The 72,089-nt window shown below is 34.1% G+C and overlaps 5 protein-coding genes across 7 annotated transcripts in view; 4 read left to right on the forward strand and 1 right to left on the reverse strand.

Moving 5' to 3' along the window:
• Nucleotides 1-10,163: 10,163 nt before the first annotated feature.
• Nucleotides 10,164-12,871, reverse strand: LOC113499067. Its single transcript, XM_026879447.1, has 3 exons — nucleotides 12,442-12,871; nucleotides 11,664-11,797; nucleotides 10,164-10,640 (listed from the first exon to the last, which is right to left on the reverse strand). The coding sequence occupies exons 1-3, from the start codon at nucleotides 12,620-12,622 to the stop codon at nucleotides 10,545-10,547; spliced, it is 411 nt and encodes a 136-aa protein (XP_026735248.1). The 5' UTR covers nucleotides 12,623-12,871; the 3' UTR covers nucleotides 10,164-10,544.
• A 1,751-nt stretch (nucleotides 12,872-14,622) lies between these two features.
• Nucleotides 14,623-33,718, forward strand: LOC113498996 (carnitine O-palmitoyltransferase 1, liver isoform). Its single transcript, XM_026879334.1, has 17 exons — nucleotides 14,623-14,964; nucleotides 17,491-17,645; nucleotides 19,269-19,405; nucleotides 21,073-21,181; nucleotides 21,259-21,426; nucleotides 21,765-21,886; nucleotides 22,199-22,400; nucleotides 22,647-22,846; nucleotides 24,361-24,539; nucleotides 28,376-28,509; nucleotides 29,315-29,340; nucleotides 29,743-29,805; nucleotides 30,079-30,260; nucleotides 30,609-30,814; nucleotides 31,380-31,578; nucleotides 32,262-32,422; nucleotides 32,597-33,718. The coding sequence occupies exons 2-17, from the start codon at nucleotides 17,505-17,507 to the stop codon at nucleotides 32,699-32,701; spliced, it is 2,334 nt and encodes a 777-aa protein (XP_026735135.1). The 5' UTR covers nucleotides 14,623-14,964; nucleotides 17,491-17,504; the 3' UTR covers nucleotides 32,702-33,718.
• Nucleotides 33,719-39,557: 5,839 nt separating this feature from the next.
• On the forward strand, nucleotides 39,558-50,578 carry LOC113499159 (probable cytochrome P450 305a1). Its single transcript, XM_026879551.1, has 8 exons — nucleotides 39,558-39,788; nucleotides 44,754-45,011; nucleotides 45,487-45,705; nucleotides 47,438-47,619; nucleotides 47,882-47,981; nucleotides 48,305-48,482; nucleotides 49,561-49,820; nucleotides 50,312-50,578. Exons 1-8 carry the CDS (start codon nucleotides 39,701-39,703, stop codon nucleotides 50,488-50,490), a joined length of 1,464 nt encoding a protein of 487 aa, XP_026735352.1. The 5' UTR covers nucleotides 39,558-39,700; the 3' UTR covers nucleotides 50,491-50,578.
• Nucleotides 50,579-51,383: 805 nt separating this feature from the next.
• LOC113499237 (sodium-dependent dopamine transporter-like) lies at nucleotides 51,384-60,247 on the forward strand. 3 transcript variants are annotated; one of them, XM_026879673.1, is made up of 13 exons: nucleotides 51,384-51,966; nucleotides 52,263-52,384; nucleotides 52,815-52,929; nucleotides 53,641-53,813; nucleotides 54,039-54,214; nucleotides 54,483-54,597; nucleotides 55,009-55,140; nucleotides 55,919-56,245; nucleotides 56,840-56,959; nucleotides 57,155-57,355; nucleotides 58,012-58,155; nucleotides 58,957-59,085; nucleotides 60,007-60,247. In XM_026879673.1, the coding sequence occupies exons 2-13, from the start codon at nucleotides 52,319-52,321 to the stop codon at nucleotides 60,169-60,171; spliced, it is 1,863 nt and encodes a 620-aa protein (XP_026735474.1). In that variant the 5' UTR covers nucleotides 51,384-51,966; nucleotides 52,263-52,318; the 3' UTR covers nucleotides 60,172-60,247. The 3 variants fall into 3 exon arrangements, with proteins under 3 accessions (XP_026735474.1, XP_026735549.1, XP_026735635.1); XM_026879748.1 differs by lacking the exons at nucleotides 51,384-51,966; nucleotides 52,815-52,929 and having other exon boundaries at nucleotides 52,315-52,384; XM_026879834.1 differs by lacking the exons at nucleotides 51,384-51,966; nucleotides 52,263-52,384 and having other exon boundaries at nucleotides 52,852-52,918.
• Nucleotides 60,248-67,739: 7,492 nt separating this feature from the next.
• LOC113499427 (gamma-aminobutyric acid receptor subunit beta-like) overlaps nucleotides 67,740-72,089 on the forward strand; it is a 13,843-nt gene continuing 9,493 nt past the window's right edge. Inside the window, exons 1-2 of the mRNA XM_026879944.1 lie at nucleotides 67,740-68,081; nucleotides 71,038-71,105. Of these exons, the coding sequence (XP_026735745.1) occupies nucleotides 67,787-68,081; nucleotides 71,038-71,105 (363 nt within the window). The 5' untranslated portion in view covers nucleotides 67,740-67,786. The remainder of the gene's footprint in view (nucleotides 68,082-71,037; nucleotides 71,106-72,089) is intronic.

Below are 72,089 nucleotides of genomic sequence, written 5' to 3' on the forward strand. Positions count from 1 at the left end.
AAGGTACCACAAACACCCAGACCCGAGACAATGTAGAAAATGTTAATTTTTACATTGACCCGACCGGGGATCGAACCCGGGACCTCAGAGCTAGCGACACCTTGAAACCGGTGCGTATGCCACTCGACCACGGAGGTCGTCTTCTATGGAGAAGAACTGACAAGAACCTACGTAAGTTACTCTCAAAATAAATTATTGCAGTTTAATCTTATAGGTACCTACATTATAAGTTTTTCAAAAACAGCGTTAAATAGCAAAATTGTAGTATTACCTAAATAGATGCCTACATCCAAATATGGCAGAGGAAACGTTACAATGAAGAAAATTTTACTGAGTTTTACACTGAAGCGGTTACTATGGACACTACTGTTGGATATCTCCTGAATCATATTATTCACATAGGCGTGCTACGGTGCACGGAGCAGGATTGCAAGGCCCCAATTCTGCTATTTACAATGACCGATGAATGAATGGAAATTGGCTTAAAATTAAACATTTCGCGTTCTCTTGAGAATTTTTCCTACACAATAATTGTAAATATAGTATGGGATGGTAAGCTCCAGGTCAATACAATGTAAAATTATTATGTTGGCAAAACCTTAAGAGAATAGGCATAGTGTCCAATTAATTCCAATTGCCATTCATTCATCGGCCATTGTTAATAGCAGAATCGGGGCCTAGGTACTAGCTGTGTAGTTGGGCTAACTATACTACTATTAGTAACTGTCATCCAGCTCCAACAACTAGAGTGGCAATGCCCATCATTCTGGAGGCGGTTGAATACGAGGATTCAGCTTCAGAGAAAAAAGAACTTTGGTCTTTCTTCGGACTCAAGAGAGGGCAGTGCAGCATTATTAAGCATTCTCTCCTTTCCGAGTAGATTTTGGTTTGTTTAATTTAATTTTAATAATTATACATTTATATATCCATGGGACAAAACAGTTGATCAGGTCGTACCATAGAAATTTGATCTACATACAATTTATAGTTTCCTTTTTTTCTTTTATTCGTCGTAGGTACCTATTTATTCACATTGCAATAGGTATATAAACTTAAAAAAAACTTAAACATTTAGCGCATAGCAGTCAGGACAGTTAGGTATGGCTAATAGATACATCATACTGACATTTGAGTTATCCTTACTAATATTATAAATATGAAAGTAACTCTGTCTGTTTGTTTGTCTATCTGTTACGCTTACATGTCTAAACCACTGAACTGATTTAAATGAAATTTTATACAGACACTAGCTGACCCAGCAAACGTTGTTTAGCCGACTTTTTTTTTCTAGTTGTATGTATTTTTAATGCCAGATTATAAAAAAATAAAAATAAACAATTTCGTCCAAAAAATAAAATATTCTTTTTTAGTGTGAGCTACCCTTGTCACTTAGGGGTATGAAAAACAGATGTTGGTCGATTCTCAGACCTACTGAATACGCATATAAAATTTGGTAAAAATCGGTTAAGCCGTTTCGGAGGAGTACGGTAACTAAGATCGGTAATTTTGTATATTAGATAGAGTTGACCTTGAGAAAGAACATAGGATAGTTTTTATCCCGGACTTTTGAAGAATTCCGTGTATAACCGACCTCGACGCGGGCGAAGCCACGGGCGAAAAGCTATTTATAAATAAACATTAAAAGTAATCTTTTGTAATTTAACTTTTTAAATAAAATATGCACTAAGAATTTAAGTTACTGCTCCATATGATAGGGTTTCTATAATTCGTCTAACATTTTTATTTTGCCTATTAAACCCATACAAAACTTCTGTAATCAGCCCAAGAATGTAAACACTTATATATTTTCCAGAACAAATAGCTAGCAAAACAAAAAAAAAAATACAACAAAATTACTCACTTGGGTTAAAACACCAAAACAAAATCCACATCTTTACCATTTCAGTTTCTTTCGTCGGCTGGTATCAAAACTGCACCTTCAAATATTTAAATTAATATCACATGAAAGAGAAGACCATAACTTCGGCGCTGTAAAAATATAATCGGCCAATACAGTCAAGTTTTTGAGCCATTCTGTCCAATTTGTAAATTGCCGTGAAAAAAGAAAATTTCGGTTTTGTATTCAAATCTCTTGAAATGAGATAAGTTACCTGTTCTAGTCGTATTTAATAAGGCTGGAAAATCCCCTTCTCTTTTTTCGCCTACCAGAACTATTTGAACTAACTGTCTTCAATTAAACTAGTCTTTTCAGTTTTGGCTTCGGCCTCAACCTTAACCCCAGTACTAGTAGTCGGCCGAGAACTATAAAATTATAGTGTACTTAACACTTATCAAATAATTACTTCCTCACTTTAATGATTCACGTTGAGGCTTGTCACGTTTTTGCCTATTCACCGCATTCTTGACTGAAAGTCAAGTGTGAACTTACAAGATATTTAGGCAATTGAAATACCCCCAGGTTTTGCTAGGACTTTCCCTCTAACTGTATCTACAATTCCAAATAAACAATTATAAGATTTGTCTCGAAGGACAGCATTTGGGAAAGATTAGCCAATTCCATAAGTAGCAACTGTTTAGTACAAAAATAAAATAACTATTTTTGTTAATACATTTTAAGGAAAAACGAATCTGTCTAAAAATAGAAAAGATTTACAACAGGAAAAAGGTTGCATATTTTTTAAGGGTAGGTAATTCATTCTCGTTTTCGATCGATCGTTCATCCATGGCTAGCTATTGTCTACAAGTATCTACTTGAATATGTAGATGTCTACATTTAATGTCCCCTAAATTGAGTTGTAGAAAACCATTGTGGATTGTGGTTAGGGGTTGATACGCGGCGGGTTTGAGGGGGGACAGGGGTAAGGGGCGGAGCGACCGCGCCCCTTTCAACTCTATCAACTTTCCATCCCACTCTCACAAACGTTATTGATTTGGGCCTGACTTCCGGCATTCTGCACGTCTTGACACTATAAGACATGATACAAAAAAAAATGCCACACTATTATTATTACATTATATTTATCCTAACTCCGCGTCCTAACAAATTTTGCCTTGATAATCCATTTACGTAAAGTTGTTTTTCAATCAGATTAAATGTATCTAAATATTTATCTATTACCTATTTGCACAATATAATGAAATGAACAGTCTCCATAAGATTCCAAAACTTAAGCCTATTTACATAGCTCTATTTTTTTCTTCAAAATATACTTAGGTATGGTATAATTATTAATGGTACAAGAACCTAAAAGCTTTGAAGGAAGCCTACAAGAACCCTGAAAATATTAAAAGAAAGTAAAAAAGGAGAGTAGAGAGCTGACAAAATACTAGCTGACAAGTTCTTCGATCAATGATTGATGCCTTGAATAAAATAATTCTCTTAAAAAACCAATAGATACTCAGTGAAGCCGGCATTACCTATAGTCGATAGCGTAGGATAGGTCTTCAGTTCACTGGATTATTTTATCCAAAAGACATTAAAGAGCCTTTTTTCAGTAATTAACGTACTTATTTCAATATTCTTCCTTGTCATTAAACCTTTGGTGTCACCTTGACCAGACCAGTGTAAGAATAAGACAGTATAGATGTCTATCAGATGGACTAATCGCTAAACTAAAGAAGTTATGTTAAACACTTCATTTGTGCCATAAATATACATAGGTCTGTAACAATCAGAAGTACCAACGCTCTTATGTTTTAATTGAAAAATATAAGAGCGTTAGGTAAATTAAAGAAAAAAAGTTGTTGGTTCCTGGTTTTTGTTTCATTCTTAGTAATTCAATATCAGGAATAAACCAAGTCTGAAAGCCTAAAGCTAGGCAAAGACCAAAAGCTTACTCAACCAATTTTTAAACATCGTCGCCGTTATAACTTCATCAACTGCAAAAGGCCTTTGGAGAGCACTGGGAAATTTACAAGTCTGTATTTGGATAAATACCTAAATAAACATAGGTTCCTATCCTGTCTGCATCGTATTTACTGGCATAGATACATTAAAACAAGATACTTTATCATGGAGTAACATTTTATAATGGAATCTAGGCAGAAACCTAACTAAACACTCGACCGAAAATTCTGGTTACACCTACGACACCTACATATGTACCTACATCTTCCTATATCTAGTTATTTGCTAAAGTTTTTATTCAATTTACATAATTCCTCTGTGTTTGGCGTCTGATGTTTTAAATTCACAAGTTTCAATTAGCTGAAAAGTAAGTACCTACGAGCTGTTCGCAGGGTGAGTGAAGCTGGCGGGCACGATAACGCCGCGTACCCTACCCACCACCCATTTACATTTTAATTGAACCTCGAGGGTAACTGCACCGGATAAATTCCAAATGGATTAAGTAATTGTATTCCACGTCCCACTCTCAAACGTTCTTTACTTGTAAAACCGTAAAGTATTTGGGGAAAATTCGAAATAAACCCAAAAATAACCGGCGAAAAGACAAGGGATAATGAAAACAAAATCCATTCGATTTATCTCGTAAAAGTTATTATGGTAATAATAAGCACCTACCTAAATATGAAATTGACGATGCTTAAAGTGAAACACGGAAAACTGTGAAAATGTATCGTATTACGTGTTGTTGTAGCGAAACATTCGTAATCGTAATAAAGGTAACTTCCACACAGTGTTTTTTTTCTAAAGAGTGCAAGATTTTTAATATTACATTTTTTTATTATTATCGATTTGACTTGCTGTGGCTATAAATGAATATTTGTTCAAAAATTCATACTAATTTCATGCATAGATTTGTACGCAAAAATATGACTAAGACACCACTGACAAACGGTGAAGGAAAATATCATGAGATAACCTGAATTCAAATATTGGAATCTGAAATCGCCAACCCGCATTGAGGCAGCGTTGTGATCAAGGCAAACCTTTGATATACAGGAAAAGGCCTGTGCCCAGCAATGAGACGACTGTAGCCTGGTATAAACGTTTATTGTATTCTATTACATATTCTAACAATAGACAGTTTTATTCACGTTTTGGTTTCTTTACGTCTTCCACTCACTGCTGCAATTGTGCCATGGCCAGGAATATGAGAAACGCATCCCTAAGTAGTAAGTAGGCTTCTTTCTAGTTTTATAAGGATAGTGACAGGAAACCATAATAAAAAGTCCCTAGCTTAACTAACATAATTCCATGCAAAGATTATCGGCATCGGAAATATTTGCAATTTTTTATAACAACAACACGCCTCCTGTCGAAATAAATATTAAAACGTTTAAAACCAAAGCCACCTCCGTTTCCATACATCCGGCGCAGGCGACATGCTGTCTGCCAATTCAGTAAAAAAAACTCGACAATCGTGCTCCTTATGTCAACTGAATCACTATTATCCAAAGTCGAGATCAAAGCTGTAAAACAGATCTTTAAGAACGGGCAATAAGGATACTAAGAACGCATAGACACTTTGTTTCATTTATAATTTATGGGGAAATGTGTTAGAAGGACAGTCGGTAGCGTTTCATATGTCACACATCATTAATTACTTGTCCCTTCAACGGAACTTTTTCTCCTTCAAACTGTGAATAATATTGATGTTGTTTTTGTTCGATTTTGTTTTTAACGCCCCTAAATTAGGAACTATAGTTTCTAACGATAAGAAAAAACAAACAACTGGTTTTTACATAAAAACTTTTCCGTTGAGGAAATGGAGCAGTAGGTAGAAATTGATGTATAGACTAATATCGCTACATTTATACAAATCATTCACACTGCCAAGTGCGAAATTTTTAAATCTATTAAAAATAACGGCGGATAATAATTTGTTATCTATACCAATATTATGAAGTTAAAGATTTTGTTTGTTTGAACGTGCAAATATGAGGAGAAAAGGTCTGTTTAAAAAAAATCAGATACGATGTTTATTGAGAAAGTCTATATGATATACATCATAACGCTATAATTAACAGGAGCAGAGCAGTAAATAATGAAATAACAAACAAGATATTTTAACAATAACTTACGACTAATAGGAACTATTAAAACACTAAACTTAAAAAGTAACTGCAAAATATGTTGCCGAAACGGGGAGGATATGCCTGCATTCGGTGTAAAACGAAACTGTTACTTTTCGTCCCGAACGGAAAGACAAATTTTGATGAAATTTTTAGGTGACTGCTGTATTGGATAAGTGTAGGTACCTAATGTAATTGCAGATAGGCCGATATTAGCGTAGATGAAGTATCAGGAAAACCTCCAAGATAATTAGAATTCGTTTGCTTTAGACTAGTAATTCTTGAGGACCAACCACCTCCGCCTAAGCAGTAGGTGCTGTTGCAGTTGCGAGCGAGGCGCCATCCGATGCAGTATATCTATGTATTGCTGGCTCTACTGCAATACTGTTACTGTGTCACTCTAAGCATAAGCCTCTCTATGTTCTTGCTGTTTTCTAATAGGCCCCTTGTAGGTTAGGATAATCACTCGCCTCTCGCCACTTGCCTCTCGCCACTTGCCTCTTGATAGTACCTAAAGAAAGTTCATGCATTTCGGTAAGAGTGAGATGAACACTATTTTGTGACCTCTACGAACGGTCTGTAACATATGTTCATTCACACTTATCGGTACCATGTTCAAAATGCTAGTTAGAATAATTTGCGTCTAACTGGATGGTCTTTGGCTTTGGGTCATCTTATATAGGCTAGGCATACTTAACAAAATCTTGTAAGATTTTAATAAGCTCTTCAGAATATTATGTAAGTTTTCTTATGTGTATTTTTCGAATTAGTCCTGTAATTTCGACAAACGTCCGAAATGTCACAGGCCAGTCAGTTGGTCAGACCAAAACTTTTCTACGACGCTGAACAGCAAGCTTCATGACATGGACCACGATGGCAAAAGTGGAAACGTGGCGAAACATAAATGAGAAACTCGCCGCTTCAGAGCTTTAGGATCATAACCCTTAGTTGTTGGTCTGATGAATATATTGCTACTTGCTAGAGGGTGGACCAAAACTTGTTCTGAAACGGCACTATTAATGTCTTTGGACTTATTCAACACTAGTGTTTTTGTTCTGAATTAGAAATAATCATCACCTTCTCAGGGGAAGAAGCGGGTAGTGTTAGACTTTTCCGTGCAACTTGTTCCTCATTAGGCCGGTGCATGGCAGTATATACCAATTCAAATGTACGGACCGCGTGCTGCAAAGCAGCCTAGTAACCAGGCCATTGCTAGTCACCAGGCACCTAAAACTCGATTTAGGCAATTAAACATTTTTACGCCAATGGAATCCGTCGAATTTCTAATACGCCATGAATTGAAATGAAATGAAATAATTTATTCTGCAAATAGGATAGACGTTACCACCATGTTCATATTATACTAATTAATTATAATGTTCCTAGCAATGGTCGTTTAAGGTCTAATACGCCATCTATTCCTGGTAACATGGAATTATTTTTTTTATGTGCACGTCGTCGCTATAACGTACTGGAGAGGCCAGTTGGTACTTAAAAATTATCATAGATGGCGCTCTGAAACATAATTTTCGGGCCGTATAATTAGATTTGTTGTTCATAGATAATACATATAATACTGGTATTGTTGTTGGTCTGTTGCACCAAGTATGTTTGAGCTCCACCATAAAAGACACAAACCTTTGACAGTAAGGGGCGCCACAATAGTTTTCATGGGGACGTTAGTCACTTAAATCAGGGAGCCTATCGTCTTGAAAAGTAAATATAAATTTCACATATAACATTTATTAAAATAGTAAATAAAACATGACTTACTTAATTATAAATTAAAATAAATTTTCAAATAAAATAATTTAAAAAAATAGAATAAAAAATTTTACTTTTAGGTTGAGATTATTAATCTCAAATACATTAATACATAATAACACCACTGATTCAGTCCTTTTAATCATCCTTAAATTCACAATGCGTTTCGGATGAGTTTTGTAAATACCTGTTTTCTATGTGCATGCCTTCAGTAGCGAACTTTGACCTGTATTTGTGTTGAATTAAAAAATAACTGCCATATTTAATGCAAAGAGCGTGAATCAGAATTCAATATAACTATGACAAAAAAAATCCGTCAAATCGATTTCTAAAAAAATATTTGATAGTGGAGTTTCAATTGGTTTTAATATTATCATTTAACATGGTGAATGGTATGAAAGTGACTTATGACGTCACTTGTCTGTAGAAGTTGTACTTATATAAGTGGCTTCACACGAGATTTCAACTTTAATCAATTTCCCAATTGTTTTATAGGTCCAAAGAAAGTCCCATTTCGAACGAACGCTTCTTTAAAGTCCGGTGTATTAAATACATAACAATAGCGACAAATAATAGGCACTAAAAAGATGACGATAATAAAAAGAACAATGAACACTGCTTATAAATACATAGGTAGATAACTATTTCATTAACATGGTTAACAAAGCTGCATTCTTACTGTTAAATTCAAAGTATATAGTTTACACGACAATATTTAAAATTAACAGTGATATAGGTAGACGTAGTATTTACAAAATGTATCTACTTCTTATGCTGTATATTTGACAGCTATGTTGTAAGGTAAATAAATACGATGAACAAAAATCCACATTTGATTTTCCTACCAGAATATAGGTGTTCTGAAACAAAGACTAAGTGCTTCAAAAAGGATTCTGCGTCTGCGTTTTTAACTATATGTTGTGTATGCCGTTTGAACAGCCTAACAACCCATTCAACCCTTTTTAGCATACACACAGGTACCTAATACATTTTAATACATTGTATGGTCTTTACAAATACTTCAAGACACTGGTGAGTACTTAGAATCGTACGTATCAGTATCAAACACCGAAAGATTAACATTTTCATGATTAATACTGTTTTAAAAATGAATGTATACAATTTGTATATATCATGATTTATTATTATGCGTTTAGAATTTAATCAATTCCAATAATTCCAATAATAGTGTGAGTTGACGCTAAATACCTCAACAAGCATTACAACAATAAAAAACTTAATTTACTTGACCTTGAGTCTTCACTTATGAATATTATTATGTTATAATATAACATATGTGTGGACATGATAACACACTAAATCCCAAATGTTGTCAAAGGCATGAGCAGGTTAGCACACACCAAAATGTTAATTATATAGTACTGAGTTTTTCTTGATTAAAACCTTATTCCCTGTTACTATGAGTCCGAATTTTAAAAAACAAGCATACTGCCATACTTTACCCATTCACAAATATACATAAACCTCGCTAATAACAATAACATTTACACTTAAATAGAAAATAAAAATGGAAGACATTATATTGTACTCAGAAAAGAACTTTAAATCTTTGGTTACATAAAATTCAGGTTTGGTTTTTATGAGCGATTTCTTTGGAGAAATTTCAAAAATGGGTGTGAACGGTTATAATTACATGATTTGCATAATAGGCATGAAAACAGTTAGTGAAAAGCCAAAAACTATTTTTACGATTTACAACATAAAAGGCACTTAACAAAAAACAAAATAGGTTAATAAATATAAATAAGGAATGTCGGATAATGACGTCATCTATACTTCTATACTAATATATAAAGCTGAAGAGTTTGTTTTTGTGTGTTTGTTTGAACGCGCTAATCTCAGGAACGACTGGTCCAAATTGAAAAATTATTTTTGTGTTGAATAGACCATTCATCGAGGAAGGCTTTAGGCTAGAAACCATCACGCTGCGACTAATAGGAGCGAAGATACAATATAAAATGTGAAAAAGCAGGGCAGGTATAAATCATAACTTATATCTTCTACCCACAGGGACGAAGTCGCCGGCAACTGCTAGTATTCTAATTCATAAAGTATTGGGATGTGACATAGTCCAAAATTTGGGTATAAAAAGCAAACAATCACCAATTATGTAATACGCAATAAGTAAGTAAGCTCTATAGAGCAATATTTTAAAATTCTATTGAATCTATTGATGTAAGACTTACACATAGTCAATATAATTATGGTTATATGGAATAATGCACTAAGACTGTGGTCCACCAAAAATGGGTAGCAAGGAGCGTGTACTCAGTACCTTAATTTAATATCTTCACCAATTGACAACAGTGCAAGCATTGGTAACTAAAATGGTTCTATTTTCTTTTAAATAACACATCACTTTAATCATTCCTGATAGCTACTACCTTATACTGACACTACTAGAAACTATGGGTATGGTATATTTATAATGTGAACTAGTCTCTTAGAAAACTTGATCTACTGAAGCAAATGTTAACATTTATTATTTTGTTTCAAAATATTACCTACAGACCTAGAGGTTTATGATCATTATTAAACATTGATAGTAAATATTACATAAAAAATGGTTCCCAAATTTATAAGTGTCACTCTTAGAAGTTATTGAGGATTTAAAGTGGGTAGAAAGTGGTATAAAATGTTTTTTACACAAAATAAGTTTGGGAGCCACTGTCTTACATTATCAGTAGACATGATGGGTACCTTATGTACTTGATGCTTAGAAGACATTTATGAATAAATAGTAGTAGTTAAACTGCACAATGGTTGGTATCAATACCTATATAACAGATCAAGATTATGCTTTACACATAACTACCTTTATTTTACCCTGTGGACTTATATTTTTCTAATTCCTTGAGTGCCTTGTTATAGTCTTCTCTGACTTTCTTGCATTCAATCTGCAGATCCTCAAACTGATTCTGAAATTACAGAAGAACTTATCAAATGATGTAGTAATCACACAATTGAGTCTAAAAATAATAGTAATTATGATATCATGTTAAAAGGGGTAGAACCTTTGAAGACGACCTTTTAATTTTGATCCCATCAGACTGTCAGAGCATAACAACATACCTAACAATAGTACTTGCTTCCTTCTGGTCGACTAAAGTTTTGCTTTTAATCTAATCTGTGCAGATGAGCAGCTTAATTTATACTAATATTATATGGGTAAAAATTGTTAACATGTAGGAGTTAAACTCAACATCTACTGAAGGGATATTGGAAATTCTTATACCATTCAGAAACCATATTTTATTTGAGTGGGAAAGAGTGTTTTTACAACGAATGACTAGTAAGCACATGGCCATAGACCAATCACAGTACTCTCCAATAAAGAAATTATGTCAATTACCTAAAGGTAAAAAGAAATGAGAGAACTAATAATGACTTTTAAATTGCATTGTAATTATTTTTATGGTTCGTATTTCTCACTTCATGTGAAAATATAAAACAACCTCAAAGAACATGTTTTGAAGCTCAGACAGTTGAAATCTTTAGTATTGTGTAAACTTAGATCATTTCTTGGTGGTCATTAGAGGAAGTCCAGACAATAATAATAAAAAATATCATTTTAAGCATCTACCATTTGTTGCTTTGTTTGCATACAAAAAGGCAGTGTTTGATATAAAGTAAACTGCGGTACCAACTTATTTTATCATTTAACTAGCCTAGCATGAGTCAGACTCGCACCAATGGATTTGTTACTATTTTGTCTATAAAATGACAAGAAAATATTTTCTTATAGCCCTTTAAATATTTATGACATGTGTTTTTTTACTCTAGCTTCTAAGCAATTTGCTAATTTTAACTGTTATGTTCATCATGTTCATAATATACAACCTAGTGATAGACAAAGGGGACTTAGTAAGAGGGTTCCATTTTACCCTTTGAACATGTTTTTCTAGAAAAAATGTATAATAATAATAATTGGAATAAGTAACCTGACATATAGTTGTCTGCTGTTTCATAGCTACACAACTATCCATAACATCTTTATATCTCTCCTTGTCGGCCTCATGAGCTTTCTGGGTATCCGTGAGTAACTTGTCGATGCGGTTTTTGTATTCTGTAACAACTGAAATGAGGGATGGTCTATAAATAGGGGTTTCATATAAATAAATTTATCATCATACTATTAAAAGGCATACAATCTGCAGAAGTAAAAATATATTAATGAATTAGGGAACGCAATTGAATTTGCTACCTCCTTGCACATGATTTGTATCCTTGTATATATTGCTATGTTCTATATTCTAAAAGGATGGCAAGCCAACATAATAAGTCATTTACCAGTGTGCTTTTTTCTAGCAAGTGATGTTACCAGCCCCCAGTACTATACATTGCATCATTTTAAGTGCTTTTAATCTCCCTTACATTTAAATGATAGTACAAAATGAAAAATACATATTTAATGTTACTTGACAGACTTAACAGATTGATATCATTAGATTAAGACAAATATCCTATTGGCAATGGCAAGGCACCTTCACAACAGCTATACATACCTTGCAAGACTTAGTCGCGAGTGTAACTTAACTATGACAATTTAAGTCTATACATGCTTGACTGTGTGCTAGCCTGACAGGCTATGAGAAACAAAGGAAAATCCTTGTTTTCCTAATATTAAGTACAAATAAAATACCAGGTTAAATTAAGTACAACAATTGCCCCTTACAATAAACTGATATTGCGTATACACTGATAAAAATAATTATTTACCGTTCAATTGATATTTAATAGAAGTCAGCTCAGATAAACACCGTTCGCCGGACCATTGGGCACTGTCATAACTTTGCTGTAAGTGATTCAAATAGAAGTACACACTCACGAACAGGAATAATATCACTATGAATATTGTTACTTTCTCCTTGAGTTTAAATAATGGAATTGATATTATCATTTTTATAGCAGACACAAACCACTCAGATTAACATGCCACTCTGTTAAATCTATTATTATGATGTTTTTTATATACACCTAAAGCATGATAAAATTGTATTAGTTTGTTTATTTCAGCAGGAACATGTACGAGTTGTATGAATTTGTAATACGATCGCGATTTAATTTTATTACACTTTCAATAAAACACCGACCGCAAAGTGTCAGTCTTGATTTTATATTCTGTCGGACAGTCTGTCCATATTTTGACAGTAATGTCACTAAAATGTCTTCTTGCTGGTAACAGTCCAAAATAAGTCCCAAAAGTTATTGTTGTTAACAAATAATTTATAAATTAATAAACAGGAACTATTAGACTATCCGTTCAATATTTTCAACATTATTTAATGTTTTCATAATTTCAGTTAATTGGTCACATTTCACGCAGTTATTAGAAAAATTAAGCTATAATATTGACAAACAGTAGCGATATACTGGCAACAAAATTATCAACTTCAGACTTCACCGAGGCAGCTGACCAATAGAAAAAGATGGGTTGTTGAAAATGGAATGAATGAATGAAATGAAAAGACCTGTTCTTTAGTGCGTCCCCTTACCACGAGAAAATATCGAGAAAACGTAAATGTTTTATTTTAGTCTTGTGATAAAATTATCTCAGAACTGGACGAAAAAAGTGGTGTTTTGTGTGCATTTTTAATGTGTCTGATTATGTTGTAGACTAGTCATACTATTTTATATAGGACTGCTCTTGTCCGACAAATATACGAATTTAATTTCGGAAAACTTTAACACCTAGGAGTGTTGTAAGGGTGTTCGGGACATTTATTTATTTATTCAATTCTGAAAGGCACATGTTATCCTTATGATATAGTACAGTGTCTCACAAAACAGTACACACTGTTTGCCTGTGAGATCAAAAATAAATAAAGTTGACTTATATAATCTAGGTATTACTTAATATTAATTGTATAAAGGAGTGTTTCAATGGCAGTGTTTTTATCATTATTATTTTTTATTTATTATCTAGTCTCGAATTTATTTTAATTTTTTTCTCTCTTATGTCCGCGGGCAAACTGTTGAGGATATACGTAATATTTTTCCTTAATGTCAAATTTCACTGTGACATAAAATAAAGTCATATCTCAGAACTTATTACCCTAAATGCATAGTTTTATTCTAATTAATTTCCTCTTATTCAAATTAACTAATAATTTTCGTTTATGAATAGGTAAGGCTTAGGATTGAACAACAAGTAATCATAATAAATAAATAGCCGTTATTGTAAACGATACAAAAATCTTTAGTTATTTTAAAGTCAGTATTAGGAGATTACCGAAAGCTTATCGGCCGAGAACCTAGATAGTCTATTGAAATGTTTTACATTTGGGGTCGCGCGTTTTTTAGAGGTCACAATTTTTTTTTGATGTCTGTTGTTAAGCTATAACCAAGTTTGTTGGGCTGCCACGGCCTATTACGCACTATTGTCAAACGGCCGCCATCTTGAAAATAGAAGCAATTGAAATGGTTTTTTAGGATAACATAAACTTTAAAATATTTGTCTTATAAAATAAATATTACCATTATTTGTTGCAAGTTAAATTCTCTACAACTTTGGTCCAGTTCCTTTTTGATGTAGAACTATAAATAAAAAGTTTACATCAGCTAAAATTTTCAGAAATTTGAGTACAAAAAAACAATACATTTTTATCATTTTATAAAAAAAAATGATCTCAGACTGTTTTCGCAGAGAGCTAGAGAGAGAGAGGAACAATTTTTTCTGCTACATTTATTAGCACAAAACACATGTATAACGAGAACGTAACGTATTGTACTGAAAAATATTATTGATGAAAGACCGAAACTGTAATAATTTCCATACGAAATAATATGTACTGTTTTATGAGGTTTTAATAATCAAAATATCGATATATCTTCGAATCGAGTATTCCCATCCTTAACTTATCACACCCACAATCACAAATTATAGTATTGTACGTGTGTAGTGAAGGTAGGCAGAGTACGACCGCGACGTGTCGAGTCGACTCGCACTTGCCACTTCGCGTTCACAGTTACATTGTACTGTAGGGACTCTTTGGTTACATGGCACGTAACATTTGCGTATTATTTATTGTGGATGTTAATAAATATTTATCGATACAATAATTATTAGAATTATTCCTTGTAAAAATATAGAAAATTATATTTAAACCAAAACCATCAAAATGCTAAAAGGTGGTGTGTAAATGAAATAAGCAGCAAGGTACTGTTACTAAACAGTGTGTGCCAGCCAGTACCTGCCAGCGTACTGCATATTGGTGCTATTTTACTGTTTTATTATTCAAGGTAAGAGGAATATTAATGTGTATTATATTTTTTTAATCTCCTTAATACTAATTCCGTCTTTGATTGAAAATTAATTCAGAACTCAAGAAAAGAATTACAAAATGATCGTGCGTTCACGCGCTGAACTTGTACTTGATACTACGTGGTTACGGGTTAGCATGTGACTTGACCCTGCTAATATAGTTATAGATTTACACGACCGTTGTTGAATACCAATATATATGAACTTAGGCCTTTCATTCTATGCAATTGTAGGGTTAACAACGATGCGATTTTACGTAAAACCGCCGCGTTCCTCAAATTAGACTTTGACACCTGCCTGCTTGGCGTGTGTGCGTGTATAAGCGAACGCGTATTTATATCCTATGCGATGCGAATGTGTGACGAGATTTCTCTTATATTTTGTAATGTTGGTTTAATAATATGAATATTTAGATATTAGATATCTGTTATCATTATCATTTCATACAATATTGATGAATTTAACTGGGATAGTTTTTATTTTATAGTGATAGTAGGTATAAGCTTCAGTTTTCTAATCACCTACATTTGAAAACTACTTTCATTTGTTATATTTACCTACATATTTCGAAATAATATTATAACTTAATGTTATTAGACTTTTTCTTTTAATAGGCAGATGATATACTATTGTTAAATTTGTTTTGACATAACTTTATTTGATAGCTTTTAATTTGTAGCATCAACATAATATATTTTTTTACTCTATGCCTATATTTAAGAGACTGATATAAATGATCAAATAGAGATGCACACAATAATCAAAATATAACACTTAAAAAACCAAATTGGGTTAGTGAATGCATTAGAAAAAAAATATTTACCTACCTCTTCCGATAATAACTGAGTGTGGGTATGTACTAAATCTTGTTACACATCAAGAAATCCAAGTAAATGCCACTTTCCACAAACACACAAAACCTTATTGCTGGGTATCACTAAATTTCCTTAAAAAAAAAACAAAAATAGTTTCATTGACACAAGACTTAATTAAAATAATATTTTAAAAAATCAGCAACATCTTACTCCTTCATAATTTACTGTCACTAACAGTTCATGTTAATGAAATTTGATTTCAATCATGCCTGTGAAGTTTTCATCGTTGGGCACAGACTTAACCTACTTTAGAACATTCAGGTAAACATACAATAGCCGCCAATATGGTCGGATCATAATTAAAAAATTACCTTTGCTGTGCATAGAGATGTAACTGAGTAACTGTTAGCTGAGTAAATATTTTGCTATTTCTTTTATGATGTTACCGAACTGATTGCTCTTTGACTATATTCTGTTGAGTGTTCTGCTGTGCTGCTAAACAAACATGCTGACAGACGTCCAATCTCTTAGCTGGTACTACAGTCACAAAAATTTGTATAGCTATATATATATATATATATATTGTAATCAGCTCTTAATATACAATAAAGAACAAAGATTTGGGTAACTGTTTTCATGTCTAGTCAATGGGTGTCACTTAAGCTCTTGTGAGGTGTCCTATCGTACAGACATAAGATCACAGTGATAATAATATAAAAGTAAACACTGGTTAAAGTCCATGAAAAAGACATAATATGTCTTTTGTGCAAGACTTATTGATTAGGTAACATAATTACATCTACCCTTATTTCTGAGTGTTACATTTATTTCTGAGTGTTTGATTAAATTTTAATAAGGTTATCATTAAAATCTTTGTCACTTTTGCATTCCCATTTAATATTTGTAAGCGATTAGGCAGGTGATACAGCTAATAACTGTCTATTATATATTTTTGATTGTCTGTAATATATTTATTATTATTCATAATAGTAGCCTAGTCAAAGATGCCAAGATTAACTTGCACACCACTAGTTAGTTATGTGGAAAAATCCTTTTTTTTTGTTTTGCTTGCGATGTTGGCCTCTAGCATCCCTTTGCGATTTTCCCAGCACTATGTTTAATTATGGAACTACTAGCTTTTGCTCGCGACTACCTGGCGTAGGTATCGGTTGATAGGATAGAAAAAGTCCCCGTTTGTTATGATTAGTGAAGTCAACAAAATTGCTGTGCGAGAATAAGAGTTATAATAAAGCAGCAAACCGTAAAATACTTATGGTGGTAATTGTGTGAAAACATCACTAATAGTAATGTGCAAACATTCACATTTAAAGTCTTAGAAAGGTGTAGTACCTTATCTAAGTCTTAAAAAGTATATCCATATTTTTGTTTAGACATACTTATCTGATATGTTATCATTGTTTTGATTGATTTTCAGACAGCTTCTGCATAGAAACCCAATTATGCGAATGAGTTTATATGTGTTGTAAAAAATAAAACTACCGACAGATAAATTTATTTATACGCCTTAAAATGCTGTATGTGCCTTGCAATAGCCGTACGTAATACTTCTGTGACAAACATTGTTTATAAAAAAAGTGCTTAATTGATTATTTTATGCCGGTGTATAATTTACTGTGGGAAGTTGTTGTTTTAAATTCATTTGTTCTTTATTCTTTTGTTTCTTCACAGGCTGGTAAGGCAACATGGCGGAAGCGCACTCCGCCGTCGCGTTTTCGTTCGCGATCACTCACGACGGGTGGGATGTGAACTTTGACCGCGAGGTTCTCTATCTCGTCTGGGAATCTGGAATACGATCGTGGAAGAAGCGTCTGGCGCGATTCAGGGTTAGTATATTTTAACTTAAACTACTGTCATTGTATTTTGTTCTTAGTTTAAGTTATTGACATTGCGTTCTTACGAGAACTGAGAAACAGTGTTTCCATTCTATTTTTGTAAATTATAACGTCATAACGTGCCGGTAATAAGAGAGGTGTACTAATTAAAAGGCAGAGTCGACAGGCTTCAATGTAGATAGTTCGTTTCTGTTTCGATCGATTAAATAAGTGTAGAATCGGCGTTGTGTGAGGATAATAATGTCGTTAATTACTCTTGACGTCAAGAAGGCAGCTAAAACGAAATATAAATACTTTTTTGGTATCGTTGTACTCAACCTTACGAGAGCTAATATCATAAAATGAACACTTTTGCGTTTGTAGACGCATGGTCGTGTAAGAGGTCAGCTAGTATCTTTCTATCTCGTAGTGCATCTGCACTTGTGAGAAAGTTCACTGAGTTATCAATTTAATGTTTCAAGATATAATTATAAAGATACTAATGCTAATGACTGTATTAGGTCACCACGTTAGTGACCGCTGTACCTACCGCGGCCACACATTTGAACTAAGGAATTTACATAGAATCTTTGTGGCGCCTCAACAAAACCCTTGAATTCCCATTTGAGGGAGAACGAAAAAAATAATCAACCTAATTATAATTATTTATTCATTAGAATAAAATAGAACTTAACCGCCGGTTTTACACTGCGTCTCTAGCGGACTGCATAATACAAAGAATTTCCTGTTCGTTTTATACCTATAAACGGTTTATAGTACTTGTAATATATTCGTCTATGTAAATTTGTATTGTAATTGCGTCCACAGACGATTTCCTATACGATACTACAAAACTAAATCATTGTGTTTTAAGTTAGAAGCCTAGTACAGGGTAGCTGATACTTGTCACGTCGGGAAGAGCAATGAAGTATAGCCGTCTCTTTCTCATCCAAAGTGCATGTTTTTGGTCTCGCTTCAACGATATTTTACCTCTTTTTCAAATCGCCAAGTTAACCGATAAATTATTTAGTACCTGTTCGTTAATCAATAAAAGTTATTTATTTATAGCGCTGTTAATCCCTACTTCCCTACTAATATTATAAATGCGAAAGTAACTCTGTCTGTCTGTCTGTTACGCTTTCACGTCTAAACCACTGAACTGATTTTGAAATTTGGTACAGAGGTAGAGTAGACCTTGAGAAAGAACATAGGATAGTTTTTATCCCGGACTTTTGAAGAGTTCTCTTGGAAACGCGATATAACCAACCTCGACGCGGGCGAAGCCGCGGGTGAAGCTGCGGGCGAAAAGCTAGTATTTTATAAAACTGTATTGGTTGAACTTAAAATGCCTAAGTTCTAGAACCAATGATCATATTATTATATTTACCGTATGACTACTAATTTGCACCAATATGTGGCCTAATAAAGCACGACCAGAATACAGCGACTATCCAATATCAGTTGGCATACATATAGTAAAATATCTAGACCGCGTATGAACATATACCGCAACTAAATTGCTACAAACGACTTCCGTTGAGACAGGCTGTCAAAGTCAAGAGTGAACTGTCTTACATTCATGACCATGACTTTCTTAGCTAAGTATCAACCTAATATAACCCTATTGTTTCACAGAATAGCGTCCACAATGGCGTGTACCCCGGTCACCTGCAATCCCTATACGTACTGTGGACGTTGCTTGTGGCCGCGCATTTCGCCGGTTTCAGCGTTCCGTTCGGATTAGTACAAAAAGCATTAGCTGTTTTACCCAGGTAAGTCAAATATGATTATAAACTGTGTGTTTTTGTTTTTCAGAATACTCTGACCTCAGAAGAGCCTTTTGACAGGTCTTAAAATTGACCCAAAAAGTGACAAAATAACGTTATAGACTCGATATAAAAAAGTGACATTAAGAATCTTCAGTAAATGACCTGTTAAAAGGCTTTTTTGTAAGAACGGACGATTATTTGTTGTTGGTTGATGCGCCTAAACCTGAATTATATTTCATGATAGGTCTTTTTGCGCTCTCAAAAAGACCGACTGACTTTTACTGATCAAATAATAATATTAAGTAAATTTTAATACGTTTTGAATAGAGGAATTATGACATCAGCCATTGAAACGTGTTTTTGTAGCTGTTACTGTTTTAGACCAAAGGTTAAAAAGTCGTTCGTCGTAAATCTTAAAATCGTAATACCACTGACGGCTTTATTCCTAGTTACATAATCATGAACAGTCGAATATTGTGAACAGGCAGACAAAAAAAATAATGTAGACAGTTCATCGACAATCGTCTACCAAACTACCTACAAATCCAACGTAGTTATCTTATAAAGGTATATTTTAATCTTTCAACGATCTTAATCGATCAAATTTTATTGCAAACCTTATCGCTGCTAGAATATACAGAACAATACGTAAATGTCACATTCCCCTCTTCAAATATAATAATTAAACATTTCCCTGTTATGCAATCGTTCTTCTACAGGAACAAATGCAGTTGAATAACCATATCAATAACGAACACTTTGTATCTTATCAATTTTATAATTTAGGTAATCCATAACGTTCTGCGTGACGATTATCTAGCTTATCTTAGTCGCAGATAGCAGATAAATCGCATCCGTATCCATTAATCTAATTCATAATGTTTTAATTAATTACATGTGATAAGTTTGTCATTATCTTGAAGGGTTACGAGCTATCAGCCCCGCCCACCCAAGCTTTGTATTACCGCTCATTAATGTCGCCAAAAGAACCAACAATACGACGTAAACAAAATATTTATCCGAATACACAATTTTCTTGCCTTCGAATATGATTTCACAATCATAAATGACTAAGGCGAAACAAAGTGCTGATTACATAAAATCCACTTATCTGTGAAGTATTTGAACAGTCAAGTGCTCTAAAACAGAATTGTATTTATAGTAATTATAGTTTTAGCACTGACTTTGCTATTAGTTATTTGGTATCACTTTCCTTTTTCGAAGACTGTGGTCGCAACACTAGGTGTCGAAAACTGTGCGACGTCTAGGACCCGTACTAAATTTTAAAGCAGGACTATTGCCATTACTAAAGATTGAAGGCGCACAACAATGCACCTATCTACCTACCACCTATACCTGTTCCGCCATAGCAACAGTCCTTTACTTATAGTAAACAAAACGCTGGAGTGCTATAAATAATGCTATAGAGTCAAGACATGTACTAGGAAGTAGAAGGAAAGCCTATTGTATTTGCATGCCCTGAATTGACCGACAAGTATCCATCAACAAAATGACAACGTTAGCATCGCCCAAATTCTTCGTCATTTAACATACAAAGCCGCTATTCAAGGATATTGTCCTCAAACACGCAACCTCTTTGGTTATCCATGTGCACTTGAGTTTATAATATAATTGAATTTAATGTTATGTAACTCTTAAATTGGTTTTAGCAACTCAACGATGTGGCAAGTCATCGCTTGTTTACTGGCAGCTCTCACCATGTGGCTTACCGTTATATTCCTCATGAGATATCTTCTCAAACTGCTATTAATGTACAAGGTAAAATCAATCTTATGTCCCAAAGAATTGAATTATATTTCTATATAACAGTTTGTAATTTGTTGGTATATTTGTAGGGATGGATGTACGAATCTCGTGCCCCAGGATCAAAGATATCTTTAAAAACTATGCTATGGATAAGTGTAGTAAAAGTATTGTCTGGGTGGAACAAACCCAAATTGTATAGTTTCCAAGGATCTCTACCAAGACTACCGCTACCTGCAGTTAATGATACTATGAAACGGGTAAGAAATACTATTTGTTCATGTAATTTACACAAGTACTTTGTTTACAAACGTCTACATATCTATCATATCTTAAAATTATCTATTAATATATATCTGTGTCAAGTGATACATCTCAAAATGTAAATCTTGAACAGCATCTGACTTGTTATTTAAGATTTTTATGTTTATGTATATTCACTTTCAGTATCTACATTCTATTGGAAAATAACTCCTATTTAATTCCTTTGCCCCCAATTATTATATTGATTATTCGATTCCAATAGTTTTAGCCACTTTAATGTCATAGGTTTTGTCTACAATATAAGTATACGAAATATGTGTTTGTTTTCTTTCAGTACCTGACTAGTGTTCGCCCCCTATTGGACGACGACAACTATAAGAGAGTAGAAAGCTTAGCTAAAGAATTCGAAGAGACAATTGCTGTGAAACTACAGAGATACCTCGTGCTAAAGTCATGGTAAGTAAAAAATCAACAATAATGGATTTGTAAATGGCCTGTTATTTTCAAAATATAAGCACAAACAAGCATTGATCAAGTTACAGTCTACTATTTAATGAGCTTATAAAATAAGTGTCAGTCAGTCTAAATTACCTTTCATCTCTCCAAGTTTATTGTTTGTGATCAAAAACTCAATTTATGTATACGTCAAGTTCACTATATAAAGTTAATTTCTAGTCTCCTTTTGACGTCGAATATGAACTTAGGCATAACATAAACTCAAACCAATATCTGTAACTAAAGTATAGTAAAAAGTGTTGTTATGTAAAGGTGGTCCAGTAACTACGTGTCAGATTGGTGGGAAGAATACGTGTACCTGCGCGGTCGCTCGCCTCTGATGGTGAACTCTAACTTCTATGGTACTGACGCCATCTTGTTGAGGCCAACCAACATCCAGGCGGCGAGGGCTGGAGTCATAATACATTTGTGTCTGAAATTCAGAAGACTCATCGACAGACAAGAATTGGAACCGGTATGAGCCTATAATTAATACTTTTGTTTAAACCTTCAAGTGAATGCTGTTCGAAGTCAATGTGTACAATGTGTATATACTTATATTTGCATTTTAAATAAATAAGCAGCGATTTTGTGTTGATATTGTCCCAAATATTATTGGACCTACAGATCACAGAATTTATCCTATTCAAAGTAAAGATATTATAAAAAAAGGTATAAAATCACATTGTTGCAAGTTAAATAAATCATGTTTTATTGTTAGATAATGCTACAAAACATGGTGCCGCTATGCTCGTGGCAATACGAGAGGCTGTTCAACACGGTGCGCGTGCCTGGCATCGAGCGCGACAAGATCGTCCACTACCAGGACTCCACACACATCACCGTCTATCACAAAGGACGGTACTTCAAAGTGCTGGTCTACTCAAGAGGACGGCTGTTGAAACCCGCTGAGATACAAGTGTGAGTCGTTTTTATTACCACGTTTTATAAACTCACTTTTTTGTTTGTTTGTTGTTTCGGTTGGATTCTTGCAACTCAATTTTGAGGCACTTGCGGATTGCTTGCCTTCAAACCCGATGGCAATGCAATTTAAAACTATAAAAAATGACAAATTATGATAAAATATGACACTTAAAAACGTATTTATTTCTATTTCAATACAAGCCTATAGTGTCGTATATGGTACGATTTTTGCAGCTGTGGAAGCGAGATGACATTCTATGTATTGTAGCGCATTGTCTCCCTTTTAGAAGTGTACAGCCGTCCTAGACGATAATTCAAAAAAAATGTAGACTGATGTTTCTTAAAAAAAATGAAGGACACTCACACAAGTTACTCGTTACTCAAGTTCCGCTGGTATACAAATTGATAATTGTAATGCACAGATGAAAAACCAATAAATAATCTTCTTTATGAGTAATTAATGCGGAAAGAAAATTTTATTATCTTCTGATTTAAGTATTAATATTCGCTTAAGGCGATCCGAGTGTATTGTTTTCATCAATCTTAAACTAAATTGATTTAACGTTCTATTGTATTGAATGCACTGTCATCGACATGTATTGAAGCAGTACACGTTATGCAATTTTGATCCGCATCGAACGAATACGCTTAATAAGTAGTGTCAGCCATACGGCTGTATACAATCAAGATAATTGAGGTCGTTATTCAATGCTGCTGAATCGACCTACATGCATATAAATACTCTTCATCGGGGATATACTAAAACAGTCTCGTAATAAGGAACAACGGGGCAAACAAAATAGAAATCCCGCCTCATATTACACAAAACTTATTATTTCCTTAAACTTTATTATTTACCTTGTTGATAAAATTGTATTTTAAAGTGCCCGTGGATTCACCCAGACGTGAAAATTAATATTTAATAAGTGGAGTTAGAGCAAAGATAATTAGTATTAAAAAATTTGAGGCTTCGCAATTAAATGTTATAATGCGCAATTAAATATAGCTGCGATGCGAAACGGCTGTAACGGTATTGTACGTATAGTGTGGTACTTTAACTTTCGAGACTAGAATTAGAAGCTAGAAGTTTGTCGCGCTTTTGTTATGAGGTAAGAAATCCGCGCACAAAAAAAAATGCAGACCAAGAAAACCACGTTCAATTTTCAATTATAAATTAGGCTTACCATACAATTTCGTCAATCAGTTTGAAAATTTCGTGGAAGGTGTTTTTTAAATAGATGAATATTCCACATTTTTTATTTTAGAAGGAGAATATACATATTTGGTATTTAAGCGGGGTTTGCTTAATTTGCTATATGAATCTAATTCTACTGCACGTGTGTATGACAGCACTCCTAAACCAAACAGATTTGAATATATTTTTTATTCGTTTTTGTGGCGCCTTGGATGTTTTACATTCACAAATCAGCCAGATTAGCCAGTAACAATCTACAAAATACTTTCGATCATATGTAATCAGTACTCATACTTCATATCTCTTCCTTCCACAGACAAATTCAACAGATATTAGATGACAAGTCGGAGCCGCTCGTAGGCGAGGAGCGCGTTGGGGCTCTGACTGCTGGGGAGAGGTCCCACTGGGCGCACATACGCCAGACCATGTTCAACCGCGGACACAACCGCACGTCACTGCACTGCATCGAGAGAGCCGCATTCAACGTCTGCCTTGGTATGACTTTGTCTTCTTCCTGGTACCATTCTTGTTAGAGTGGTCGTGAAGAAACACCCCTCATGATCCCCCACAACCTTAACCATTCTTGTCAGACAAGTAGTATGGTGAAGCGAAAACAGCTTCCTCGCGATCACACCCAAGCTTTCCCTATTGATGAGCATGACCTTATAAACAACAGTAAATTAAATAACGTTACTTTAATTCGAGTAATATGAAAAAGATAAGTTTTCTCGAACTAACTCCTACTTAAATAACAACCGATTTTGATACGCTCTGTTTTGACGTCCTTTGAAAACCTATATTAATCAGCTGTTTAAAATTAGAAAGTTAAAAACGTGTTCTTAATATTTAGGTGTACACACAGTTGTTGTTTTCCTAATTTGGCTATAGATAGGCAGTTATTTAGACTATCACTGTCACATACAAGCGAACTAATTTTGTATTATGCAACCCCTAAACAACTGGAATTCATATGTATTCGCATCAAAACGATCTCCTCTTACTCAACAGTCGTCATATATATTCTTCGATCACAGGTCGTTATTTTTGATCTATCCATGAATTGTCAGTTCAAGAGTTAATTGTATGAATTGCTCTGAGGTGAACAATACATCATGTTATCTATTGAATTGACCAACTTATAAAATAATGTTGTTTGATTGACAGTTTCACTTTACTACGATTCGCCTTTGACTTTTGTGTTATATTATAATTTTATTATGTCTTTTATCCAGTTCAAGGCTTTTTTAAGTTTTTTTTCTCATAGTATGGTTGATGCACAACCTGGTGTCATAGTTTCAACAATCCGTAGACCTCTGGTGATTTGAGTATAATGTAAAAACTCAAACAGATATATACTCCACATTTGTACCTACGAGGTCAGTAAACCAATAGGTCATTACGATATATTGACAAACCAAAGTAAAAAAAAGACATTTAAATCTTTAATTATGTTCTAATTATAATATCATTGAAATACAATTGGTGTAACGAACTCTGTGAATATGTTAGCAGGAACAATGATACATTTTAACAAACAAAATCAATGCGGAACTGTGAATCAGTTCGGTCACAGCGATAACAGAGCGACCTTGAGTGGAGATTGTGGATCTCATTGGCCTTAATTTTTATTTATCACGTAGCATTACATTACATTATCGTATAGTTATTTATTTTGTTAAATGTTTACGTAAAAATCTTCGAATACCAGATTACCTATCGGTATCTTTAGTAAACATAACAACGTAAACACATAAAAAATACTATTTACGTAATAAAAAAAACAACCTAAAAATTATAGATCGTTGTCATAAATTTTACTCACTAAGTATCGAATATTTCCAACGAATTACTTAATTTTCATTAATTGCATATCCTTTACCTGTATTACAGTTTACATTACAAAAGTACGTCAATTGCCTTTAAACAGGTTAAATACATCATTCAAATAAAACGTCACATGAAAACAACAATACTGAACGCATGTCCTTTCTATTAAATAATATTACACATAGACTGATATCAGCTGTTTAACATTCCACACAACGCAGCAGCGTGCTACCGACACAGGATAAACAATTTAACAAATTAATCCACTTTAGACCTTACGTTATGTCCTTACGTTCAGGGTCGCTAAGGAAATTGTACGCAGTAGTACTAGTACTTCACATTGCAATGAGTTTCACAGTTATTCATAACTGGTTGTATTCTGTTCAGCGTGTATTTAGAGTAGTGGTTAGTAAATGAATGTTTGAACATGATCAGCACTGTATTGCGATAAAAATAAGGGGGTAATGTTTTTGGTAATATTTTATTCTTCATTTTTAGTAAATAATAATGGATAGGTATTCTTTCTATTGTCCCGCTAACATTAATTCTTTAAATGCCACAAGCCCTCCTTCCTCAACTTAAAGAAGTTAATCTTTGTTATTACTATCAGTATTTTTTTTAAATAAATTCAGAAATACTTGTCCAATACAATTAATTATATATTTGACCTGCTAACCTCATTCCTACTTTTTATTTTAAGTCATAATCCTTATTGCAAGACAAATATCAATCACTGACTTTTCCATAAAATATAAGGAACACAACGTTACGATCACTGGGAAATACTGTAGCGTAGAATATTAATTCAATTAAATTAGTCAGAGGCGTAGTACTTCTTATAACACTAGTAGCTAGACAACTGGACGCATACATATGCTGCATAGCTAAGCGTTGTGATATGTAGAAAACTGTAGTCTTGAGCCGTAAACAAATGACATGCGCTCCAAAAGAAACACAAATCCGCTTCACGACAGTCAATAAATTAAATAGATACTAAGTACGTTATCAGTTGAAGTCGAGACGATTTATCCTGAACCCTGTACTGGTCAGACAAACCGTGCGGCATTGACGTCATACCGTTATCAGTTCAAATGTTTTGTCTTCGTTCCCTGTTTTATTGTTAGTATCAGCGTTATTGCTTAATAGGTATCTGTTGAGCTGCCGACCTGAATGTAGGCCACGTGTGTAGGCACGCGGTCTGGTACCCTTCAGAAACTATTTATACTAACGAGCCCAATATGGATGGGTTATTTTATACTGGACTAGTAACCCTATTGGTGTTGTTGGGACTCAACAATTTATAATGTACAATTCAGTTTTTCTGGTTCCGTAAACAAAGGGTATAAACAGGACAGCATTACTGTCGTTGGGCTGTCCGTTCGTCTGATACTAAGCGGTGTCTCTTGAACCTTGATAGCTAAACACAGTCACTAACTAAGTGAGTCACTCGAAAGTCACGCAAATGATACTAAGCACTTTTGAATCTTATCGGTCTACAAATTAATAGCGAAATTATCAACATATTTTACACTAATAAATTTAGTTATACTTACGTCGAAGTATCTCTGTACTAGCCGTCTACATAAATTTTTTGACATTGTACTATAAGTTCTATTTGTTTCAGTATTAAGAAGGTAAAAACTAACAGCCTTAGTTTGTCGTATTATGCAAAAAAATGATAATTCAGTGGTAACAACACCAAGATTGTTTAACTTTTTAAGCGCCTAAGCAAATGCAGAACAGGAATTTAAACTAGATAATTTATTTATTTACACACAAAGAGCATGAAAAAACATTTACTCAAATTGTCTAGTCTGCATCTGGCGAAAGCAGGTAAAATCACGAAGCTCAGCTATTTAAACATAATCTATATTAACGCGCTCTATATTCAAATGTAAACAAAGGACAATACTAGAATGTTGAAAACCGATTTCTAGGTAGACAGAGGTCGTTGACTGCCCTACATCTGAAGTTTGAATTTAGAATTGTTGCTGCGTTGAGCCTGCTTAGTAAACAAATTGTACTTTTTTGCAATATGCGCAGAATTAATACGATTTGCGGAGTGTCATTTTGAATGATTGAATTATAGGGGTAATTTTCTGGTAATCTAAGACTAAAACCTCACTTTTTGTATGGAATTCTGAACATTCAGAAAATCATATAATAACCTGGGACGTTTTCTTTGGTATATGAGGTTAAATAACTGCAAGTTTTGTTAAAATTTTGACAAATAAAACAATTTCTGGTTCCTGACTGATTTCAATGCAATGTTAGGCTATTTACGATTTTATTGATTGTAGTTAAATACCAAAACAGTCTTTTATTGCTTAGGTAGCAACAAAATCGTTTCGTAAAATTTATATTTCCTTTACAACTGTTCCACTTTACATAATCTATATATCCATCCCGAATGGATAATATTGGGCTGTAACGTGAACCAATTCATTCCTTTAGTTCGTTTTCACAAACCTATTAACAACATGCTTTCTGTATTGTAATTTCAGATGACTTTGATTATGGGTACGATGAAAAAGACCCGTCGAAGCTGGACGAGTTTGGGCGAGTACTGCTCCACGGCAAAGGTCACGACCGCTGGTTCGACAAATCATTCAACCTCTGCTTCAGTAAAAACGGCTTTGTAAGTATTAAGGTTATACATATAATACCACAGTTTTGTTCGTTCTATATATTTATCGGGAAGAGCGGGAGCCAGTTTGAATAAATGACATTTTGAATAAAAAACATTTGTTGAATAATATCTGATTTAAACACTGATACAAATGTTCAGTGATATTTAATGATGCAAACTAAGGTAATATATATGGAGAGGTATTTAATTGCACTTTAGAATATCTTATGATAAGATGTAAAACATATTTTAAAATTGTTTATTTTGCCTAATATAAAAAGCAAAGTGAATAGTAGAACCTCTTAGAGTTCTGGGTGTCTCTCACTGTTCCGTTTGCGGAACGTTGTGGCTCTGACCACTTGTTCAAGAGGTGGTGGAAGTCCCCTGACGTTATTGAAAATGATAATATATTATGTATCCTAGTCGCAGCAACTTAATACCGTTGAAAGTTTAGCTGACTGACTGGCTGACTGTATATAGTATTATCTATGTATAAATGACATTGTCTTACATTGTTAGCAGTAATTATTTCCCCTGTAAAGTAATATATTTACATTATTTTAAAAGACGACTGTTGATGTTTAAAATAACACGACTACCAAGAAAAATAAAAAATATTAATTAGTCTGTAATATCAGCTGTTATATTCAAAGCAAAGACAAAAATAAACAAATGTGCCAGGCAAACATGAATAACATAAAATTGCTGAACAACGTCGAGTAAAGGTTGTCGACTGAGCGATTATTTATAATGCGTTATTTTAAGATTAATTTATTTTGAAACTGTTATTAAAGCAATTTGTTTTGTTTTGCAGGTCGGTTTTAATTCGGAACACACATGGTAAATCACTTAATATTTAATTATTTACCCGTTTATCATAGTTATTGTAAGATACTTTAGCAATTTTATTTTATATCTTTTTTTTTTTGAAATAATGAAATATTTATTTTCAATTTTTATTTTTAGATACTTTTGATTGTTATATATTATTGATGTTTGAATGAATATAGTTTACTGGTTTGAAGTGTCTTTTTCGCTAAATGTAATATTTAGTAAAGCCTCCCCAATCAATACAGAAACTCTTTGTTTCTTTGAGAATTGACAATTTCTGAATAAAAGTAATTCCACGATTATTCCACGGTGTGCACAGAGACTGTACTTAAAATACAAATAACTACTCAAACACTATATTGTATTATACTACATATAAATAATAATAAATTATTATTTGTTTTCTTTTAGGGCGGACGCACCCGTCATGGGACACTTATGGGAATACGTTATATGGTGTGAATTAGAAATTGGGTGAGTTATTTTTACGAATATTTATGAGCATGACGGCCAAAGGCTCAAGTTAATGTAACTTCGTTTTCCGACGAGAATATTTCTTTCTTCACGGATTCGAATTTGCAAAGTGCTACCTATAATATTCATCGTCTGCATAATTCTATATTTATTTAAATTTGTAATGCGTTTTTAAATTCTACCATTTCTTCACTACTTCAATATTTTGCCAAGATTATGTCTATGTTTTTTTTCGGAATCTGGCACACTGTTAATAATAATGAATGTTACCAGGTACGCTCCTGACGGCAACACTCTGGGCGCAGTCGAGTCGCCGCCACCAGCGCCCATCCGCCTGCAGTGGGACCTCGGTCACGAAGACCTGCTCAAATCCATCGACGTGTCTTACAACATCGCTCAGAAGCTTCTCAACGATGTCGACCTCAGGATACTCATGTACACCAACTATGGAAAAGGTTTGTGGTCTTCATTACAGTCAAGTAACAAATACTAAACTTTTCGTCTCAGACTAGTCGCCAACAATGTTGTTATGCGTTAAGTTAAAAAAACATACATACTATCCACTTTTAATAAAATAAAATACGACAAACTATATGAAATGTTCACGAGACCAAATAACGTCTTTTTTCAAGTTGAATCAAAAAGGAATCACCAAAATCGTTTCAACCAGTCCGAACGTCTGAGGTCACAAACACAAAAAAGACGAATTAAGAACCTCCTCCTATTTGATGTCGTTTAAAAAACACCTCAAACTATCTTAAATATATAATTCGATATAATTATCATTATTTACCCCCGTACAGGTTTCATGAAGAGTTGCCGCGTATCCCCCGACGCTTTCATCCAGTTGGTTCTGCAGCTGTCGTACTACCGCGACGCCGGCCGCTTCTGTCTGACGTATGAAGCATCCATGACCCGTCTCTTCCGCGAGGGCCGAACTGAAACCGTGCGCTCTTGTACCATAGAAAGCTCCGAGTGGGTCAAGGCTATGGAGAACCCTAATTCTACGGTACGTTACTTACGGAGGTTTTTTTCCCTTATGGCAATCTGCTGATAGTTTCAACAATTTTTGCCAGTGTCGTGTGGCAACAACGACACTTGTATTTCTATTGCATTTCGTAACATAACTACGACACTTGCTGTGCGACGTTTTTGCATATATCTGTAATTTTTTTTATTTTAACGGACACCTTCATATTTAATAAATTTAGTAATCAGTTAATAATAATTAGTAAATTGAAAATTTCATTTAATTTTTATGTTTAGAAACTCATATGGGGCATAGTTTTCTAGTTTAATAAACAAGGAACTAGGAAAAGATTTCATTTAAAATAATAACACCAGTAACCCGAATTAGTTTTATCTCCGCCAATCGCAATAGCTTTGTCTGTTCTTTTATAGAACAGGGAGGATAAGTCCTGGTAGATTCCCCATCACATTTAGCTCAAAGTTCTCAATAAGGCCTCCGTATCAAATAATAAAATAAAGCATTTTGATCGCGCTTAACGCAATATGATATTAGGTCTACCCTCTACAATTCTATTAATAATATTCATTGCGTTCTTTCTCTTTAGATTCAGGAGCGTATGGAGTTGTTTGTGAAGGCGAGCCACCGCCACCAGCTGGGCTACCAGGACGCTATGGCGGGCCGCGGCATTGACCGCCACCTCTTCTGCCTGTACGTCGTCTCCAAGTACCTGGAATTAGAGTCGCCCTTCCTTCAAGAGGTCTTCAACGAACCCTGGCGACTGTCCACGAGTCAAACTCCACACGGTCAGTAGATTTCAAAGAATAAGACGTACCTTTTGTTATTATGAATTTTGTGATTTGCGACTATGAACTATAAACCAAAGCCTGGTCAATATGGTCATTTCAGTTTTATCACTAATTCTCAGCGATTGAGACTGGTGGTTCTTCATAAAGAGGGATAAATTTGAAATTCCACCAATTTTCAGCTCTATACAAACCATTGCAAACTCCAAACCCATTTTCGTCTATTTTCCCGGACATCCTACTGGACCTGGACTACCTATAGTTTTCCTTATACTATCTCATAATTATTCTGTTCAGTTCTTAATTCTAAATATTGGTATCATTTTTGGCGTAAGGTTTGCCTTTGTCATAGATATTTATCAACTGTATGTGCTTGAAGAGTTTAAACATTTGTCTTTCAAAGTCAACTGCCCGTTAATTTTTCAATAGGTATAACATTTAGTCAAATCAGTATTTTCCTTGTTAATTATACATTTTAGACTTGCTTCGAGCCGATGCTATAACTTATTTACAAATCATAAAATCCCAACTTTCTGCCATAAAGGAAAGACGAATTCCCAATGACCCTTGTTCTAGTTTAAAACGATTTCTTAAGAAATTTAACGATATTTATTGAGCAGTTACACATGACAAGCGTATTGAGTTCAAAATTAAATTGTAACTTGCATATATTTTTGAACCAGGTCAAACCTCAATGTTGGATCTAAAGAAGCATCCGAAGTGCGTGAGTGCTGGCGGTGGCTTCGGCCCCGTGGCTGACGACGGCTACGGCGTCTCCTACGTCATCGTAGGCGAGGACCTGCTTTTCTTCCACGTCTCAAGCAAGAAGAGTTGTCCCATTACGGTAAGCATACCACCTAACACATGTCTCATAGTGTCCAAAACATTGATATTAAATTAAACATTTTGTTTAGCTAACAATGGATTTCGTAGCTGTAAGTGACATCATTATTCATGTCAAATATCCTTCTTCCAGTCACACAACTTCACTAATTCATAATTTCGTGTCTTTTTTCAGAGCTCCTCAAATTTCGTGAAACAAATCGAGAGATCTTTGAAAGACGTGCAAGACTTGTTCAAAGAATACAAAAAACAACAAAACGGTGTTAAAAGCAGCAAGTGATCATCGATAATGCTCTTTAATTGTTTCTTTTTATTGTTGTTGTAATGACGAGTTTATAGTTATTTTCTTTTTTTAGACTAAGTGAACACTCAAATCAAACTGAAGTATTCTACATACCTAGTAAATATTACTATAGCATATTTTTGTAATGCTCCTTTACAAATTTGCGACGGCATCTCGATTTATAAGAGTTGACTTTACCCGCGGAGAGAAATGCTGAAACTCCAATTAAATCTAACAGCTGCGCATTGTGCAGTAATACATAGTAAGGTGACACACTCGCGAAACTGAACAATACCATAGTTTATGCACCCTCGCGGTGACACTACTTTTGAATAATGTTTTATGAGGTTAAGTATTTTTTGGTGAAAGTGTTTTTTTCTCGAATACAATTCGATACATATACTTAGTACATTAATATTCCTTCAACTAACTTACTATTATTTATGAAATCGCTTCGTATAAATCAAAATAATTATGTTTACAGTATGAAAATTTTAATAAAAAGATGTTACAATGCAAATAAAGGTATCTACGACAGAAAGGTGTAAATGTTAAAGCTGCAATAAATGTTTATATGGATATCCTCACGATTGTACGTTGAATTATATAGAAATCTGACATATCATTTTTGTTATGACGCTAATAGGACTATATATATTTTGTACATCACTGTTGCTTTTAAATGCATTTTGTTTTAAGTTTAGAATTAATATATTGATGAAGATAATATTGATGTATTATTTGATTATTTTTAAGTCTATATTGTTTTAAAGTACAGTCATCACGCAATATTTATTTTGTATTTAATTGCTCCGAAAAGTTATTCTGTCCATTAATCATTAGTTGTTATGATTTGAAATGTTATTGTAGATACGAGGACTGTGATTGCGAAATAGTCTTATTGTAGGAAAAACCTGACAGTACATCTACTCATGTGCCTTTATTGTGTTCGACGAAACTGAAGAGGTCGCAAATTGTGAAAACTTTATACTATTATACATCTACAATGCAAAATGAATTCTCCTAATATAATACTAATAATAATCATTTTTTTAATAACTTAAATAAGCTACTTACAAGCTTATTACAATTTATTGTAAATAAATATGACGATAATTAAATATATTTAATTTTAAACAAACTTTTTTTTATTTTTTCTTTAGCTTTTTAATATCTTTTTCGTCAACTGACGGATAAAAAAATTACATATTTTTATAATTATGTTTTTGAATGTGTGACAAAAAATCGAATTAAAAATTAAAGAGTACAAAGTTCGAACTTTGACAAACTCTCCGCAGTTTATATGCTAATAGAAACAGCACAATTTTATCAGTTTCTTCACAATTAACCGAAATAACATCACACTAAATCTGCAACATAAAATGTACAATACAGTGGAGTGTCCCGGTGTATCGGTAAAACGGGGTGAATAGAGGTTTTTTATGGTGGATAGCAACGGAGTTTTTATTAAAATTGGGACCTATAACAAGACAAAATATAAAGATTATACGAAAATTCTCAAATTTCATAAAGTAATTATGTTTAAGAATTCTTATGTAAGAAAATATTCATGCGACCCCTTAATAAACACTTTTTTCTATTCACCCTTTGAAACTATTCACCCTATATGTGTATTTATTTATAAGTACATGTAAAAACATACATAGACTGTGAACACCCGTCGCCGCTCTGCAGGGTCATCTTTCTGATTTTAATGGAAATGAATGGCTATTCTACACTTTATTAGTATTTGGAAAACAGCTAAAACGTTGTTTAACAATAGAAAGCAGATAAAATGTTCATGAAATCATTAAATTCGCGTGTTATCACCAGCATATCAGATTTTTGGCCATCGAAATTTTACGCAAAAGGTTGCAAAATAGCATTTAGAAGAATGTCCTAAATTAAAATCACGGCGACTTTTGCTACACCCTGACCAAACTTATTTCAATATGCATGCAATTTCCTATGATGTACGCACATATATTATTTGGGCATTTAGTCTAACCTGTAGGTTATCATTACCTCTATTCAAATATTTATAAATTGTGATTTTATCCTTGCAATGCGTTTCTAAATGGGGTCTTTGTGCTAGATGCGAGTTGGTCACTGCAATGAAACACTCTTGCCTTTAGACAGTTACGTACTGATTCGGAGAACATATAATAAGGTACAGTAATCATGTTTAAATACTATAGGTACCTAACCATAGCTGGTAGCAAACACGTTATATTCTCAAGAACCTTTGGCTTCTAGTTTTTACCTGATATGAAATATGAGTGTATTGACCTTATATATATCACAGAAGAGGTGAAACCACACTGAAAATATCCAAGTTTAGGCTATGAAAACCGATGTGCGAGTAAGCCTGTACTGAGGGTTCTGTATAACATGGAAAGTTCTGAAAGAAAATCGTTTTTAGTTTAAGTAATGTAAAGGAAGTGGCGTTTCTCGCTGCTAGCTTGCTGTATCATCTTTATTTTTGTGTAAACATTTTTTGAAATCTTCCCTGTCTATTAAAATAAGTTTAAATCAAATAAGATTTTTGACTATACTTACCAAATTACATGATAGTAGGTATTAGAACTCTTTTACATATCACAGGCCTACATAAAAGTTTGACGATCGCGGCACAAGATTTAACTTCTGGCAAATTACATTACATGCTATTAGGTATTTTTTCAGAATTACCAGTTTTGATTCTCTTTCCGAAAGAGTAGGCAAAACGACATTATTCGATAGATATTTATATCTTTTGACAATAGAATTAATTATCAAATCAGGTGATTGCGTTTGATTTTTCATTAGGCTTCAAAGTTGGTGTTTGTTTTCGCAATTTCAGAAACAGGCAGAAAGATATCAGCCACTTGATTATAGAACCCTGTTAATGAAAAATAAAGGACATTTAAAACGTCAACTTTACAAAGCATGTAATATGTCAAAAGTTAATATTATTTCTATGAGATAGCAAAGTCTCGTGAAATATGATCGTAATTAAGTAATATTTTATTACGATATACCCGAATGCCATAAACAAAAGACTAGTTTGCATTTAAGTAATTATGTTTTAAGTATGTTTTTTTGGTGAATCTTTTTCAAACTTTTTGTTTTTCATGTTGTTTATTCATGCAGCGGGTATGTAGGTAACTACTACGTGTTGTAGGTGGCAAGGTGTTGTATTTTAACTAACCTAGACCTAGAAACCAGCCAGTTTTGCTTGAAGACGAAAGATTTGATTATACCTTCGGATAGGATCGGTAAGATTCATGTTTGCACCAGCTGTTGCTCGAGGTTTCGCCCGCCTGGATGTGGGTTTTAGTTATAAAAGAGGATGAAAGTACTGCCTTTCTGCCAAATTTCTTCTTCATCAGTAGAGCCGAAGGATACAGTCATATCTTCACCGGTGCCATAATATCGTATGGAGGAATCAAACATTCAAACACACTTTCGCATTTATAATATTAGTGTGAGCGCTGCTGCTATCTACTCAACACGTTTGTAAGTCTTTAACGCAGAGAAGAAATTTAAATTGCATTTTCATTACGTAATATCAATTTAATTTAAGTAGATACGTAAGTATTTAGGTGTCATTATAATATTACAAGTAGGTAACCCACAGCAGACCTACTGAAGATATTGCTGTAAAAAAGGAGAGCAGAGGTGAATAGTTAATTTTTTTTTCAAATATTTATATAAAAAGTTGTTGAATTAAAAAAATACCGTAAAATCCTCCACAGCGTAAATAATACAATAAAAAACTAGTTAGTTATTGGATACTATTGCAATCTCCGCAACATTTTTGTTTAAATTATGGATGCGTCAATTACGCATGTATAAGTGAAACAAAAAATCTTTAATGTATCTCAAATCAATAAAAAGTAATGATGCTTACAATGTAGTATTCTCTAAGTAAGGTTGTTAGATTTGTGGAAGTGGGACAGCGCAATACAGGTTATAGAGCGATCTCTCGCTTCCACAGTTAATACGTTAAATTCTAACAGGTGGTATGTCTCCTGGAATGTCAAAGCATGTGTAGTGATCGCTTGAGATATACAAGTAATAACGAAGGCCATAAAAACCGTAGAAAATAATATCTACAGCTGAACAAAAGTGTCTTAGAACAAGGATTGCTTTATAACTGATTCTTAAAAAAGGAGTTTTTTAAATTCGACTGTATATCATATTCTTTTTATACAATGTCAATTTCTTTTAAAGAGACTCAGAAAAGAAATACATCCGTGAGTGGAGTGAAAAAGCACTACATCCATAATGAATAAACCAAAAAAGGTTGGGTTGATGGTTTTGAGATGTGCTACTGGCGGTGCATGGAAAATATCTTGGACTGAAAACTTTTCAATGTCGAGTTAGTGCGTCGGGTTAACGAAGCCCGAGGAATACTATATAATATGAGGCAAAGGCAAGGCAATATGATAGGTCAACAATTTTGCAAGAAATAACTAGGTAAATAGGCCCAATTGGCCAATTGAAGGAAAAAGGAGAAGTGGCAACATATAAGAAATGATGAATGGTAGTCGTATGTCAATATTACCAAACGTGGAACTTAATTAAAAATAAATAAAACAAAGGTAAATGCTACTTGGCTTAGAACGGTCCTACGGGATTATATTGTATTATAATAATTTCCTTATTTGGATTACAGAATAGTGAAAATCTGTAAATTTGGACGCGATAACGTGAATAAGCTACGTTTCTTAGATACGCGGAACTATCCAATGATAATTATTTTTATCTCACACTATCTCAGAAATCGACGTATCTTATAGTAAATCAACCATTTACAAGTCCGACTATCATTTCTTTTAGACAGCTCACACACTAAGTAAATGAATCCTTGTGTCGCATTTCACAAGCATACACGTCACGAGACACCTTGTCTCAGAACAAGAATTTCTGAATCATAGTAACTTGCCCTACGCGGGCATCGAACCCACTAAATGACGCGCACAACAACGTTTGCAGAGTCAGCTAGTTAGTTAGTATATAAAGAATAGTGTTAACTAAAGGCTAGCTTATTGTGTTGTTTAGATAAAGGCTAAGATTTTAAATAAGAAATAATAAAGTACGTCTTAAGTAGATACATAGTCTAATGTCAAAAAATGCCATCATTATATTTCCAGAGACCAAGCTGGCGGCATTGCCATGTTGAATAGAATCCTAGAACTCTGTTCAAAATATAAGCCACGTTTCTTATCACGTGTGGAGACAACACCTAGTCCCCATAGCCCGATAGCATTAACTCCAAAAGGCATATACATATAATTTCCCACTTCTTGGAGCGTAGAAATATAAAAATGATAAGATTGATGATTGGAGACGAGAGGATATACATATGAATGGACATCGCAGCGTAATCTTTTTATATCGTTAAAGGATCACTAATTTCAAGAACAACTCTTCAACATTAATTTTCTTTGAATTATACCTATTATTTAAATAACATGAAATCAATTCATTTCATAAATTTTACCATAAAATATAGCCGGTATTTATATATCATAAAATGAAACTGCGTTGTAAAACAGCCTGAATAATCAATAAACGAGTTGCCTTAGTGTAAGCACGTGCTATACACCCTACCTATGAAAATACAAATCTAATAATGTATACTACTTTATCATCATCACCATCAGCCCATATTCGTCCACTGCTGGACATAGGCCTCCCCAATTGCACGCTACGAAATCTATCTTCAGCTGCTCGCATCCAGCTCCTGCCAGCTGCTGCTGATCTTGCGCACATAGTTACCGAGGATGAAGTGTAATGTATAATATTTTTAAAATGTTATATGTAATATGTTTAAATTCATGAGTCAGATTTAGTGTTTTACTAGTATTTATCAAACTATTAAAACATAAAAAATTGTAAAACAGTTTCTTTGCTTTAAGAGAGAGATAGAGCAGAGATCTAAGACGAGAAACGCTCATTCATTGACTGCTACTAAGTAATGTTTCTAAATGAGGTGTATAAATGAAACAACTGATTTGGGAAAGCTTATATATAAGTCATGCAGCATTCCCCCTGGAAATCCTCAAAGACTTTAAAGCAATGAAGGTATTCAGTATACTACGTTCTTACCACCGAAGCGTTTCACCCCTCGCTGGTACTACAGACTACTGAAACGATACAAAAAGTCAGACAACAGTCAGTGAGCCTGCCACTGCATATTATTATCACAAATTATAAAGTAATAGCTTTTCGCCCGCGGCTTCGCCTGCGTCGATGTCGGTTCTATCGCGTTTCCAAGAGAACTCTTCAAAAGTCCGGGATAAAAAGTATCCTATGTTCTTTCTCAAGGTCAACTCTATGTCTGTACCGAATTTCATTAAAATCAGTTTAGTGGTTTTAACTTGAAAGCGTAACAGACAGACAGACAGACAGACAGAGTTACTATCGCATTTATAATATGAGTAGGGATTACTAGCTGTTGTGGGTACGAGACAGCTTATTACGCGATATAAAGTGGCGTCTCGCTTCCACAATAGCAAAATTAAGTCTAAATTTATTCATACCAAACTTTTAAACTATTTATGTGACATAAAATTGAATCAATTATGTTTGTTATGTCACATTAGGTTAATATTATGCAATTAGAAACGCCATTCTTAAAATTATCTACAAACTAATTAATTTGGTTAAATTATTTGTTTTTAAGTTTGTATCTATTGTCGGCGTGGTAGCAAAATGTGTAACAAATAGAATGTTGATTAAGTATATAAAATATATAATTTGTAAACGTTTTAGGTATGTTTTATAACACAGTAGAAGTGTAATATTTTTAAATGGTGTCGTAATTAATCATTATGCTTGTTATATAGAGATACCTACAACAGATCCATAGATAGGCACACTGATCAATCATACAAAAATTGTCGTTGTTCGTCCGCATCGGACAGTTGCGTTTCGGTTGCCGAGTAGGCCAGTGGATATTTATACCGCACGCGGTATTCTGTGCTCTGTAAAAATCGATCATTCAAAATGATCTCAACGTTTTTAGTACTGTTCGCTGTGACATTGATTTTGTACATGTTCGTCTCGACGATCAAACCGAAAAGATTTCCACCCGGTGAGTGTAACCTTGATTTACGATATTGAAGTTTATGAAAATCTTAATGAAATCAAGGTCCCTTGTGGTTGTCATTCAAAAATAAATACTTTATGCTTTATGTTGTGTGAATTAAAAATTATGTAATAAATAAAATAGTTACCATTATCACACATGATACAGACTAAACGACTGTACAAAATAATATCTTTGCTTCTTCTGATCATAACAAAAAGAGCACATTGTTTATAGAGTTTTGGTTATGAAACGTTCGTTGAATTTTTATGTAATACGTTTTATAAGTCTTCAAAAATGGATGTTTTATTCATAGTATAGTTATTTTTTGGACATGTGAATGACATTATCATTGTAGATTATGACTAGACTACAAAATTTATCTGGTCTTTATGTTATCAAATGTAGCGGGAAAGGCAATGAACGCTCGAACAGATTACCCGGAAGTGATTTTGATTAATCTCTGTACAGCTAGAAGTTACTCGTAAAAGTATTCGGTAACTCTAAACAGTTTTAAGCGTACATTTATATTATATTGTATACTATATGTACGAGATAATATAATTTAAATTTAACTTAAGCAAATGGTTACTTTTTTCATTGTCATTCATAAATTATGCTCGTAAGTGAATTCTATATTTGGATATTTTTGTAGATAAGATATTTAAAGATAAACGCTTCTTAATTTTTTCCTACTTGTTTATACACTCATTATATTCTTGTTTATTTATTCCGAAAAAGAGTTTTAAATATCAAACTTCTTAAATTAAATCACGTATACAAGATTAATAATCCTTCGCTTCTGCTTGAACGAATAACCAAAAAGCATTAGATTGGTATGTTAGAAACAGAAGTGAATTGAATCAATTGGGTTTGTCTGATAATTTCAGCCTTCGCGACAGCGGCCTCGGAACAATTTGCAATAAATCATTAGTAATTTAACACTGGTATTCACAAGACAAAGCCGCGTACAGCTACAACAGCGAATCACTTGTAATACTACCCTAATGTGCCATTGTTTACCCGGTCAAATGCAAAAGTTACTTCAATTTATTTATTAACTTTGCACTTGTTTTACCATTCGTTCAAAGAAATCTTTGATAGTATATTTCTGTGTATAAAAAGTTCCAGTGTTTGGGATTCAGATAGTATATGAGATTAGTGGAAATATAGAGCCCTAGAACGATTTGCGAGTGCACGGCAGAACTCTCGAGGAACATATTTTTCATATTGCGTTTGTTATTTGTTTATACGCTTTTCATAACCTCACATTACACTTAGTCGTGTTCTTACATCGAACGTCATACCCTTTAATGCGTTACTATATAATAATTACTTTAGCGTCAGAAATGTCTTTATAAAAGAACAAATGGTATTTTGTATCACAGGTTTTCTTTTTCTATTCAAGCAACGCACTCAATTCGTCTCTGTTTTTCTTTTGTTTGTGACCTCAGAATTTTGGAATGGACAGATTTTTTTTATTTAACGTGAGATAGTCTTCATTTGGTTTCATAAAAAATAAATCAAGTTTGATTTTTATTTCAACAATGAGCGATCGATCTACGAAATAATTAAGTTTGAAATGAATTTTAAACGAGTCGGTAATTTATGCGGTAATACAAGTAAGGATTACACTCAATCGACAGCTGATGACGCTAATAATGCTTGATCGCTACTCGATTGGTAATGGTACCATTTAAGGATCAAATTAATAATAATGTGAGTGTATAAAAACGTGTCAAAAACCATTAAACAGCTTCTCAAAGTCACGACTTCTGTTACGTAGTGAAAACCTCTGTGATCTGGTGGTCTGGATTTATCACCACAACAACAGTTCCAGGTTTTGAAAGTTGATAGAAGGCATAAAAATGTGAATGAACTGAATTTACAATTGTTGTGTAGAAAAATGTTTAAGTGAATAAGAATACTGTTATTTTAAGCCAAATTTCATTCATTCATCGGCCATTGTAAGTAGCAGATGACCGAAACCACTCGTGACGCGTTGCATAATTGTTGAAAATTTTCCAAGATTTTCATTCATAATATTACCGTTCCTTATCCCCACTAGAGTTAAAAATTTGAATGTTAGTTTGTTTGTACTATTTTAAGCGACGAATACTTTACCAATTGTCATGTAATTTTGTACACTTCCCTTTTGAAGGTTTACAAGTAACATAAGGTAAGGTAAGAGCAATGCAAAATAATTTTGCATAAATGTATCCCTAAGTTCATAAACTGAATAATATAGTACATATTTATCATATAAACGATGAAACACTCTTAATAATTTGTAACAATATTGTTTTAAATAAATAATGTATCTATTCAGCCCTCTGCCTGTCTCCTAATTTTTTCGTGCTGAACGTCCTGCTTGCGTTTCATTTATCTCTTTATAATAAAAGTAAATGGAATGCAATAAACAGCTGAGTATGGAGTATAATGAACAAGATTGCTCACAGTAATTGTTGAGAATATTGCAAAAAAATATATTTTATAAAGCGAAAATAATTAAGCAAGATGTAGACAAATTGACTTAAAACACCAAATAATGGAAAAACCCTGTAAATGTTTGAGAATTGCAGAATATATACGATCTCATTTATAATGCCGCTTTAGAACGCCATCTTTTAGTTTCAGGAGAAACTGATCGCTCTGTTTTCTGTACCGAACTCGACCCCGATCATATCCAAACCATTTACAGTGCCATAGCCTCATGAAGCTCTTTACTGCCTCCAGTAAATTTACAAAAGATGTCGCTTGGTGTATCTTGACGCGTGCAGATGTATCGACACTGCTTTCATGTCAAGGTCATCCGCTTGGCCGAAATTCTATTAATAAATTGCAACGGCAATAAATTGAAGGACGTTGTTAATTGCACGAAATTGTAGGGGAGAGGACGCTTCGATGCGGTTACTTTGATCCGCAAATATGTTTCCTTTCAAAAGAGTTTTTTTATAATGTGATAATGTGAACTTTAGATACTGAAAATATATTGATACAGAGCTTTTTTAAAATGAGTCTATTGTTATATATTCAGTTAAACCACTGATTGGTAGTCGGGTATGAGGTTAAGCAACGATTGTTAGGGTCACTCCCACTTTGGTTGTAACTGTCCATACAATTGATCCGACCCCAAATCGGCAAATCGAATGAAGTGAAGATATCGATAAATTATTTAAAATCAGACTCGAGTCTCAAAACGTTCTTTGTGGACGGGACTAATTGTAGACTATCGACGATAGATTCGGGATGCTTTTAGATAAAAAACGTTACTGTAACGAAGATTTAATCATTTTAGGGAATATGGTATTTAAATATAGTTACATATAGCAATATTTTTGATATAGACATGGATATACACTCGATCATTCCCTGACGTATTGCTTTTGTATGAATAGTAAAACACAGGTAAAGCTTAGTTTCTTAGTTTAAACATACTATACTAGCAACCCGCCCTGGCTTCGCACGGGTGCAATACTAATATACAACACAGAAAATTTTTGATAAGCTTTCATCCCATTGTAAAAAATCGAAGTAATCGAAGTAATCATCCCATTGAAAAAAATATAATAGGAAGAAATAGTTATAGTGAGTTAGTGATCAGGTAACGTAGTTGTGACTGCTCGGTGCTCTGTTCGGCCAAATAAAGCTCGCAGTGCTCACCTATTTGCAACAATTCGTTGTTTCTATTGAAGTATCTTAACTCGCAGTGCATCGCAATCGATAAAATGATACTGAGTACACAAAAATGCCTATTGGTTCTATTACAAGGAAATTATATTCAAGTACTCAAGTAACAACTCATCGTAAATGAGTTTAGACTAGATAATTTAATGATAAATTAGATAATTTAATTCATGTATTAGTAAAAAGTTTCCTGGGTCCCAAATCACACAAGAGAGAGTCAGACTTCCTACTATAAGTAATTTATAAATAAACAATGATAAATACAATGGGTTTTGCATGTGAACTTTTAAGAACAATTTAATTCGATTTTTTTCTATTTCAGTTTCCTGTATTATGTTCGTGTGTTTTTAATTAGTTTCAATATAGTTAGGATCTTGTATCATATTTCGTGTTTAATGAACAGCAATATATTACTGGTTTCATGTATTAAAAAAGAGTTAGCGCTCTTACGTGCCTCTAACCATAATGTGCGGATTAGCATGCAACCGCCGGGTACGATAAAAGTGTTCAGTCGCGCGGTGTGGACAGTGCGTATACGCGCATATTCGTGGAAAACCAACGTGAAAGCAATTAAAAACTAAACAATTAAGAACTACTAGACAAATATTCCTTACTACCGCGCCAAAGGCCCGATGCCCACTCTCCTATTGCTACCAATTTAAAGCTTAATAGTCGTACCGCAACTTCCTGTAGTTGGTTAATATAGTTATCAATTTCAATAAACTTTTCACTACGTATTAATGCAGTATATTTCCTATGTTTAACTTCATACCTGTATGTAAACAATTTTGGGTTTGTATAATTATTAAAAGCTTCACATAATTATTGAAACTTGCAAATTGGACGTACGCTGTTCAAAATACACGCCTGAATTGTGGTTTCGACAGAAACTAAGCGTAAAATTCAGAACGTTGTACATTTCACCGTGTATTTCAATTTCTGTAGAATGTAACTTGAGTGATCTCCCTGTAGTGCTGCGTGAATTGAACGTGCCAATGGCAGCCTCAGTTTGGAAATTCAGCAAACATGAATTGTTCATAACAGTTTCGAAGGCAACAATTATCATGTTACGGTTTGTGCAACCTACATCCCGAAATATTCGGCTTTATTCCTTAAAACAGTAACACTGTTACTAAGGGGTTAACCAACCATCAATATTTATCTTCTTGTAGGGATCAGATGTAAAATTTGTATCCTTTTTCTCTAATCGCGTCTATGTTACCTGCCAGATTTGAGGGGGGTCTTTTAAATAGTGAATCTCATCAGTTCTTTTTCCTTTTCCAGGCCCTGTTTGGTATCCATTCATCGGAAGCAGTGGCATCCTGCAAAAGCTGAGTAAACAACTTGGTTCGGAATTCAAAGCGTGCCTAGAGCTATCCAGACAATACTCCACGAATGTTCTAGGTTTAAAAACAAGTTCAGAACTATTAATAGTTGTGTTCGGTGTAAAGAATGTTCGTCAGGTATTCAACAATAGTGAGTTTGATTCCCGACCGCATAATTTCTTTTCACGTTTACGTTGTCTCGGACTTACAAATAGAGGTGAGATTTTTTAATGAAGAATATTACTTATACATAATTAGAAAAAAGTTTTGTTGCATACGAAGGAGGTTCAGATTATTTGACCTGTTTGTATTTTTAACAATTTCCCTGTCCCGTGTGTGTTTGTTTAACTGGCGGGAGAGCAAAGTTGTTATCTAGGTTTGATCATTGCTCGCATATTTGAGTTGGACTTTTTCTGTTTGTCTTGTTTCTGTTTTTAAGCAAAAAGAAATAGGCCTCACTCTTGCTACGAACCTCTTTGAAAATCTACTCATGAGGACGGCATCGTACCTACATATTTTAACATGTTATATTGAATGTAAAAAAATATATCAGTACAATATCAAGTTCTTGGTCTTTTGTAAAAAACGAATAAGCAGAAAGATAAAGGATAAGAAATCACAAAAAATATTTAAGAAAATACTTTCTATTATTAGATCGAAATATTTATTACATTTTATTATTTTTATTTCAGGTATAACATTTGCTAATGGGGAAATATGGAAGGAACATAGACAGTTCACCGTAAAGAACTTAAAACACGTCGGATACGGTAAAACTAGGATGGAAATGGAAATACAAAATGAACTGTCAAAGACAGTCGAGTTTATAAAAAAAAATAACAGCCAGTCTATAAATTTAGTCAATTTACTTAGTGAATCAGTAATGAACGTATTGTGGACATATGTAGCAGGTACGATCTACTGCTTTATTCATACTATTTTTATCATATCATTGGCCTAGCCTTTTCCCAACTATGTTGGGGTCGGCTACCAGTCCAACCGGTTTCAGCTAAGTACCAGTGTTTTTACAAGGAGCGACTGCCTATCTGACCTCCTTAACCCAGTTACCTGGGCAACACGATACCCCTTGGTTAGACTAGCTGTCAGAGTTTTTCAAGCTTCTGACTACCTGTAACGACTGTCAAAGATGTAGGAATAAGAGCCGGGACCCACAATTTAATGCGCCTTCCGAAACACGGAGGAACTCGTTATGACAAAGATGATCTACGGACCAACCGCGTCAAGCATAGCTTAACCTGTGATCGAATCACTTATGTGGTTATAGCTTAGCCACGAGCTCCTCATACTATTTTTATCAGATAGCAATAATTGATGGCTGTTAATGTAGAGTTGGTAGTCATTAGAAGGAAAAAAAAGAATTTGGTTTTAGAATTAGGATTCATCCAGTCTACCGTGTGTTATAGGTTTTATCGCCGAAACATCTTAAAAAATAACTAAATAGTTTTTTAATGATGTGATCTTGAGCTGACCACCTTGTCATTATCAGCTTATTACTCGCTTGGGTCTTAACTAGTCTGAAAATATCAATAAAAATATGAGAGTAAATCGTTATTAAATGATATTGTTTTAACAAAAACACAACCGACTTCTAATTAAAACAACTAAGCTAAAATTCAAGATTTTATGATAGGACTAAATCGCGATTCGCGTATTAAGCAGAACAATTGAGAACCTCCTTCTTTTTGAAGTAAATTATTAAGAATCCGCATCACGAGGGTTCTATTAAGAACATAAAAATCAAAAATTTAAAAGTACTTCTTAAAACAATTGTACGTTGTACCAATAGATATACGTAAAACAATTAAATCTATTGTCTGTCTGCAAGTAGCGTTCGGCGCAGCGTTCCTGACAAAGATGTTAATTGTAATTAACATTCCATTCATGAAAGCTACAGGAATCCATAATAAAGGGACTGAACCACTTGAACTGAATAAACTCACATGTGACGTGACTTATTTACTTTAGATTGGACTGGAAGTTAATGAATAAGAAGTTCTACTAGTTTCAAATTAAACGATTTCCTTGTCGTCATAAATACATAAATCATTACCTAGTCGCTTTATAATATAAATTTTAATTTGCTCGGTGATGCTGCGTAATATGCAAATTGTACTGGAATAATATCAATCCGTGATGTAGCATTGTATCTGTATTTTGTAAAATGTTTGATTTATGTCATTGTCCGTTTCGTAACCGACATTGTTGTAATTGAATGTGTCGCGTATTTTACAAATTTTATATTTAAAGCTTTCGGTATATGAACCTATTTGGATTAAACAATTAAATCCATCGAATTTGATTTGATATGACAGGTTGAAATAAGCGAGTTCTTATTTATGCAGTTTGTTATAGTATTGAATAGTTTGGAAATGTATCATTGACTGGTCCCCGATATTCGTGTTCTAAACCCATTGATTGAATTGGTTACAAATAGTTTTGGACTTTCTGAATAATATGACAGAATAACCTATTATCTAAAACAATTTATTGTAAGTAGGAAGTATATATCAAAACGTTCTTACTGATGTTGATAAACTATTCAGAAAGCTGTCAAGTCGATTTAAAAGACAAGGCATGTTTTGCTTTTACACTAAATTAATTCTTAAAATTTTCGTTTTTTAGGAGAGCCTATAAAAGAAGACAAGCTGAAATATTTATTAGACCTTTTTAGAAAACGAGGAAAGGCTTTCTCTGTTGGTGGAGGACTGTTAAATCAGATTCCGTGGTCCAGGTTTGTGATACCTGAAATGAGTGGATACACACTTATAACTAAGATAAATCAAGAAATCTCTCAAATTATTGAGGTAAGAGTCTGTATAAGTGCCCATATTTTTGTGTGAATTCAGATAACCCTACATTTTTTGATAGCTTGGTAATTTTTGGGTGTTTTTAATTGTGGCAAAAAATATTTTTGTTATGATCACGACTTTGATCGGTTAACTATTGGACTAATAGTTTGGATAAAATATGATTTACGATTAATGCATAATGCAACCTTTTTGGTAGCTGTTTTAACATTATGTCGCATTAGTATTTAAATATCAATTGACTAATTGTTTTTTCCAGGAAGCAATTGAAAAACATAAAACCAAACAGGTGGAAGGAAAAGATTTTATTTATTTATTTTTGGAAGAAATGAACACCACCAAGAGCCCTACTTTTACTGGTAAAGTATTTTTTAAGTTATCTAGTGCTGTTGAATCTAGGTTGCTGTAAATTTTAACGGTGACTTAATTTGTCCCTCTCTATGTTTCTCTGACACCAGGTTGTATCTCATGAATCGTCATGGCTTTTCATAAATGTTGTATTTCTGTTGACGCTATAACATCAAATATCTTTTAAAAATTATAAAAAATTTAAGCAATTTTAATGTTTCCAAATTTGTTTTTCTTCTAAATAATATTAATATTTACTTATTTAAGAATGGGTACAAGTTAGACGCGTAAGATTTGTGACAGTATTTTTATACCAAAGTCCTTTTTTTTTCAGAGGAGCAGTTGAAAATTGTTTGTCTGGATTTATTGATTGCGGGATCCCATACAACGAGTAACTTGCTTGGTTTCGCTTTCCTTAAAGCCTTAAAATCTCCAGACATTCAAGAGAAAATTTATAATGAAATTAATTCATTAATAGGCGATAGAATGCCATGTTGGAATGACAGCAACCGGTAAATACCCAAAAAATATATTGATTTGATCTACGTAGAGTCTCGATACAACTGTCTTAGCGAATGTTTTTTTTACGATGTGCAGATTAACGCGAATGGGTTTACACCTTATTATAGCGCTGTGATATAATTATAATATTATTAATTTATTATTCACGTCGTTCTGCATAATTATTAAGGAGTGAACGTTTTATGAATGACAATAGATGATGCAGATTTATAATTGTATGGCACTGTTAGATGGCATGATTAGAAAATTTGAATTTGAAATACCTATAGGCTGCACTAGCCAAAAATCAATGTACCTACATAACCTGTTGTTTTAAGAAATTTTGATTTACATTGCAGTTTTTATTACATAACTTTTATGGGAAGGCCTCACATTGAAAGTATTAAAATACTCCCTACTTCATTAACCTTTGTTGCGACTCTCATTATTTATTACCTACTCAAAAAGTGGTCGCTTTAATAACGGGCCAACTAGGTTGCCCGCTCCATTGAGGATGCGCACTGCAAAATAAGGACTGGAAACTTATTACCACGAGACTCCTCGTGGTAAACTATCTGTGTGTCAAATTCCAATAAGAAACGACACGCTAGTTTTTGAGATATCGCATTTATGTAAAAAAAAGGAGGAAGACTCTGAAGAACTACTGAAAATGACAATTCTTTCATATATGGTGTAATATTATTATTACACTTGTAATGTGACTTGGTTTGGTTGTAACTTGCACTGATCATTTTTTATTTATTTATGGAATGGAAGACAAATAGCAACAAAAAATACGTGTATGGTAAACTTTTTTCTTGATGTCAAAATATTATATTAAAAATTATTGAATATGGCAAAGCGACTGATGTAGCAGAATTACATTTAAGCAAACTATGCGATTCCTGTTACCAGTATTCTCCATAATAATGCTTGCTATATGAAACACATCGATTATTACGAAATCTCTTATCAATTTTAATGTATTTTGTGAATTGAATTAGTAATACTAATACCAAGTATTACTCCAACTACAAATAAGATTACCTCTAGACAGTGGCAAAACTAATAAGGGACTTACATTTTCAGATTGATCTATACATCGGCGTTCATTCAAGAAGTTCACAGATATTATACAATAGTCCCCATGGCAGGACCCCGGCTGCTTCAGAGGGACACTTGTATCGACGGCTATTTAGTTCCTGAAGGATCTACAATCCTCATCTCATTGGCTGATATATGCCACGACCCGGAGTTATGGGGCGACCCGCATGTTTTCAGACCTGAAAGATTCATTGATGAGAGAGGAATGCTGAAAAATTCAGATCATATGTACCCGTTTGGATTAGGTGGGTGCCAATAACACATTTTGAGTTATACTCAATGCTCATGCGTACTTATATAAGCTTGCTGTTTATATATTCAGTATATCTACAGCCCTATTTATGATTTATTAATGTAAATGAGCAGTGTAATAATAGTTGTAAGTGGCTTCGCCTTATTTAACCCTATGTGCTAAAGTTAACAGCCAAGCTCGAGAGTCTAATCGTTCTAGTTTTATTTTGTGTAGTGATCTTAGCAGCGATTTAATTGATTTGATAATAATAAGATGACAATTTGCTTACTTAAATCTATATTCAGAACCTTTTGTGCGGTGGTAATATAGAAGTGCAATTAAGACCTCTTTGCCTTATAGCTCTTTTTCATAATTTGCGGAACAAATCGAAGCTTATTTCAAACATTTTTCAATAAAATCTCATGCATTAAATGAGATTCAAAACAGAGCAATCAAAGAGTGCCAGAGTTTAGGTTGTTAAACATTTACGAATATAATTTCCAGGTCGCAGACGCTGCCCTGGTGACTCGCTGGCGAAGTCATTTATATTTATTACCTTAGTGGGAATACTTCAGAAGTACAGAATCCAATGCAGTAACGGTACTCTACCGTCAGACGTACCTTCGATAGGGATATTGTCTTCGCCGAAACCCTACACAGCTGAATTTACGTTAAGAAAGTAAAAAGTGGCAAAGAAATATGGTTATTTGGAGGGTTACCAATGGATGTATTATGTTATATTTTTAAGAAATAAAGGTTAAATGATGAATATATTTCTATTCTTTTCATATTTACGTAATTTATATTTTAATAATGCCGTAAAAAATGATAAATTCATACATATCGTGACGCAATTCTTAGTCGTAACGTAGTAGCCGCAAAATTATATACTAGCAATGGTTCACATAATTTGCGGCTAGTTTTCCTCATATACCAACATAAATACACTTATGTGGATATATGAAGAAGTCATCATATCTATCATCACCACCAGTCATAATTTCATGTGAGTGTCGCTTGCGTCTTTGTACTAAAATATGGGTTAGTTAATTGAATAACTCCCAAAATAAAATAATAAGCCAAGATCAAAATCACTCATCCAGCGCTAGTATTCGATTATCTTTTTTTCGGTTAAGAAGTCCTTAAGTCCTTTCGCTTAGGATTAGCGGAAAGGAGTTTCAGACTTCTACTGATTAAAACCCGTCCATGTTCCTTGCTTTGCCCTTCGTGTCCCGGAGACACGGTACCCCTTTCGGACAGTCCTGCTGTAATGAGCTCCATAGAACTCTTTGAGGCGCGTAACCTAGAAGTAACATTAGACGGTGTTCAGATAGGCCCATTTTTCGCCGTCTCCTATGTCCTCTGGCTATGCAGAGGAAAAGACGCAACAAACTAAATAGCAAACAGACATTGATAGTATGTTTGCGGAATTCATACAAAATCTCGACGCTCAAATTCGTTATTTACCGTAAAAATAATCAGCAATCATTTGATTATGTGGTATGGTCTAGTTTATGGATTGAACACTCGACTATTTTTGGTTATCTCAAAATTAAAGACTACTACAAATTAACTAATAAATAGCTATCTGTCGTAAAATGCCCAAATCGTGTATGGAACTTTCTATAGCTATAAAAAATAAATATCAATGTTTTAGTAGAAATAAGTCGTTCAAAGCATCGTGTGCAATGAAAACCGTGACAAATAAATTTAGCATAACACAACAGTACAATTGAAGTTTTCGTCTCAAGTTTTGTCATCCGCTGACTATGTGATTGTGCTGTGGAATGCGTTTTGCCTGTTTGAAAACAAGCCCGTCTACTACAAACTCGACTATCACATCAAAATAAGTCACCTAATTGTTGAGATCTATGTTTACCCCATAAAACTCGTTAACTAAGCAAACCATAAATACACAAGTGTGTTCATAGTACGTATATCAATATCATAGAGATGATTTGATTATTTTAACTGCCAAGATTTCAACGTCTTTTGACAGGGGTTTGACAGACACGTAGCATATCACTGTTAGCAATAAATATTTTAATTTATATTCATTGGCGGTACTAACCTGTGCAAATATTTTCAATTTTTAAGTTGTCCTCTTTTATTATGTGCACTTTTAGCTCTAGGCAAAAACTTAGATACCAGTAATATAAGTAAGTAAATTAAAGTAACTGAACTACTCTGATAGTTATATTTTTATATATGTAATGAATTGCTGAATATGTGTGAACGACAAGGGTTTTCTATTCGAAGATATAAATACGCAGCTGAACTGATCTCAACATCCAATCAAAATTGCATTATTATTATAATGTGTGACCTATTCATATTTGACCTACATATTAGAATAGTTACCAATTTTTTGTGTAATTAATCCTTGGCTGTTCATGCATAACGGAACTTACAGAATAACTTTGGTACAAACTAAACATAATTAAATTGATTTCAGTCTATTCTAGTCATTATACATCAAAAGTGCAAGTGATATAATCAAAATCTGTAATAATGACTCGATCAACTGCTATGATAGAGCTGGGCTCTTCCAGTTTGTCACTTTTATCAAATAAAAAAGTAAGTAATATTTGTTTGATTTATCGAATACATTAAAAGTGATAGTCAAGTTCATACCGAATGTGGTACATTTTTGAATGTTGTTTGCGATTTCGAAATAAATATTGTTTCCGGCATTCAAGTAAAATTAAAGGTCCACACTCCGACATCTGATCTTTCTCCAGTTGTGTACAAAAAATGAACCAATGTTTGTGCCATAATATATCATGAGCACCAGCTTGTCTGCGAGCCAAAGTGGCGCTGCGCGATGTTCGGCTGGCGCGCGCGCACAGATACGCGTCAAGCGCGCTATATGGGAAAGTTTATCCATAATAACATTCTGCCAATAATGTTCTTAAAATTAAATGAAACGTAATTTTCTTTAAACTTTCTTAGACGTTCTGCTGTTTGTAATAGGTACCTAAACAATTTTTTTTTCTTGTTTTTTCAGGATAGTCAAGACAGCCACTTTAGATGGCAGAGCATATTGAAGTTTATATATTTGATAAGCACATATTCGGCCTCTTTGTATAATTTCGATTTATTTTCAAAGGTGTGCGTAAACGGTACCTAGATGTGTTTTATTAATATTAATTGATATTAAATAACGCACTTGCTATTTTATGCTTTTAAATGATATATTGTTACATTTTTTGACTGGAATGTTGGTCTAGTGGTTAGTGGCCTTGACAGCTCTACCGGAGGTCGTGGGTTCGATTCCCACCCAGGCCAAATGTTTGTGTGATGGGCACGATTGTTTGTTCTGTGTCTGGGTGTAATTTATCAATATGTATTTATTGAAAAGTAAACTATAAGTATGTCATGTATGTGTATTATCAGTTGTCTAGTAATCAGAATATAAGCTCAGCTTAGTTTGAGACTAGATGGCGTTGTGTGAAAGTTGTAGAATATTATTATTATAATATATCAAGCCATGTTTTAGTCACACCTTCATAAAATATTATAAATAAAGCGTTCTGAATGATACATTTATTTAGGAAAGAGTGTGTTAGTCTGTCTATAACTATTAAAGTCAGTTTGAGTTCTTATTACTTTTATAGATGCAAAATCCATTCCATTATAAACCATTAATGGGGCATACAAGGGTCCTCAGTGTTACACGAAAGAACAGAAAAGAACATTGACGATATCAGGATATGAGCTTTGCATTTTGCCATATTTTAAATGTTGTTCATAACTTCCATCTTTTACAGAAAATAAATTTTTAGATTTGTTTTTTTTTTTCAATTTCAACTTATTTGCTATGTATTTTTCAGTGAGACTAATCGACTTTATATTTGTGGAATCGACAGTAGGCTTGTCGTACTTGTGTATGGATAGTTTCATTAAACAATTCACCAGACGATATGATTGCTATAGATTTATGAGTCCACTTCTCAGAGGGATATCCTATGGACGATTTCTGCAATCCGCATACTATTTACTGCTGGTTGGTATGATTTGATATATTATTTAACAATTTTACTATTTAATTATTATTCAAGATATCTGATTCATCATTTTTGTAGTTGCGATATCGATAAGTACTTGATTGTCAGGCCAATAATTAGTACTACTTAAGCATACTAATCGTTGTCCGATGCTGTTATGTTAAATATGATGGCTGATTTCCTGAACCCCTTGTTAATTGTCCTAATAGTTTGAATGATTTTAGAACGTCAGCTATGTAGTTGACTGCTTACGATTCATGATCGGAAGTTTTCGAGAAGTGCCTCCCTGGTCGATGTGTGCTCCCAATTCAAGTTGTCTATCGCCCGAAGACGTGATGTACCTGTGCAATAACAACAAAACTATAAAATTTTCTAAAACCTCCGCTGGCAAATATTATCAGTAAGTTTTATTCGGTTATCTTCAGCCTAGCCTTTTCCCAACTATGTTAGGTTAAACTTTTGTTTTAGAATTTCAATCTAAAATATAATGATTGATTTACTAGGGACTAACCACCCCAGCTTTAAAGTAGAAAAGGCATGGACAAGCCAGAGTAGCCTCTTGCATATTACGGCTGTGATATGACGCTTCTTAAAAATGGATCGCTATAAGTTGCGGTCATTATTAATTATTATGAAATCGTCTCTAACAAAGTCATATAAAATTCCAGAGAAGCATTTAGTACGATGGACAGAAACGCACTGACAACAAGACTGTTTATGACCGGCGTGGTCTGGATGCTCATATTCTTTATTGCGTCTGTCGCTGAAGACACAATTATAAAGGTACATTTGAGGTTTTTATTCACTTTGATAAATCGTAAATAATGGTAAATAAATTATCTATCTTAACAGTCTCTACATGTTTGTAGACCTTTATTTGTCTATTTTTTGGATTAAGTAAAGCTATTTTTCATAGACAATTTTACAGAATACTCTGTTACTATTTGGAAGCAATTTGTTTAATATTCTTTAATGGCAACTTCCACAAACAAAAACAGCAAGAAAAATAATTGGTCGTTTACTTAAATATTACATCCATATTTTTTGCCCCGGTTGTATAAAATATAACATAGAAATGCATAGTGTGCATTGAGCAAGTTTTCCACGTTTATGACGAATTTTTTCAACAAAAAATATTTATGGATATGAAATTTACATGTTAATTTAAAAACAATTTTTCTTATTAATTTTCAGATTTTTAAATTAACGTTTGTGGTCAGAGCTGTGTCTACTTTAATTACAATGGTCTTTTTACTTATTTCTGTCGAGGATCATGCCTCGCAAGCATTTTCTATAATATTGGATATATCTGGACCTAGTACGCTCGTAAGTATTATAACGTTATCACGTACTTATAAAAAAAAAGGGGACAAGTGCGAGTTGAAGAGGGTTCCGTACGATGTTACCTATCATGTTTTTGGAGTTAAAAAATATGTTCTGCCACACATTCCACCTCCAAATGTAAGTTGGTACGCACAATATTGAGTGATTTACCATGTTATTTTAATATCATGGACTTCTTATAGGTTTTCCTATAATCTATAAGGAGAAAACTAATTTCTGTATTTTTTTCAAAATTTTAGGTTCAGTAGTTTCGGAGATAAAGGGGGGGAAAGGTCAATTTTCTTGAATAATTTGGAAACTATTTATTTTAAAATTACAAAAAAATACATTTAAGATCTTCTCAACAAGACCTTTCATTTGATATGCCACACGATGCAGTTTTCAGATATTTTTTTTTAATTTTCCCTTCCCCCCAAAAATGACCCCCCATATACAGATTTCATCTGCTCACGTCACACCTCTGTGTATGGGTCACAAGAATTGATATGTGTACCAAATTTCAACTTAATCGGTCTAATAGATTCGGAGATAATTGACTGTAAGCGACGGACGGACAGACACACGAGTGATCCTATAAGGGTTCCGTTTTTGTATTCAGACGTACGGAACCCTAAAAATATGTTAAAACATGATTTGCGACAAGTTTACTACGGTTTTTAAGTGCCCGCAGCCGCTCTGTATCGTGTAGTACCGACGTTTTCTATACTCGGTAACACTTGTGACAATGACATCCGACTAACATAATATCCGATTGTTGCAGATGCTTGCCGCCCGTCACACATGTTACGCTTACGGTATTGGGTTATTGGGCCCTTACGATTTTGGTTTAATGTCTCCGTACACAATGATTGATACAGCAGCAGTAATCTCCGTCGCGATGTTTACATTGTTAGCTTTCTTAAGGTCGTGGATAGTGAAAACATTAGTTTTAGTGATGACTGAATGTATTATATTGCAACCTCAAGATTTAAAAACTCATATTCTATTCTATGCAATATTGCCCTTTAGTGCTGAATTTTTACATGCACACAAGTTGTATGTTTTTTATTTATATGGAAATATGTTAATGGGCACGTTAATTTTCGTAGTAAGTTTAATTTTATTTATACCTATACTTATATTACAGTCCAGTCAAATTAATAAGTAGAAACGCGGACTTTATTTGTTCACCTGTCTTAAAATTGTGAATATTAAATTATAACCAACCATTTTGTTAACGTGGAGACGAATTTTTGTACTAATATTCAGGATTCATGTAATTGGATTCATTTTAAACATTTTTCTTTAGTTTGGTAGGGGTACACTTGCAGCTTGGACCTTTTTTCATTCTTAATTACGGGATCTGATGACGAGTCCCTGACAAACCGAGGTGAACTCTCAAAATTTATAGGCAATGGTTAAGTTCCGTCGCTTGTGTCGTATATTTTCAAGAAATTTAATTCATTTATTCTGAATCTGAAATCGAAATACGTGTGGTATAGATCGACTGAAAATTAAAGCATAAGTGTTTTTAGTTTAATAAGATACTTACATACAAAATATTTCGAATCTGAATATTCTATTTCATACTAGTCTTCAAAATTAATTAATTGACTAGACTATCTTCTTTTAACTGCTCCTTTTGAACACCCCAGCGCTTACCGGCAATTTTACTGTTAATTATATTTATTTTTTGTTTCAGACAAATCTTGTATTACTATTATCGAAGTTTTTAAGTTACGAGTTTCGATCAGTGAAACAAATTTATATTGTTGGTCTCTTGTGCTGTTTAGGTTTAGCATTATCCGTACCTTTGCTTATAGTAAGTATTCTCTTTTATTCTGCATATTTATACCGTTTCAAATTTATTTTCTTATCCATTCGGGTCTTTTTAGTTGTGTAGCTAGTATTTTATAATAGCTGCGGTCACATCGTTGCGACGATAGACACCCCGTATAAGATGATTTTTTTTACAATTCTTAATTGTACACACACTTGACCACTACTTTTATTGCAGATGATGTCAAATTTATCTCAAAAAAAAGTATTAACGTTCGGCATAGACATGATGGCGACATATCTGGGAGGTCTTTTCGTAGCAATTGTCATGTGGTTGTATGGATTGGGAAGGTTTGCAACTGATATACAGTATTGGCTCGCTTTCAGGCCAACACGGTTTTGGACAATAAGTTGGGCATTGCTGCCGGTAGCGCTTTTTGTGAGTATAAAAAACTACATGTACGTACTATAGACTTGAGATTCTTTATTTATGACTACCTTCAGCCCCCTAGAGCCAGATAACGCATACGCCCCTTAGAACTTCGCGCCTACGCAGACTAAATTCCATTTTGCAGTGTTTCATTTCTGCCACTAATTTTTGTGGCACTAAATATATACTTTTTCAATTTAACGTTGAAAATATGTACTGTAGGGGGCTGTATCCATAATAATTCAGACTAATTTAGTGTTTATGGAGCCATCGAACAAATCGTGCAGTCTGCACTGATAGCCGAGTGATTAAGGCCGTCACGCCTAACCCTCTGTGAGCGACGTGTCGCGGGTTGAATCCACGCATAAAACTAGCATTTATGTGATCCACGAATGCTTGTCCCGTCGTAGGCACCATGAAGGAACAAGCATTCGCACGGGCATTTTTGCATGTGAATTGAAGGTTCCTAAAACCCGATAAAATAAAAGGATTAATATCCCTAATGTAGGTGTCATAAAAAATCATTAAAATTAGGCAAAACGTAGTTCCGTAAGAAATACCGAAAACTATTGAACGACTTAAAAGATCGATATTTTACGATAGATTGAAAATAGGTAATTTTTTAGCTTCTCTTTTTATGTACTATTGGGTTTTTCCTTTTTCAGGCTATGACGATAGCTTCATTTGTTGAAATACTTACACTTGAAGATCCAATGGCAAAATGGACAGCTTTAGGTTGGGTAGCGTTTACACTATTACTTGTAGGTATCATGAATCTTAAAGTTATGGTTGGATTTTTAATGAGAAATGTAAGTATCCGAGAATATCATAACTTATATATTTTTATAGTAACTATCATGAGACTGATTCATTATTAAATGATGCAACGGTTTGCTCACGCGTATTTATCGGGATTACTCGACTAGTTTCGGACCCAACGGGAGTCCTCAATCATGAGCTGACGAGCACTCCCGATAAATACGCGTGAGTAAACCGTTGCATCATTTAATAACTTATGTATGGTTTTACGTTGTGGGGCACTATAGTTGAGTAAGCAAACTAATTATTAGGTATTAACAGTTTTATGGAGGCTAGCCAAGCATTAAGCATGTTCAGACAGGTAGATTAGCCATTGCATACCATGAGCATGGCTAGTGACGTCATTACACAACTAATATGATTCCGTCGCTGACAGTTAGCTATCTGTGTATGTCAGGCTCTTAGTTTACATATACATATCATACCGTCATTTGATGCTCAACACGGAGACGTTGACAAAGTATTGAGGTTTTGAAAATTGATTATTTTATAGATGCTGATGCACTTTTTGAATTTTCGCTTTGCTACCTCGTTTCGCAGCCAAATGCACCAGCTAGTAAAATCTATTGAAATTAAGTTTACTTGGACTCTTTTTTTATGTAATTGGTTAGGCTAAAGATATTTGCGTACGATTTACTGTCAAGTATTTTTCTTAAATCAGAAAATACAGCGTACGAGAATTGTAAAGTCCACCCGATTAATTTAATTGTTAATTAAAAATCCCGAAAGTGAATGTATTTTTGTGTAACTATAATTACGTATTATGTAGTATTTTAAAAATTATATTTCAGAATCTAGCCGGTTTGTTTAAAGCAAATAAACATTATGGACCTCCTGACTCAGAAGATCGTAAACGGAGGTTGTATTACAGTGAATTTACACGACAGCGAAAATGTAGACATAATTGTTTAGTCATAGACGTAAGTATGTTATTTGTCATATTTTTTACTTTTCTAAAGGCGTGTTTTACCAACGCAACATGAATTACCGTTAAATCCCGTTAATAATACAAGGAATTTTTAATTTATCTGCTAGATAGAGTCTAATCGGTGATTGTGAATTAATGCTATGTTTCAATTTAAGTTTCTAATCTAACTTAACCTCACCTTCTTGATAACGATTTCGTGTCCAGTTCGGAATAAGTGAGATTTATTTGCTCAACTTATTTCCTTTGTATACCCTTATGAAATTAAAAGCTGAAAACTACTCCCGCTGTGTAATCATCGTGTCGCGGGGGTTTTACAAACATTCAATTCACATGCACAAGACACAGACTCAACACAAGCATTCGTAGATTACATAGTAAACGCTTGTTCTACGCGGGAATTGAACCCGCTACTCATCTCGCACAGTGGTTTTGTCGTGGGGACCTCAACAAGTGGGGAATCAATTATGTTAATTCTCATCATCACAGCAACTACGACGGTTTTTTTTTTAATTTGATAGAACCCCTAATAATATTATATCCGGTCAAATTAGATTTTCTCGTGTTAGTGGCATATAATTTAAGGATAAATAAAAAATACTTATAAAATAATATTTTATAACTATATCTGCCTGAATTGCAGTACCTATCGGCACTGAAATTACATTTCATCCTTAAAACATTATTTTTGTGTTTCTAGTTCCGAGCTTAAATATTGCATTATAGTTGAATTCGACACGGTTCTAATAATGAATTATAAGATATCCGCGGGAATTGCACTACAAAGACTAAACATTTATAAGTTAGGACTCGTAGATTCGTCTCAATCAAGCATGTTTGATATTCAGACTTCCGCCTGTATCCCGGTATGTTGTGTTAACATTTTTATTATTTCTTGTTTACGTTTTGTTTTCAGGATTGGTTTGATTGTAACCATAAAACAATAACTCTAGATAACAAAACTACTCTGTCATCGTCCAGTTCTGAGGATGGATCTTTATTAAATATTTACGATTCCAAGACCGCAAGCCGATTACGGAGCATAGGCGCTTTGTCTCCAGCCATTCAGATACAAACTTAAACATCATATTGTGTCTGTTGTTTTTAAGCATTTGTTTCAGGTCAGGTTTCTTACAAATATATTATTTTTTTACGAGTTTTTTATTTGAGCCTTTTATAAAATTATCAATTTTATTGTATATATTGATTTACAACTGCCGGTGGAAACAAGAGATTTATATAACGAACATGAGTTTATATCGCCGTTCCAAAATCATTGTACCTACTGATCTTGTGAATCGTCGGCATCGGCACGACACGGAGAAATAGGGAATGCTGTATTATTAATGTGGAAGTTTTGAGACGAAAGTCCTACATCATGTACCCAAGATCAGAATCATACTTTTATTGTACAATTATTGACATACATCTTATTTAAAAATAATAAAAGCCTTGTATCACCTTACTATTGCATCTTAAGCGTAACTATAGTAAACTAACTCTTTTCACTTGAAAATATTTATATGAACGATAGAATCAGGTGACATCCAAAAAAGTGTATTCTTTAATTTAATTTTCGCTCTTTTCTGTAGTGTTATGAAATTAATATCGAAATATGGTTCAGCATGTATGAACCTATGACTTGGTTTCCGACGGCCGCCTACAATATGTAAGTTTGTTTTGTTATCAGGACACATAACAATATTTAAATTAACTTTAAAAACTTCTTAAGATGGGCAATTTATTTAAGACTAGCGTACCATACAAATCACAATGGCGCCCGCATCCTGTCCTGTGTAAAAGGAGTGCTAATTGGATGGCCAAAAGTAATTATGAGCAGTAACTTTGATTAAGGTCAAGACTAGCTTCGTATTTGATAGTTGACTCCCTTCCCTGCAGACAAGTGTTTTCCGTCCATAAAAGAAAATGTTTGAATAAGTTGGGTTCCCTATACACTAGTCCATGGAAACATCCAAGGAAGATTCGAGATTTCCACAGTTAGGGTCAACTTTTAATGATTGTCGAAGTGGACTGCTGGCAATTTTTTTTATCTCAACATCTATGGAACCACGCTATTATTTGATGTAGAAGTTAGGGTTACCTAAGAATTGAGGAGACACATCAGATTTTTGACATCTGATCTCACGGTTATTTAGCAGCACGAATAACAGATTTAGCAGCAAAATATATGCAAAGGTAGTTAGAGGTACACATCCGAATAACGGAATTATAGGGAAGCCTCAGATGACATATTATAGTTTGTCAAGGCTTACAGCAATTTTCAATAAACTAAGATTACGGATCGTTCGCTATTTTAGCTAACCGGTAAGACTTTATTTCGCGTGTCACAATAAAGGATAAGCGCTGTATATCAAACATAATACAGAATTATATTTCCAACAGGAAACCACTAACTTTCGCGGTGGATAGTTTATTTTGATTACGCAAAAACTATTAAACCTCTCTCTCATGAGTACAGATTTTCCCCAAGAGTGGCAACTTCCATAAACTCGGTTTCAAACTTCCTATACCCTAGACTCATCAATGACCAATGCAAGGCTTATGTAGCCGTGGGAAAAGTACTTTGCAACAACGCACGTCGAATAAAAAGTCCACGTGTTAATGCAAGGTGTCGGCTAAGTTCTCACCAAAGGGAACAGCAGAACAGACATTTAAAAAAATAATACCTTTCTTTAATTTGATACTAAAAGAATATTTTTTATTTCATTCAATTATAGTCTGAACTATTCACATTTACTACTAAGATTACTAATTTACAATGACATAAAATAATATAAGGTATAAACTAAATTAAAACTCGGCTATGAGAAGTAAGGCATCAGTTCCATCTGCCTTCATTCACAGCGGAAAGAAGCATTGAAATGATCGTATATTCTCGTGTGAGCGTCGAGCGCAACGTGGGGCGCTAAACTCTCTCGCTTGAACGGTTGTTTTCGATAATGCACTCGGATCCATTATAACTAGCCATGTGCAATACAGGACGAGGGCACGTGCCCGACGCCGAGTGCATGTGCCATCGGGCACACGTATACAGCGTGGGGCAACAGATAGAACTTGGACACACTCTTTTATAACTCCAAATGCCTCAGCGTTGAATTTCTCATAAAATATTTATTGTATATCATAGACGTTTTTAAACAAGGAGACTTTTGTGACTTGGTGCAGGTCTGATCGTCATGTGCTATGAAAATTCTTCTTGTTCATAATCGAATACTTAGAAGTTACTTTACATATAATAAATAAAGATAATATTGTTCTAACTAACAAAAAACATACAACCTTCAGCAAAAACTACTGAGTCAAACTTCACATCATTAATATAAAATAATACGAAATAAAGATAAGGATGAGACTATAAAAAAATGACAGCTATTTCACGTTGAAAGAATCAACAAAATCGGTACATCCAGTCCGAAGTTCTGAGGGAACAATAAGAAAGAAAGCGAAATAAATTACAGACGAATTGAGAACCTTCTCTTTTTTGAAGTCGATCAAAAACTGCCTCTAATTAATTTTATTATGGCCATTAGGAAATCATTTGCCTATTCAATATATAGTGTAATCTATACATAAGGCATTGCACTGCCCTCAGCGCTAGCACCAGGTTATCCTTTGACTTCCTCACAGGATCTTGTCTTGATCCAGCCTCTATACAACTTGATATCCCATTTCATGAATCATGCCACATCACGTGTTTGATTCGGTTTTAGAATAGCCTTCCTTGAACCCACTTAACTTGATTGCTAATCCCATACAATCCACGTCTGAAGACTACGTCACGGGCGTTACCGCAATATACCTGATGACGTATTTCTGAATGTATGCTTTGATACACAATATATTCTATGGAAACACATGATACTACAGTAGTAATACGGATCTGGAGGCCTGATGCAACCTCCTTAATTGAAACTTGCAGATGTACAAGTGAGAGGGCACGTCTCGCTGTATAGTGACGTCTCTCTTCCACGATGTGTAACGGCTTTGCATTTAGAAGTGGGGCTAGGTTTCTGTCGTATATCCTTCCCATTTACACAATGGTAGGATAGACAATTGAATATATATTTACGATATTAAATTAAACTTAGGTTTTATTTTGGTCAAGTAATAACCTATATAGGTATTTACTGTAGAAAGATGCACATTACTTATCCACCTTCTTTCATTTAGTGAAGGCAAACCGACTTGCTTTGACTATACACACTTACGACAGTATGAACACGAACGAAAGTTTAAAGAAGTAAGCTTTAAATGTGTTGGTTCGCCGATGTGATCTTTATCCGCCATCGTTATCATTTGTCATGTTAAATTTACTTCATGAATGTAATTTATATTTATTGAAAGAGGAATACCTTTAATGTAGGTATCATCAGGCGACATACAGATCGTGGTATTCGCGTTCCATTGTCAATGCACTGTCGGCACTCTTTGTAGTTGCCGACAGCGCGAGCGCGGCGATTGCAAAACGACCCGAGGTTGTATTCCTTTGAAGCAAAAATACCAATAAATTGATAAACGTTATGCTATTTGTAATGGAAAATTTCGATATGTTGTGGTCGTATTGTTTTAAATTCAAAATAAATATTTATTATTATTCATTTTGTTCTTTAAAGAAAAGTACACAACCTTGTTGAATGAAAAAGAGATGTTGAATAAAAAAAAACATTGTTCTTTACCAATCAAACCCAATTAAATTAATAAGTGTTTGGTTTTGTCATGTCTGAATATAAATCACGTTTGTCGTGAGAAATGAGTCCACTAAAGTATTTTTGTATAAAGTGATTCGTTGGTGCGTTGCATCGTGACAAATGGAAACTGGTGACAAGAAACAACGCCGCTTGAGGAGTAAAAGGATATTTTAGGTCTATGACCCGCTCGGTAACGTTACGCTTATGACTAAGTTGTATTCCGTTAATAACTTTGTGTAAGCGGGAAATTTGGGAACAACGGGCGACGGACGGTCGTTATAACTTTATCTGCACCACATCTTTGTGTTCAACTCTGGTACAACCGTGTACAACAATCACTTATTTACCAACTTATTTGACCTAGAAATTCTTACGAGTGTTAATGGGCAATAATTTTAATAAGCTATTTTTATTTTTTGCCGATTATGTTTTATTTACGGGTTAAAATGAAAAACTTTTATGGAAATCAATGAAATCACAAAACAAGTAATTGTAGACCATCTGATAGAAATGAAATTTACTACCTGAATGACTTTTGAGTTAAAATTCATAACGGCTTCGTTTCGTATTAAGGCTGTTACTGTTTGTAATTATTCTGGCAAAAGCACCACATACGCTAGCTCATATTGCAACGATCCGTAAATTGAGTAGGCGGAGCATGTGGTAATGTAAATGTCAATATTGTACCTAAGTACACAAGCTTACACGAAGGCTACATTGAAGTGTATAAAAGTACAGTTTGACCTAATGAATTATAGTGAAACATAATGGAAGTTTATAATAATCGAAAACCATCAAACCTTATTACACTAGTGAACGATTATAGTGATAAACCACGCAAATCGATTCAATGCGACGTCCAACATGGAAGAGACCAGCCTTTAAGACAAGATGGTTAAATTATCTCAAATTCAATATTGTATATATAATTCTGATGGGTATATGTTCAAGTTAAGTAGATGCTAAATCCAAAATAAATACTGAAGCACTGGAATATACATTGAATATCTAGTAATGTGTGAATATCCATAATTTGTCGTGAGCGAAGCAGTACATATGTCTTCTCTGTAAGATTTATCACTTTAGAATTATATGAATTATTGAGGTACATGCTAGATGTCTCAGCTTTAAATATATGTAGTACATTAATGGGGCTATATGGTGTGTGACGCATCGCCCCTTATATCTGGCAACGTAGTTAATAAGATTATAGAGTATAAACCGGCCTGCATTAAACCGCGCAAAATCTTTTATTTACCGTCCAAATACTCCCAACATTACAGTCTGATAGCCTACGGCCGTTACCTACAGAATCTTAAAGGAGCGCGGCAAATCGACTGACTATACATTGAATAAAACGAAACCATGTTCCTGAAAATACAAGGAGAACGTTGTCCTATTGAGGGGAGCTCCGTGTACCGCGCAGGGTGGTTTGGCGTCGCCCACACTCCGACACACCGGGTCTATTTTTAGATTGCTGAAAAAGGCGCCAGGTCCCTTAAAAATTTAAGTTCAATGCGGACGATAGCTGTAATGTTTGTCATGCATAGAAGCTGTAGAGATAAAATAAAGATACAAGATAATTGTACAACGTGATCGGTATAAAATAGTTAGAGTAGCTCAAATATGAGTATGGCAAAATTAAATTATTAACTTTGAATAGAGCTTGTAGAAAAAAAGGCAACTTTAAACTAAAAACAAATCGATTAAAACCACGCGGATAAAATTGGTTTTAATGAAATTTAATGGAAAAACGACTCTTATCCATAAGTGTTTATCGAAAACAGCTGAAGTGTCTTTCGTCGCCCCTCTTGTGTCTCAAAATTGTATAAGGGTGTTTATTAGTGTTTAACTTGGAGGTGCAGAAAAAAAATCATTTTAGGACAGGGTAAATATTTGAAGTTGCTAGCTACGACTCGTATGCCAAGATTCGAAAATACTTTGTAGCAAATAGCACTAATCACGAAAACAGTTAGCTTGACAATAATATGTCATACGAGAATGTGACAGGCATATTCTTGTATTACATAAAATTAATAAAAAAAGATTACTTTATTTAATTCCGCCATAATACCTACCCTCCACCCACTTCAGCTGACATGACTAGAACGTTGCCCACTGCAGCTAACTCTGCGAGCTGTAAGCCAAGTGACTCATATCTCTTAGAATGAACTTATTTCAGATTAATATACATATGTGTAAGTTCAAGCTAACCCAGCAAACGTTGTTTTGCCAGATAAATTATTTTAAGGCAATATCTGTGAAAAAAACATTACTAACACTCGAATTAAAAAAGTTATTATCCCTGGGTTAGGAAAAATAGATGTTCCGATTTTTAGGCTCACCAAATATGTACACAAAATTCCATATGGTTCGGTCGAGCCGTTTCGGGGGTGTTCAATTGCGTAAACCGTAACGTGAACATTTTATATCGCTAATTTATATTTTATGTACCTAGCTATCAATACTACCCTTTTTTACGATTTTACCGCCTTTATACAAACTTGCGGCGCCCCGTGGTTATTACTCGCCCAGACAGGGGCTCTTTCTACAGCTTGAAAAAGATACTACTACAAAAAAACAAGTATCTCCAAGTCATGACATGCCGATACTCATATCACCCTCATCTCCAGCTGTTACTGGCTTCGCTGGTTCCACAAATTGATGCTATTGTGCAAACACTTGTGCATGACATCGCGTCTCCATAACTTACAAACTACTACATATAGACTAATATACCATCACTCAGCGTGGCGATACGTCGCGGCGGCCTGCATCGCCACGCCGACTCATGTTTACCGCTTAGTCGAGATGTTTGCGGGAAACTCAAACTCAACTCAACTCCGATGCCCTTACATACGTAAAAAGCAACCTATGTGTTATTGCGGAGTATATTCATAATCTTTCTCTGTGGTTAATTTCGTCTAGATCCGGTAGATTTTGCGTGAAAGAATAAAAAACACCGGTACATCATATCTTTCTTTCACCTTATCGATATTAGATAAGGCATTTATTTAAATCGCGAATGAATATACAGGTCACAATAGTTGTACCGGGTAATGACAGGTCGGCATCTCTATACCGTGAATGAAGGCGGAAATTGACTCGAACAATAGAAGCCTTCATTCAGCAATAGATATTTATTGAACCTTGATATCTGCAGATAATAATAGCCTTTCTGTGGAGCTAAAATAAATCTGAACAAACAGTAATCGATTTATAACTGACCTATTTGATATTTAAAGACTGTTCATTGAATGACCTAGTGCAAAAACACGTAATTTAACTATGGAATTAGTGACTAGAAGCAAAAAATTTGGCAATGAAAGGCGGCGGCATACAAGACGAAGAATTGAAATGCATAATGAAAATGAAATCTATGAAAATTTCAATAGTCCTTGCCGTCACGGTTCATGAGATATATTCTTTTGAAGGACGGATAAAAAGCTCGGCGTCAGTAGGTAATCGATTCATTTGTTGGGTACGGTACCCTACAAAAGACAATCCTCTATTATTAACGAACAAATTACTTTTGTATAAACGCAAGTACGTAAAAATAACTTTTAGTTTATTAAGATCAACTAGAGCTATTAGTTAATGATAAGCCGCAAAAATTCATCAAGTTTAAAAATAAAAACGTTATTTACGGCTTGTGTGGCAGTGGTAAATCGTGGAAGCTTTATATATATTATTATGATATATATATATATATACGTGAGGAAGTCGTAAAAATTATGTTCACCAATTGATAGCACGTAATACGTATAATTTAAATTACCAAATTGAAATCTATTTGCAATAAAATAGTTTCACTATTGAGCAGTTTGGGCCTGCTACAAAGATGTATTTCAATTGAACACCAGCTACATTAGCCTTTACTTGAATAAAAAAAAAATGATAGTGGTTAAGAAACTAACGATAAAAATCATTTTGATAAATAAGAAGTTGGTGCGAGTATAATAAAGAATCCCTTACGTCGATTTAATAATGGGCACTAGGTTGTTCGAAATTGCTGTGATAAAAAATAACTGCGAGTTAAAAACTGAAAGCATATTTTCAAAAATATTGGGTCTACGTACCGAGTCCAATCAACGTTATACCTGGGAATTGGGCGTTTTCTGGCACATTTTTTCAACGACATTACGCGAAACTGTTTTAAATGAAATTCTTTTTTGTTTCAGAGGTGCCGGTGGAGGAGGCATGTTTGGTGATGTCAATATATCAGCCATTTTGGATTCATTTAGTATAAGTTACGACAAAAGAGTAAGGCCTAACTATGGAGGTTAGTAAATTTATATGAAAATCGAATTGACTGTAACTATTTTTAGGAAGGGCTTAAATTTAACATATATAATATTACTTGTTGTGCAGAGCTATCTGCCATAAATAGCTAGTCGTAGGGACACTTTAAGAGAAAAATATAAATCTGTGTATAGTATAATACAATACTCTAACCGCTATTCAACAACAGGGTAGTTGACTAATTTTGAAAAACTATTTCATCTTGTGCCTTAGTCTACTTTAGCTGAAATATGAATTTTTCAGTAAAATTCAATCCGTAACATATTATATTTTTATGAACTATTTGACATTATGGCTAAAAGATACGCCAAACTGTCATGGCGACTCATGTAACGTCACAATATGCTAAACAAAGAACTGTTTGGTTGAGTGGATAACAAGTTTTTACAAATTATCTTTTAAAATGGATCACCACGATATGTCAATAATATTGTCAAATGTCAAGTTTGTTTTATGTTGCAACAAGTGACGTCACGCGTCGTCATTTCTCAAAAATATTAAAAAATTATGATTTATTTAATCAATGTGACCGTTTTTTCACATAATATTAACATACCATAAAAAATAGAAATCTTCAAAATATTTGCTCACTGTCAACTACCCTAAAACATCAAAATAAAGAATTTGATCTAAATTATGTTTTCACCTTTTTCTTTAGACGCCAACTTAATATTTAGTAAAAAAATCGTCTATGAAATTTTATTCACTTTAGTTAAATATTAAATTACATATTAAAACGTGTAAAACTGTTTCTTTAAATTTACATTCATCAATTTAATATTTTATTGTAACTGACAATTTTATAGACAGCATGGTGCTTATTTGCCATGTTTTTATGACGTTTGTGCCGATGCTTCAATAATGCATATGCATTTTATGTATATGCTTCCCGATTTTTTTTATCAGTATGCTGTTGCTAAGGACAGCGCATCGTTTCTTTCATTATAAGTATTTGTAAAACTTCACCATTTTCTTAATATTGGAAACAGTTTTCCAGAATTTCTTGGGTTTTAGCCATTCCAATCAACAGAAATTTATTTTTAACTTTCAAGTACTACTGTGAACTTGAACTGCTTGATATATTGTTTATTGTCCATTCGATAATATAGACTTTAGCATTGGACTGGTTACAAGAAGTTAGTATACAATTGTAAATAATTCATTACATAGTTGGTTTCTATATACTTTTGAAGGAGATGGCAAAAAATCCTTACATTTAAAACCCAGAAACGACAATGAAATGATTATCGATTTAGCTCGGTAGTCATATTCCCAAAGCATATAAAATGAAAAGGCTTCATTTTATTTGAATTCCTTCTCTTTAGGGATGGCGATAATCATTCGCCAGTCTAAAAAAATGACTTCATCTAGTAATGAGAAAAAACTAAAAACGGCTACTTGTGGTAACAAAATCTCAGCCTCAAACAGGAGAGATACCGAGCCCACCTCTATTTCTTGATGAGGGTTAACTGCTATTAGACCACGTCGCAGCCAGATCAGCATAAATTGTATCGAGGGGAAAAAGTCTTTGTGGCAAGCACGGTACAGGAGTCTTGAACAAATGATATACGCCTTTTGAATGATATACTGAGCTACCTTAGCTATCGATTTCAAATTGCGCCCAATAACTCCTGATAAACGCGCTTCTAGCGTAGTTCTCAATTACTTCGTTATTTTGCCTTCAGCCATTATTGGTAGTTTGTGGTCATAAAGGGCCGGATCTTTGAAGTTCTCAAGATCTTGCTTTAATGCAGTTCTGTTTTATGCACTTGATATTATTTCGCCTTTGTTGCCTCGCCGTCTATGTCTCTCTGGGTTGCAATTGCTGAAGAGTAGAAGTTCTTGTGGATGTTGGTCGTGTGCGCGCATATACTACAGTTCACCATAACCTCCGTCTGCTTGAGTGTTTATTTCACAAACATTCTGCCAAGTTTATTCTCATTTTTAATGCTCTTAGAAAACGAGAATAGGTTGCAGCAGTTCACTCAGGCAACACACTCAGTGTAGGATCACAGGGTTGTTTTCTTAACACAACCCGAAAAGCATATATGATTTTACCTGCCCAACGGCAATTTTTTAGTAAATGTATATTTTTAACTTTACTTTTTAAGATTAAATCGTTACCGTCGACGCTGGGTTTGTTTGAGGGTTTTTTGACTATCTATTTCCTGAAAGCTCCTTATTGCTGTCATGTTTTTACCAGTTCTTTAGGTAAATATCTTTGTATTGCGTTTTTCGGAAAGCGAATAATATTTCTTAGCATCTCTGCATAACAAGACAAATATTTACATGGTACCTTGACTTATTGCGAAGATAGTACGTAAATTTATTTTCAGAATAACTTATCCACGGCAATAAATGCTTCAAAAATACGTATAAATGGGTGCTTGTTCTTTTGTAACGTCTAGTGTGAACAAAACGATTCGCTTCTAAAAATCCACGTCATGTTCTATCTGGAAAAAAAATTGAAGATATTGATCTGGAGTTCAGTTTACTCAGCATTCGTTCCGTCCATGCTGATTTATTGTTTTGGGTTTACTGTGTCTTCTTTGCTGTCAATTGTCTTAGTGTTAGTATTTAATACGTAAGTAGTTTAAAACTACAACAAACACAGAAATTGACAATATTTTATTTCTATTTGTTACAACAATTTTTGGTGAAGTAAATAACAGTCTTACTATACCTTTCTGTAGCACTTGTAGTTTTTTGCAATATCCTAATAATCGACTGCACCAACTATAGCTAACGCATTCATTTTTCTGACATTATAGTTCGTAAAACTTTTGAGCGCGTACCTTTTATTTTCGTGAAAATATGTACAATTCTCTAGAATTTTTGTCAACTAACCTGGAGATCTAATTACGGTAATTCAGACACACAACTAATATGAAGACGGACTGACACTTGTTATGTGTTATATATTGTGTCGTTTTCAGGACCACCCGTGGAAGTGGGGGTTACCATGTACGTGCTCTCCATCAGCTCTCTGTCTGAAGTGAAAATGGTATCTTACTTTCAAAACAATATTAAAGACACAGCGCCTACATAGCAAGATTTTGTCCCTTAGCATTATCACCAGCATTAACCGTTCATCGTAGCACCCGTGTCCACGGTTCGATTGCATCTGATCTTTATAGGCGCGACACTACCACGCGATCTGACGCTATTCATCACGCAAGTGTCGCGTGTTGCGTGCAGGTGTCAAAGTCGGGTTATTTGGCATGTCTCAACAGAAAGTTTGTGTTTTAGTTCATCTGCACGCACCTCGCGTCTCTCGCGTCCCTTCTGCTCCGCTCGCCCGGCGATGGGGCACGTCACCGTCCTCTGGTTTGGTTTTCACGGCGCGACGCGCGCGCGACTCACGATTGGGCTTGATTGCAGGTCCGCCAGTGGAGGTGGGCGTCACCATGTATGTGCTCTCTATCAGCTCCGTCTCCGAAGTGCTCATGGTACTCGCCACTGTCAGCTCACGCTTGTCTCGGTCGCTCCGGCCGCGCGCTGCGCCGCTGCGACCGAGCAGCCCCAGACACGAGGCTGCGAGCATGTCCGCGTTTGGTGGAGCAGATCGCCCTTTGTCCGCCCACTTGCTTTCTTATTATGTTTCCTGGTAAACTTGTTATTGGAGGAACAAAATTTAATAATGAGATCATAATAAGAAAGGCAACTCGTTGAACCCTAAAGATACCCAGTTGTGTCCTGCAGTACTCGTAATTCCAAAGTCGCTGCTAATACAAGTGATGACGTCTGCTGTTTGAAATGATATTGAATTCCTATTTTGAATTATTACACTCTCACAACGAATGAGGAGCCTTACTCTTAATTAAATATAATTTTAAGAAAATGCACGTTATTTAGTCATACACCTGAAACAAATCAGAATTGAAATAGCTAACATTTCAATGGATAAACATATTTTCTCCGTTTGAACACATTCCTTTATCTGTCGTTTGGCAGTACTTTTCTTTATTTCTGAGTCACTTGATATCAC

Source organism: Trichoplusia ni, chromosome 1, assembly GCF_003590095.1.
Source record: "Trichoplusia ni isolate ovarian cell line Hi5 chromosome 1, tn1, whole genome shotgun sequence".
NCBI classification, from domain to species: domain Eukaryota; kingdom Metazoa; phylum Arthropoda; class Insecta; order Lepidoptera; family Noctuidae; genus Trichoplusia; species Trichoplusia ni.

Bases quoted from the DNA above. Each gene is read 5' to 3' on its own strand.
- LOC113499237 (XM_026879673.1), top strand. From the start codon at position 52,319: ATGACTCGATCAACTGCTATGATAGAGCTGGGCTCTTCCAGTTTGTCA. The intron at 52,385-52,814 runs GTAAGTAATATT...TTGTTTTTTCAG, and splicing joins CACTTTTATCAAATAAAAAA to GATAGTCAAGACAGCCACTT. The intron at 59,086-60,006 runs GTAAGTATGTTA...TTTTGTTTTCAG, and splicing joins ATAATTGTTTAGTCATAGAC to GATTGGTTTGATTGTAACCA.
- LOC113499159 (XM_026879551.1), top strand. From the start codon at position 39,701: ATGATCTCAACGTTTTTAGTACTGTTCGCTGTGACATTGATTTTGTAC. The intron at 45,706-47,437 runs GTACGATCTACT...TTCGTTTTTTAG, and splicing joins ATTGTGGACATATGTAGCAG to GAGAGCCTATAAAAGAAGAC. The intron at 47,982-48,304 runs GTAAAGTATTTT...TTTTTTTTTCAG, and splicing joins CAAGAGCCCTACTTTTACTG to AGGAGCAGTTGAAAATTGTT.
- LOC113499067 (XM_026879447.1), bottom strand. From the start codon at position 12,622: ATGATAATATCAATTCCATTATTTAAACTCAAGGAGAAAGTAACAATA. The intron at 11,798-12,441 runs GTAAATAATTAT...CCCTCATTTCAG, and splicing joins TATTAAATATCAATTGAACG to TTGTTACAGAATACAAAAAC. The intron at 10,641-11,663 runs GTTACTTATTCC...CTGTAATTTCAG, and splicing joins AGCAGACAACTATATGTCAG to AATCAGTTTGAGGATCTGCA.
- LOC113498996 (XM_026879334.1), top strand. From the start codon at position 17,505: ATGGCGGAAGCGCACTCCGCCGTCGCGTTTTCGTTCGCGATCACTCAC. The intron at 28,510-29,314 runs GTAAGTATTAAG...TTTGTTTTGCAG, and splicing joins GCTTCAGTAAAAACGGCTTT to GTCGGTTTTAATTCGGAACA. The intron at 31,579-32,261 runs GTCAGTAGATTT...TTTTTGAACCAG, and splicing joins CACGAGTCAAACTCCACACG to GTCAAACCTCAATGTTGGAT.